The sequence below is a fragment of the Podarcis erhardii genome, assembly GCF_964252035.2.
Source record: "Podarcis erhardii genome assembly, chromosome: 18".
Classification (NCBI taxonomy): Eukaryota; Metazoa; Chordata; class Lepidosauria; order Squamata; family Lacertidae; genus Podarcis; species Podarcis erhardii.
Window position 1 is genome coordinate 2,562,929 of NC_138516.1, and position 70,529 is coordinate 2,633,457.

Consider the following 70,529-nt stretch of genomic DNA (forward strand, 5'->3'; position numbering starts at 1 on the left):
AAAGAAAGAAGACAAGGGAAGTTGAGAGCAAAACAAATAAGTAGGCCTAGGTCACAGTTACTTCTTTTTCTTTCTTTTTTGGGGGAAAGAAAAAAACACACGAAGAACAAGCCTCTCTCCCCATTCACACAAACACGTGTCTCTGTGCCACACAACCAAAATCCACTTTTTTTAAAAAAAATGGTCCTTTAAAGTTGGAAAGGCTTGTGGGGAGGAGGTGGGTATTTTATGAAATTCCCTCCAACCTAAATGCAAATTCCCCCCCCCTACAAAAAAAATAAAAATAAAAAGGGGAGGCTGCATGGGTGCTTTATTTATTCCTTGGGTGGGAGAGAGAAATTGGGGTGGGTGGGAGAGAGAAATGCAACAGGACCAGAAGGCCTCTCTCTCCCCCCCCCCTTTTTCCAAGTTTGACTCACACCCAGCTAAGCCCCCTTCCTTCTCCCCCCTCCCACCAGCAGCCCCCCCCCCCAATAAATTCCTAATAAAATGCCTATAAATGTGTTGCAATAGGGCTGGATCAATGTGCAAAAAGGTTAAGACCCCCTTGGCCCAAAATGCAGCTTCCTCTTTCCTACCCCCTCCCAAAAAAATTGCATTGCTGGTTCTTTTTCTGTGCCCCCCCCCCCAAATTGCACCTATATAAAGCAATGCAAATGGAGCCCCCCCTCCAAAGCAACAATTCAGCCCTTCCCAAATTAACCCCCCCCAAAAAAAGACTCACCTGGCTTTCTCCCCCCCCTCCCCCTGGCTCCTCAGGGGTGGGGGCCCCCGGGCCTGCCCCCCTCCAGGCGCCCCATTTGGTGCTCCGGTCTCTTCCAAGCTCTTTCGCCTTCTGAGCCAGCCAAGCAGGGAAGGGACGGCCGGGGCGCCAGCGGCGTAAGGCCCCGCGGCGCTCTATGGCGCTGACGTCACGCCGCCGGCGCAAGCCGCCTTGGTGAATCCGGGGCTACGTTCCGGAGCTGGCTTAGGCGACTCGGGCTCGCTCTCCGCGCAGGCGCAGAAAGGGGCGGGCGGGAGGGGAAGAGGCAGAGGCCGGCGGGCAAAGAGGGGAGAGAGCGGTGGTCCTCTGAGAGACACTTCCGGAGTCCCGTTGGACGGCGGGGCACAGCGTCCATGTGCGGGGCAAAATCTGGACCATTCGGCCTTTGGAAGAATTCCACGACCAGAACTTAACCCATATGTAACTCTGCTTATTTTACGCGCTTTAACCTTATGGGTTATTTTTATTTCATTGTTTAACTTCCATCTCTTGTCTCTTGTTTATTGAATATGTGCAAACAAGTTGTAAACAGATAAGAACACGGGCAGGATTATTGTAACAACCTGCAGTTTCACAGGAGTGTATATTTAAAGTAGATGAATAAAAGAACAAATTAAAGTTAATTTGAATGTGCAAATATTAAAAATAAATATTAAAAAATAAATTTAAGGAACTGCAGAAAGAGGGGGAAGGAAGTCGAGTTTTGAAACAAAACAAAACAAACAAGATGAATTTTAACCGGGAGAAATGTAAAGTATTACACTTGGGCAAAAAAAATGAGAGGCACAAATACAAGATGGGTGACACCTGGCTTGAGAGCAGTACATGTGAAAAGGATCTAGGAGTCTTGGTTGACCACAAACTTGACATGAGCCAACAGTGTGACGCGGCAGCTTAAAAAGCCAATGCAATTCTGGGCTGCATCAATAGGAGTATAGCATCTAGATCAAGGGAAGTAATAGTGCCACTGTATTCTGCTCTGGTCAGACCTCACCTGGAGTACTGTGTCCAGTTCTGGGCACCACAGTTCAAGAAGGACACGGACAAACTGGAACGGGTCCAGAGGAGGGCAACCAAAATGGTCAAAGGCCTGGAAACGATGCCTTATGAGGAACGGCTAAGGGAGCTGAGCATGTTTAGCCTGGAGAAGAGGAGGTTAAGGGGTGATATGATAGCCATGTTCAAATATATAAAAGGATGTCACATAGAGGAGGGAGAAAGGTTGTTTTCTGCTGCTCCAGAGAAGCGGACACGGAGCAATGGCTCCAAACTACAAGAAAGAAGATTCCACCTAAACATTAGGAAGAACTTCCTGACAGTAAGAGCTGTTTGACAGTGGGATTTGCTGCCAAGGAGTGTGGTGGAGTCTCCTTCTTTGGAGGTCTTTAAGCAGAGGCTTGACAACCATATGTCAGGAGTGCTCTGATGGTGTTTCCTGCTTGGCAGGGGGTTGGACTCGATGGCCCTTGTGGTCTCTTCCAACTCTAGGATTCGATGATTCTGATTCTATGAAATGTTGAAATGACTGTAAAATTATTGAAACGTATAAACCTGAAAATAAATAAATAAATAAATAAATGTATCTTGTTATTTATTGTTATCTCCCTCCCCCATCTCTCTCTCTGTGTGTGTGTGTGTGTGTATATATATATATATATATGCAGGTTTTGGTGTCCTCGGGTGTCTTCCCGTGTAAAAGTTGGGGTGTCTAGGCGACGTTTCGACGAGGTCTCACTCGTCATCTTCAGGCTGGTGCTTTCGGCTTCTTGTTACTGGAACAGAGCAGGATCTCAGTGTTTGAGTTCCTATAAATACTGTAGAGGGGGTGTGGTGTATAGCCTCCAATGTTCTGGGCAGAGAGGAAGTTCCCAGGCTAGTGTGCCTTTTCTTCTTTTGTTCCTTAATTACTTGAGAGATAATTATCTTTATCTTAATTATCTCTCAAGTAATTAAGGAACAAAAGAAGAAAAGGCACACTAGCCTGGGAACTTCCTCTCTGCCCAGAACATTGGAGGCTATACACCACACCCCCTCTACAGTATTTATAGGAACTCAAACACTGAGATCCTGCTCTGTTCCAGTAACAAGAAGCCGAAAGCACCAGCCTGAAGATGACGAGTGAGACCTCGTCGAAACGTCGCCTAGACACCCCAACTTTTACACGGGAAGACACCCGAGGACACCAAAACCTGCATTCCTGTACCCGTGAAAATCTACGAAAATATCTCTCAAGTAATTAAGGAACAAAAGAAGAAAAGGCACACTAGCCTGGGAACTTCCTCTCTGCCCAGAACATTGGAGGCTATACACCACACCCCCTCTACAGTATTTATAGGAACTCAAACACTGAGATCCTGCTCTGTTCCAGTAACAAGAAGCCGAAAGCACCAGCCTGAAGATGACGAGTGAGACCTCGTCGAAACGTCGCCTAGACACCCCAACTTTTACACGGGAAGACACCCGAGGACACCAAAACCTGCATTCCTGTACCCGTGAAAATCTACGAAAGCATATATATATATATATATATATATGTTGTTAAGCTGTGGGTGAACATATCAGACAACACAGCGATTCTTCAAAGCAGCTCTTTATTTGTAAGCTGGAACAGAACAGAACGGAACGGAACGGAACAGCCAACAGCTCAGCCAGCCTGCTTTTATAGGCAGCCGGCTGTCCACATTGTAGCAACAACAACCCAGGGTTTCCCTCCTAAATTAACTGACATGGACCTGAGTGAAAACTATATACTGTACACACACAATACTCCTGGTGGTCAGGTGGAGAACTTCAATGCATAACATATGTTGTTCTTGTTGTTTAGTTGTTTAGTCGTGGAAGGAGAGTCGACCGCCTTCGGAGGGATTTTCCTCCCACTGTCAAACAGCTCTTGCTGTCAGAAAGTTCTTCCTGGAGTCGGGATCTCCTTTCTGGTTGCTTGAAGCCAGGGCTTTTAGATAGATCGGTTGGATAGAGTGTGGTGCTAACAATAACAAGAACGGTAATGATACCGATCTTATACCCTGCCCATTTGGTCAGGCCTCCTCAGCCATACTGGGCGGCTTCCAACAGGAGAATAAAAGCACATTAAAACATCAAACGTTAAAAACCTTCTTGTGTCTTCTAATGCCACCGGCCCTTGAGATATTGACAGGGCTGCAGGGTGTGGCTCTCATATCCATATCTGGAGGGACAGGGAGCAAAACATCTCTCTCTCCCCTTTCCCCACCCATGCAGAATGGCAAGGGGGCTGGGAAGAAGGTGGTGGGAGTGTGGAGCCCAGCCAGGGACTGGCTGTGGGCAGTGTTAAGTTGTGGGCGAACATAGCAGACGACACAGTGATTTCCCCAGAGCAGCTCTTTATTTGTAAGCTGGACAGAACTGAACAGCAAACAGCTCAGCCGGCCTGCTTTTATAGGCAGCCGGCTGTCAACATTGTAGCAACAACAACCCAGGGTTTCCCGCCTAAAATAACTGAAGTGGACCTGAGTGAAAACTATCTACAGTATCCCCCTGCTGGCCCAGGGTGAGAACTTCAGTACATAACAGGCAGGATCCTTGCACTGCCGGGGGTTGGACTGGATGACCCTTGGCACCCCTTCCAACTCTGCCATGCTCTGATTCTCTCGAGCAGCTGAAGGAACGGGCGGGGGAGCAAGATGCAGAAGAAGGGGAGGCACAACCACACACCCCACCAGCCCCCTCTGGCCTGACCCACGGGGGCCTCATCCCAGCACACTTTGACCCCCCTGGTTTTATTTTTCTTCATTCAGCTGCCGGACAACCCAGCAGCCTGGCCCCTGTTTGCCAGCTGATGTCACAAAGTGCTGCTTTGCAAGCAAGCCTTATAATGCCCTGCAAGGGGGATGCCTGTCAGATGATGGTGAGAGATTTGTAGAGAAAATGAATGCTGAAGGTAGGAGGCCCAGAGGAGAAGAGGGGCATATTATTATTATTATTATTATTATTATTATTATTATTATTAGCGTCACCCGTCACTGGCGCACAGGGCTTGGCTCCTTGGCTTGACTTGTTGACAGCTGTCGATAGCTTGCCAGGTCCCTGCCTCTCAGCAATGCAGCTGTGCAGAATTAGCCCCTTTTCACGCTGCAAGAGCCCCAAAAGGATGGTGTGCACACAGCCTTTGGTTTTAAGGGAAAGGCTTCTAGCGGGCTTCAGCTTGCACGGGGCAGGAGCCTAGTGAGATTTATTTTTAATTATTTATCTGCATCATCACTGCGTGTGACTCTTGATAACAAGTAAAGAATTCCTTTCACTAGCTCCTTAGAGACCAACTAAGTTTGTTATGGGTATGAGCATTTGTGTGCATGCACACTTCTTCAGATACCTTCAGATATCTGCATGCACATGAAAGCTCATACCCATAACAAACTTGGTTGGTCTCTAAGGTGCTACTGGAAGGAATTTTTTTTTTTTATTATGTTTCGACTATGGCAGACCAACACTGCTACCTGCCTGTAACTAGAACCTTGACAAAAAGGTCCCTGCCCCGAGGGGAGTACAATCTTTTGTATGACACAGGGAGGGAACAGAGAACGGTTGAGGTCCAGGGTGGATCCTGAGTCCTCCTGCGACACATAAGTCAGAGTCTCTGAGTTTAGACTTTGGGATTCCTGGACATTTCCCCATCAGCCCCCTCTTCCCCTGTTTCTGCAATATGGCAATGGAGGTGATGCTATTACAATTCGAAAGGGAATGTCAAGCAGGGAGGGAGGGGGAAGAGAGAGAGAGAGGGATTCTGGTGGAGACGGAAGATGGAAGGAGGCTGGGAAAGGGAGTTTGAGGGGGGGGCAGGTGAGAGTCGGTTGAGAGCGGTGGGTTCTAGAAGGGGGCACGGGGGGGGGGGCTGGAGCTGAGCTGGGCTGAGAAACAGCAGAACAGCCACCATTGCTGTCAGGATGTGGCGGCAGGAGGATTCGCTTTGTTCAGGTGAGCCACGGAGCCAGGGCTTGGCTTCTACAGAAATGGTACCTCAGGTTAAGAACTTTGCTTCAGGATGCTTAGGATGAGGACAGAAATTGCGCAACGGTGGCACGGCGACAGCGGGAGGCCCCATTAGCTAAAGCGGTACCTCAGGTTAAGAACAGTTTCAAGTGAAGGACGGACCTCCAGATCGAATTAAGTTCTTAACCCGAGGTACCACTGTAGTGCTAAAGCCCAGATGCCTCACAACCCACCTCCAAGCTTCACAGAGCTGGGCTATGCCTGATTATTGTCTCCCAAAGCAACTTGTTGTTGTTGTTTAGTCGTTTAGTCGTGTCCGACTCTTCGTGGCCCCCTGGACTGGAGCACGCCAGGCACTCCTGTCTTCCACTGCCTCCCACATTTTGGTCAAACTCATGCTGGTCTCTTCGAGAACACTGTCCCACCATCTCGTCCTCTGTCGTCCCCATCTCCTTGTGCCCTCCATCTTTCCCAGCATCAGGGTCTTTTCCAGGGAGTCTTCTCTTCTCATGAGGTGGCCAAAGTCTTGGAGCCTCAGCTTCAGGATCTGTCCTTCCAGTGAGCACTCAGGGCTGATTTCCTTCAGAATGGATACGTTTGATCTTCTTGCAGTCCATGGGACTGTCAAGAGTCTCCTCCAGCACCAGAATTCAAAAGCATCAATTCTTCGGCCATCAGCCTTCTTTATGGTCCAGCTCTCACTTCCATACATCAATACTGGAAAAACCATAGCTTTAACTATACAGACCTTTGTTGGCAAGGTGATATCTCTGCTTTTTAAGATGCTGGCAGGATATCTGGCTCAAGGTCAGCAACCACACTACCTGGGGTGTACGAGACATCCATTTCTTTCTGGTATAGTTCCTCTGTGTATTCTTGCCACCTCTTCTTAATGTTTTCTGCTTCTGTTTGGTCATTACCACTTTTGTCCTTGGTAATCTTTGAACGAAATGTTCCTTTCATATCTCCCATTTTATTGAACAGATCTCTGGTTTTTCCCATTCTATTGTTTTCCTCTATTTATTTGCATTGCTCATTTAAGAAGGCCCTCTTGTCTCTCCTTACTATTATTTGGAAATCTGCATTCAATTTCCTGTATCTTTCACTATCTCCCTCGCATTTTGCTTGCCTTCTCTCCCCCGCTATTTGTAAGGCCTCGCTGGACAGCCACTTTGCTTTCTTGCATTTCCTTTTCATTGGGATGGTTTTCGTTGCTGCCTCCTGTATAATGTTACGAGCCTCCATCCATAGTTCTTCAGGCACTCTGTCCACCAAATCTACATCCTTAAACCTGTTCCCCATTTCCACTGTGTATTCATAAGGGATTTGATTTAGAATGTATCTTACAGGCCCAGTGATTTTTCCGACTTTCTTCAGTTTAAGCTTGAATTTTGCTATAAGAAGCTGATGATCTGAGCCACAGTCAGCTCCAGGTCTTGTTTTTGCTGACTGTATAGAGCTTCTCCATCTTTGGCAGCAGAGAATATAATCAATCTGATTTCGATGCTGCCCACCCGGTGATGTCCACGTGTAGAGTCGTCTCTTGTGTTGTTGGAAAAGCGTGCTTGTGATGACCAGCTTATTCTCTTGGCAGAACTCTATTAGCCTTTGCCCTGCTTCATTTTGAACTCCAAGGCCACACCTGGCACTTGTTCCTTTTATCTCTTGACTCCCTACTTTAGCATTCCAATCCCCTATAATGAGAAGAACATCCTTCTTTGGTGTCACTTCTATAAGGTGTTGTAAGTCTTCAGAGAATTGGTCAATTTCAGTTTCTTCAGCACCAGTAGTTGGTGCATAAACTTGGATTACTGTGATGTTAAAAGGTCTGCCTTGGATTCGTATCGAGATCATTCCATCATTTTTGAGACTGCATCCCAGTACAGCTTTCGCCACTCTTTTGTTGACTATGAGGGCCACTCCATTTCTTTTACGGGTTTCTTGCCCACAGTAGTAGATATGATGGTCATCCGAACTGGATTCGCCTATTCCCGTCCATTTTAGTTCACTGATGCCCAGGATGTCAGTATTTATTCTTGCTATCTCATTTTTGACCACATCCAGCTTACCAAAGTTCATGGTTCTTACATTCCAGGTTCCTATGCAATATTTTTCTTTACAGCATTGGATTTTTCTTTCGCTTCCAGGCATAGCCGCAACTGAGCGTCCTTTCAGCTTTGGCCCAGCTGCTTCATCAGCTCTGAATCTATTTGTACTTGTCCTCCGCTCTTCCTCAGTAGCATGTTGGACGCCTTCCGACCTGAGGGGCTCATCTTCCAGCGTCATAACTTTTATATGTCTGTTGTCTTTGTCCATGGAGTTTTCTTGGCAGGGATACTGGAGTGGCTTGCTGGTTCCTGCTCCAGGTGGATCACGTTTGGTCAAAACTCTCCACTATGACCTGTCCATCTTGGGTGGCCCTGCATGGCATGGCTCATAGCTTCTCTGAGTTCTTCAAGCCCCTTCGCCACGGCAAGGCAGGGATCTGTGAAGGAGCCCAAAGCAACTACTCTATTCCAAACTTATGCACTTTATTATCCTGCGTTGGCAAAAGACTGTTCTGAATTTGTAGGGGACACCTCTAAACCCTAGAAAGAAAGAAATGGTAGGATGTGGACGATTTGGAGTATTCAGGGAATGGAGCCTAGCAGGCTTCAGCTTGCATGGGGCAGGAGCCTGGTGAAATTACTTTCCTATTATTTCTTTGCGCCATCGCTGCGCGTGACCCTTGATCAAAAGGATCCTGCCCCGAGGGGCTTACAATCTTTAATAGGACACAGGGAGGGAACAGAGAAAGGTTGAGGTCCAGGCTGGATCCTGAGTCTAGGTCTCTGAATTTAAACTTTGGGATTCCCGGACATTTCCCACCTGTAACCTTTCCTCTTTTTTATTTTCCTTTCTGTCTCCTAGGACAAAAGAGGCTGCTGAGGCGGCAAAGCATGACTCAACCATTGGAGATTGTGGTGAGTTAATGGTGGGGAATCCATTCCCCACATGTGCAGGGAGGTCATGGTGCTGACCTGCGCGAAACAGGGCTGGGTTGGGGGTTGCAGTCCCGTCTCGCCCCAGCCCCTCGCTCCCCTCCTTCCAAGCCAGGGGTCAGGCGCCCACAGCCTGTGGTGACGTGGGCCTGGGCAGCCTGGCAGGGGTGCTTCTTCTGCCCCCCTAGAGAGTACAAGGTCCTTCTCTCTTTGCAGGGCCGTGGTTTAGGGAAGCAGCAGCAGCCCAGCGGTGCAGCGAGACCCAACAACATCTGGAGGTATGTTGTGACTTTGTGTGGCCGGGGAAGTGTTTCCCAGGGATCTTGGGGGTGGAGGAGGAAGGCCTGATTTAGAGATCCCTGTACTTTTATGAAGGTTTCTCTGTGGTCCAGGCAGGGCCCTAGCTAGGGGGTGGTGAGGTGGGCCCCCGCCAGGGGCGCAGGTGAGAGGTGGGGCACAAAATCGACTCCAAAATTTGTCCACCAACATGTCTAAATATAGAGGTGATAATAATGAATATTATCATCTGTATATTTATTTGGTTCCAACTCCTCCAAGCAACCAGACTAACAGAACTTGTTTCTTCCTTAGGCGAGAGGCCCCCCAGCACGAGGGGGAAAAGGCTCCAGCGCCTGCTCCCGGGACAAAGATCGGCAGAACATCGCGGCGGTTCCCGGCGGTTCCTGATCCTCGCCTGCCTCACCCTCCCTCCGTTCCCCATGCGGGAATGGCTCCTGCCCGGCCGTACCTGGCGCAGAAGCAGCAGCCAAGGCTCCCCCCCATCAAAAACGCCTCCCAAGTGATTCCGGAGCCGGGGGAGACTTTGGCTGCTGCCTCTGTGCCAGGCCGGTCGGGAGGGAGCCCAGATGCTGCCCGCATGGAGGAGTTCAGGGTGGGGCAGTTAATAAGATCAGGTAGGAAGAAATGCCCCCTTCCCAGGTCCCCACCCTCCTGCCCCAGACTGGGGCTCGCGTGGCTGGGAGCCAGGCGCCGGCTGATGTCTCCCTTTGTTTTGCAGCGAGGAGAAGGCTCAGCCTGGGAGCCGCCGCATCCCGGGAGGGCCTGGAGCCGAGACAACGGCCTCTCGCCTCAAAGGTAAGGGGACAGGGGGGGTTCATTGCTTTGCCGCTCTATGCTTTGCCGCTCGCGATTTGCGGGTTTGCAGGGCGCGGGCAGGGGGCGCGTCAGAATGTCACCCCCCCCTTCACGATAGCACCTGGGGCAGCCCGCCCCCCTGCCCCCCATCGGTACGCCCCTCGCCAGAAACAGGAGCCCTCTGCTCACCTGGGACTCGACTTCCTGCAACGGCTTCTTGAAGCCCCGTCCCTGGTCGTTTGGTCAGTGACAGACCATTCACACATTCAGGGATTCCTTCTTTCTTGCAGGGTAGGACTGCTGCACCGCTGTGGCTGCTGCTGAAGTCCCCTCCCCACAAATAATACAGGTAAGAGGAAGAAGGGAGAATTTGCACGGAGGAGGGAGAACACCCTGCTCCAGACTTCCAGGCCAACTCTCATACTTAAAACCAAGGCGTTCCTACAAGAGCCAGTATCAAAATAACATGGAAGCAGTACAGAAATGGATAAGGCGGAGCTATAGCTGATAAGGAATGCAGTGTCACCATCTGCAGCGATCATGGAGCCCAAGAAAGTAAAATCTCTCACTGCCTCCATTTCTTAGAATCCTAGAATCCTAGAGTTGGAAGAGACCACAAGGGCCATCGAGTCCAACCCCCTGCCAAGCAGGAAACACCATCAGGGCACTCCTGACATATGGTTGTCAAGCCTCTGCTTAAAGACCTCCAAAGAAGGAGACTCCACCACACTCCTTGGCAGCAAATTCCACTGTCAAACAGCTCTTACTGTCAGGAAGTTCTTCCTAATGTTTAGGTGGAATCTTCTTTCTTGTAGTTTGGATCCATTGCTCCGTGTCCGCTTCTCTGGAGCAGCAGAAAACAACCTTTCTCCCTCCTCTATGTGACATCCTTTTCTATATTTGAACATGGCTATCATATCACCCCTTAACCTCCTCTTCTCCAGGCTATACATGCCCAGCTCCCTTAGCCGTTCCTGTAGTTTCCCCCTGGCAGTGGCTCATTCCAAAAGAACGCCAGTCTGCCCCCAGAGCAGTTCAGCAAAGTTAGTTCAGCAAATTCATACCCTCTTGATTTACCCTTAAATTCATCGTCATATGTTCTAACTTCAAATCTTCATCTAATGTCAATCCATTCTTACATATTCTTATTTTACCTTATTACTTGAATTTCATTCTCCCCTCTCTAGAACCATTCTCATGATGGGCCGCTACGTGGAGCCCATCGAGGACGTGCCTTGCGGCAACATCGTGGGGCTGGTTGGCGTCGACCAGTTCCTGGTCAAGACGGGCACCATCACCACCTTTGAGCACGCCCACAACCTGCGCGTCATGAAGTTCAGCGTCAGCCCCGTGGTGCGCATCGCCGTGGAAGCCAAGAACCCAGCCGACCTGCCCAAGCTGGTGGAGGGGCTGAAGAGGCTGGCAAAGTCTGACCCCATGGTGCAGGTGAGCGTAGAAAACCCATCGAGGCCTTCAAAGGGTTTTTAGGTGTGGGAGATGACAGGGGGGCAGCACATTGTCGTTTTTGGGATGGGGGACGCTTCTCGGTTTGGGCTGGGCCTCATTCCTGCTTCATTCCTTTCACTCTTCCCCATCTTCCAGTGTATCATTGAGGAGTCTGGGGAGCACATCATTGCTGGCGCTGGGGAGCTGCATCTGGAGATCTGCCTGAAGGATCTTGAGGAGGACCATGCCTGCATTCCAATTAAGGTACCGTATTTTTCCTCCCATAGGGCACACTGCCCTATAGGACTCACCTAGGTTTTTTGGGCTGGAAATAAAGGGGGAAAAAATTATCCCCCAGGCGCAGGGGAAGCCCAAGCTTTCCCCCGACCCCAGAACAGCCTGCTATCCGCAAGCCTACGGAGCCCAGCGGGAAGTCGCGCCGGTCTCCCCAGGCTTGCGCAGAGCTGCGCGAAGCCCAGGACTGCAGGCAGCTCTGCGCAACCCTCGGGAGACTGGCGCCAAGCCACGCCAGTCTCCCGAGGGTTGTGCAGTGCTTCCCGAAGCCTGGAGAGCGAGAGGGGTCGGTGCGCACCGACCCCTCTCGCTCTCCAGGCTTCATCGGAAGCCTGCATTCGCCCATAGGACGCACACACATTTCCCCTTCATCTTTGGAGGGGGAAAAGTGTGTTCTATAGGGCGGAAAATACGGTAATTGCACCACGTGACAAGTCTCGAACCCGGTCTTGGACCCGACCATAAGAGCACTCTCACCCTCTCTTGGTTCCCAGCAAGTGGCATTCAGGAGCATTACTAGAATGAATAATAATAATAATTATGGTAATAATTTTTTATTTATACCCTGCCCATCTGGCTGGTTTTCCCCAGCCACTCTGGGTGGCTTCCAACAAAATAATAAAATACAATAGTCTGTCAAACATTAAAAGCTTCCCTAAGCTGTGCTGCCTTCAGATGTCTTCTATATAGAATAAGAGGCCAAGGAAAGCGTATGTTTAGAGAAGATTGGAAAACATTTTTTGAATATATGCAGTCAAAATTGTGTACCCTTGAAAACGCTGTCAGCATTAAGATAAATTCAACTGTGTCAAAAAGTTTTGATGGATGCAATAATGGAATACTGAATGGCATAGCTTTTGTAAAATATGCAGGGATTTATAAACCGTGAAAAGAGAAGAAAGGAAGTCATTGATTTCTTAAGGATGTAAAAAATGAGTATTCTAAATTGTAAAACAGAAAATTAATTAAAAAATTATAATAAATAAAAACAAAGCCATTGCTACAGATTATCTCAAGGCAATGTACAAGATGCAATAAAGACAGTCCGCATTGGCTTTGAAGCAGCTAGGGACTTAAAAATTATTATTATTTAATCTTTCTGGCAGAAATCCGACCCGGTGGTCTCTTACCGCGAGACGGTCAGCGAGGAGTCGAGTGTCCTGTGCCTTTCCAAGTCTCCCAACAAGCACAACCGCCTGTACATGAAAGCCCTCCCCTTCCCCGACGGTCTGGCCGAGGACATCGACAAAGGCGACGTCTCGGCCCGCCCGGAGCTGAAGACACGGGCCCGTTACCTGGCCGAGAAGTACGAGTGGGACGTGGCCGAGGCCCGCAAGATCTGGTGCTTCGGCCCGGACGGCACTGGCCCCAACATCCTGACGGACATCACCAAGGGCGTGCAGTACCTCAACGAGATCAAGGACAGCGTTGTGGCAGGCTTCCAGTGGGCCACGAAGGAGGTAAGCAAGAGTGGGCGCCCCTCATCGCAGGGCGGTGGGCTGTCTGCGTCCTGCCTTCTTGGAACGGATAATAATTTATTACTTGCACCCCGCTCATCTGGCTGGGTTTCCCCATTCACTCTTGGCGGCTTCCAACAAAATATTAAAATACAATAGTCCGTCAAACATTAAAAGCTTCCCTAAACAGGGCTGCCTTCAGGTGTCTTCTAAAAGTCTGGTAGTTGTTTTCCTCTTTGACATCTGGTGGGAGGGCGTTCCACAGGCCCTCTGCCTGGTTCCCTGCAACTTTTGAGTGCTTTGTCACATCAGCCCCTCAAGGCTGTGTTCCAGCTTTAGGAAGTTGAATCAGCCTCGTATGTGATTTCCTCTTGCCTCCCCCTGAGTTGCGAAGGGGCGTCCTTTTAAGGGGTTCACTTTTCCTTGCCGGGTGTTGCTTGGCCTGCGTTTCTCCGTGATCGAGGAGGGTGGGGGTGTCGTCTCCGAGTTCCCCGTCCTCCTGCTGGGTGCTCTGTCCGTTCCCCCTCTGAGGGCCTGGGTACTGCCCAACACACACACACACACACACACACACACACATACACACACCCTCTTCCTCAGGAGGAGCTGCCATGGGCAGTGGGGAGATGGTAGAAGATGAGGCTTTCAACCTCCGGGTCGTAGGTTCTGGTCCCACATAGGGGAAAAGATTCCTGCGTTGCAAGACGTTGGACCAGATGACCTCTGGGATCCCTTCCGATTCCATGGGACGACTGTACTGCAGGCCAGGGATGGAAAGGGAATCAAAGGATATTTGCATCTCCCCTGTTTCTAGTCTCCAATTCTCTCTTTTTATATATAATAGTCATCATTAGTTTTCAATTACAATAACCCAGTGATAGCCTCATTATAACAATGCCAAAGTATATACAATTGCTGATTCCAATTATTCAGATGCCAAATTAAATAATTTAGGTGGCCTCCTGTGTGCTGGAATTGATGGTTTGATTATTTGCTTTATTTCTGCGTTCCAAAAATCTTACCCATCTCAATTACACTCCAGTTAAAATAACAATCCCTTATACAACAACTGCAGTATTAACGGCATCTATTCGTATTGACATGTTACCTTAAACCTCCTGTGTGTGACAGTTATTCTGTCTATGATGTTCCTTCCCGTCCTTGTAAAATATTATGCCTATCCTTTCTCAGTTGTTGCTGCTCTCCATCATATCTAGACTCCGATTCTCTGCCCCTTAGTAGATCACGCTCTTCCCATCCTCTGGTCCCCCTGGGCGACTCCTCCTCCTCCTGGCTCTGACAGTTTGCAGGAAGAAGGCTGGCCATAAGCTGAAGGAGGCATTGGCCCTTCCTTTGCTTCTTGGCTGCTATGGCAGAGTGCTTAATTGCTTTTTTTTTAAAAAAAAAAAACTACATTGCCTGCTTTAGAGGAAGGACAGAAAAGTTGGGTTGAATGCAAACTAGAAAATGATTTTCTCTCCCACCCCCAAACCCTCTTTTTTCTCCAGGGTGCCCTTTGCGAGAACATGCGCGCCGTCCGCTTTGACGTGCACGACGTGACCCTGCACGCCGACGCCATCCACCGCGGAGGTGGCCAAATCATTCCCACGGCCAGAAGGTGCCTCTATGCCTGCGTGTTGACGGCTCAGCCCCGCCTCATGGAGCCCATCTACCTTGTGGAGATCCAGGTGGGTAACTGGAGGCAGGCTGCGTTCTTAAGAGGCGGCAGCAGCCCGCTGGCTTGACTCCGTGCAGTGCTGTAACATATACCCGCTTTCTTCCCCTTCCAGTGCCCAGAACAGGTTGTGGGTGGCATCTATGGCGTGCTGAACAGGAAGCGGGGGCACGTCTTTGAGGAGTCCCAGGTGGCCGGCACCCCCATGTTTGTGGTCAAGGCCTATCTTCCTGTCAACGAGTCCTTTGGTAAGTGTCAGCTTTTATCAGCCTCCCTTGGCACTTGCATCTTCCAGGTGACCTTTGTCAGCAGCTGGAGGTGTGAAGGATCGATCAGAGGTTGTCTCCCAGGCTAAAAGTTTTGGTACTTACCTTTAAAGCCCTAAATGGCCTGAAGGAACGTCTCCACCCCCATTGTTCAGCTTGGACACTGAGGCCCAGCTCTGAGGGCCTTCTCAGTAGTGGTGCCCTCCCCGTGGAACGCCTTCCCATCAGATGTCAAGGAAATAAACTATCTGATTTTTAGAAGACATCTGAAGGCAGCCCTGTTTAGGGAAGTTTTCAATGTTTGATGTTTGATCGTGTTTTTAATATTCTGTTGAGAGCTGCCTAGAGTGGCTGGGGAAACTCAGCCAGATGGGTTGGGTATAAATTATCACTAATATTAAACCACAGAGCCAAGGACTTGCCGATCTGAAGGTTGGCGGTTCGAATCCCCGTGACGGGGTGAGCTCCCGTTGCTCGGTCCCTGCTCCTGCCAACCTAGCAGTTCGAAAGCACGGCAAAGTGCAAGTATATAAATAGGTACCGCTCCAGCGAGAAGGTAAATGGCGTTTCCGTGCCCTGCTCTGGTTTGCCAGAAGCGGCTTAGTCCTGCTGGCCACATGACCCGGAAGCTGTACGCCAGTTCCCTTGGCCAAGAAAGCGAGATGAGCACTGCAACCCCAGAGTCGGTCACAACTGGACCTAATGGTCATGGGTCCCTTTGCCTTATGCCTCTAGGATGCTGCTTTTAGTTAAGACAAGGAGCTGGTTGTGGGGTGTGTGGGTAAATTTGAACACCTGTATTTCTATCGTACAGTTTTGTTTGCTTATAGTATAAACTCTTCTCTCTCTCTCTCCCTCCCTCCCTCTTCACAGGCTTCACCGCTGACTTGAGATCCAACACAGGTGGCCAGGCTTTCCCCCAGTGTGTGTTTGACCACTGGCAGATCTTGCCCGGAGACCCGTTTGACAACACCAGCCGCCCCTGCCAGGTGGTCGCCGAGACCCGCAAGCGCAAAGGGCTGAAGGAGGGCATTCCCGCACTAGATAACTTCCTGGACAAATTGTAAAAACCAATCAACCAAGCAGAATTAAAAATGCCACACCAGATGTAAAAGAATAAATTTAAAAATGTATGTTGTGGGACTCCAAATTTAACTTGCATAATAACATCAGTGCCGCAGCTGTCTTGCAAAAGGCATTGGGGCCAGTTCCTTGCTTGATCTTCCGTCTCGGGGCAGATTTTATAAAGAGCTGTGTCTGCATTCAGCCTTAGAGGTTCCCGGCCGTCTGCACACGAACTAGCGGGGCCGCTCACCCAGTGCCATTAGAACTTCCAAAAATACATTTCCATTTGATGCAACTGAAACGTTGCCCGCCTCCATATTTATTTGACGCTCGGAGCCAAGTGAAGGGGGGGGGGACCTGGCTTTTGGGGAGGACAGGCAAACTTCCGAAAAGAAAAGGGTGTGTGAAATTTCATTCCATACTCAAATACTGGATTAGATTGGGGGGGGGCAGTCTGGAGGAATTTTCTTTTAGGATTGGGAGAGAAAAGGGGGGGCGGAGAGAGAGGCTTTTCTAGTTGGGCAAAAGCTAGAAGGCCCGCAGCCTCTCTGCTAAATGGGTGTCATTGTGCAAATCAATGTATTAGTACCACTGGAATAATAAATTTAATAAGACGAGGCTGCCTGTTGTGTTGGATGTCTTTAAGAGCCGTTGAGACCTGAGCCCACACATTTAGAAGCAAGGGGGGAGCTCATCTGTGCTGTACGAAAGCAGTTTTACTTAGAAAACGGTGCGCTTAGTGCAGGGGTTGCATGTGGGCACACAGTCCTTTGCTGGCGCCTGCAGGGCTGTTGTAATGAGGCCCGCGGCAAGTATTCAGCTGTAGCCCATAGACCAGGCTGCAGTGTGTGGTGCCCACAGCAGTTGATCTGGTTCGGCAGATAATGCCCACAGGCCTCAAAAAGATGAGCGGTCCTTGACTTGAAGCTTCACAGCTCCCTGATTTTGGCATATATCACTGTCCTGCAACCCAGGGTCGGTCTTTTCAAAAGACAATAGAATTTCAACCTGTGGAGCATTAGCGGCTGAAGGCCTCTGGGTTTAATTTTTGTGAATAGCTGGTCAAAAACACACAGGATGGTTTTCGCAAAGTCCCAGCAAGCAAATCAGGATGAGTGCTCATTAACTTGTAACCACCCCCTCTTCCCTTGCAAACAGCAGGCTCGATGAGGAATAGATATAATCGAACCTGTTTGCAAGCAATCAAAATAGGTCGCCTGGGGACTCTCGCAGACATGAATAAAGACCAGTAGTGATTGAGTGAATGATATCTTTGCGATAATTAAGAGGTATATACACTTCACTGAATAAGTGGACTTGTTTCATGTTTCCTGAAACAATAGGCAAACCAAAACAATGGCTATCCTTTGAAAGTCACACTTCTCTGAATTGAGCAAATCCAGCCCAACGTATGCCATAATGTCTAAATTAGGCTAAAGTGGACATTGAAACGAATGGCAGAAAACTGCATTACTGTATATTACAGGAAATTGCTTGCATAATGTGTGTATGAGCAAAATTGCATATGAAAATCTGGGTATTGGGAGAAATTTTCATTAGAGCTTTTAAGGAACAAGCAAACGCCCCACCACCACCCTGAAAATCAAACATGGAACTGAATTTGTGATTGGGAAAAATGGGAAATTGACATTTGTTCTAATCACTAAACCTCTCCTGCCTTGCCAAGATACCTTTGGGAGAAGAAAGGGTTAAGGAGTAAACTGCCCCAATCCTAAATGGATTCCCTAAAATGGGTGGGTGGCGCTTGTACACTTGCAACACCTGCATCCAGGTGTCTTGCTCTGCTTTCCTTTGGACCCCATCAGTGAGTCTTGTCATCTCGGCAGCGCACGACCCCCATATTCAATGCCCAGGCCTACGCCCTGGGGTGGTCACTTGGGTGCTGCGAACAGTGGTTTGATTTCACCCCTGGAGGTGCACTCCATTGTCTATTGAGACAGCCTGATATCTGCAAGCACTGAGGTCACACAGTCTGGCCTGCTGGTAAAAAGTAAAGGTAAAGGGACCCCTGACCATTAGGTCCAGTCGTGCCCTACTCTGGGGTTGCGGCGCTCATCTCGCTTTATTGGCTGAGGGAGCCGGCATACAGCTTCCGGGTCATGTGGCCAGCACGACTAAGCCGCTTCTGGCGAACCAGAGCAGCGCACAGAAATGCCGTTTACCTTCCCGCTGGAGCAGTACCTATTTATCTACTAGCACTTTGATGTGCTTTCGAACTGCTAGGTTGGCAGGAGCAGGGACCGAGCAACGGGAGCTCACCCCATCACGGGGATTTGAACCGCTGACCTGATCAGCAAGTCCTAGGTTCTGTGGTTTAACCCACAGCGCCACCCGCGTCTGCTGGTACCTGCCAGCCTAATGGCTCTTAAGGTAGACTCAGCCTGAAGTTTGTGTTTGGGGAGGCTCATGTTCGATATATTCAGGTGGGAAATCGTTTGGGCTTTGGGGGATCTTTACTACCTGACCCCACCGAGTGGGCGGACTGGCTGTGTGGGGCAACCCACAGGTCAATCGCACAGCATCATGTACATGTGAGTTGCTCCACCTGTCAAAATTCCTTATGGAGGGCTCCCAACAGCTGCACAAAGGGCGTTGTGTATTGCCAGTCCCAACCCTGCATTTTGCCCAACTGATGGGCACAGCGAACACACTGCTCCAAGCAAAAATCAACCCGTCCCTTGTGATCTGTGTTTATTATCTAGCATGGGAGGGTGGGGTTTGGGGGAAATGGCCTTGCAAGCAGAATTATTATTATTTAATAAATTCATATAACCGCCCTTTATCTGTAGATCTCGGGGCAGTTCCCGCTCCTGATTTAGGAAGTTTAAGGAGCACCTTGAATTGGTCCAGGAAACAAAAAAGGCAGCCGATAACTGAGTGTGGTATGGTGCAAAAAACAGGTATCCACAAGAGTTCTTGCTGCCATGCCTGGTTTCTGAAGTGTCTACAAGCCTGAACGCCAAGCGCACTGCATTCTAAACTAGATTTGCCCAATGCTTGGCACAATGAAGAAGAAGAAGAGTTTGGATTTGATATCCCACCTTTCACTCCCTTTAAGGAGTCTCAAAGCGGCTAACAGTCTCCTTTCCCTTCCTCCCCCACAACAAACACTCTGTGAGGTGAGTGGGGCTGAGAGACTTCAGAGAAGTGTGACTGGCCCAAGGTCACCCAGCAGCTGCAGGTGGAGGAGCGGGGAATCGAACCCGGTTCACCAGACTACGAGTCCACTGCTCTTAACCACTACACCACACTGGCTCTCTGGCTGGTGGCCAGTTTAGCTGGAGGCGTCCTGGAGGAACATTAGCTGCCTTGGGGTTTCCAGAGGATGTTGGACTCCTTGGGCCCCAGCTGGCATGCCCAAGGATTAGGAGCTGTTGGAGTTTATTGTCCCATAAAGTCACCATTAAAAAACCTCTAAATGAGGGTGAAAGTGGAGAGCACAAAATATGGTCTGAAGCTCAGCATCAAAAAAACTAAGATCATGGCCACTGGTCCCATCACCTCCTGGCAAATACAAGGGGAAGAAATGGAGGCAGTGAGAGATTTTACTTTCTTGGCACCATCATCACTGCAGTCACGAAATTAAAACTACCCATGTACTGTCTGAAGCCCAAGGGATGCCAGTGAATTTGGGTACATTGGTTGCCAGTGAATTACCCGCCTCCCCACTTTCCTCCCCCTCTAAGTGTAAACTGTAAGGAGAAATGCGGAAGTCGGTCCCATGTTGCAGCTTGGGAAGTCAGAGGTGGGTTGCAAGGTCTGGACAAACTGACCTCCAGTGCTTTAGGGAACATGGTGACTTCTTGTTGTTTAGTCGTGTCCAACTCTTGGTGACCCCCTGGACCAGAACACGCCAGGCACTCCTGTCTTCCACTGCCTCCTGCAATTTGGTCAAACTCATACTGGTAGCTTTGAGAACACTGTCCCACCATCTTGTCCTCTGTCATCCCCTTCTCCTTGTGCCCTCCATCTTTCCCAACATCAGGGTCTTTTTCACGGAGAAAAAAAAAATATTTAAAAGAACATACAGTTATACCTTGGATCTCAAACGCCTTGCATTCCGGTCCCCAAATACTGCAACCCCGGAATGAATGTTCTGGTTTGCAAATGTTCTTTGGAAGCTAAACGTCCGACGCAGGGCCGGATTTAGGATTGATGAGGCCCGAAGCTACTGAAGGTAATGGGGCCCTTTATCTGTCCAGCTGTCCTTTGTCAAAAACAAACTGCCGCTGTTTTTTGTGTTAAATATATGCTACAGTACAGTGGTATCTCACGATGTGAACAGGATCCGTTCCGGAGCCCCATTCGCTTCCAGAAGTGAACGTAACTAGCGACGGCACATCTGCGCACGCACGCGTCGCTTTTTGCCTTTCTGCACATGCGCGTGACATCATTTTGTGTGTCGGCGCATGCGCAAGCATCGAAACCTGGAAGTAACACACTTATTTATTTTTTTAATGATATTTTATTACATTTTAACAGTAAAGAAGTTATAACACATAAAAGAAAAAACACAAGAAAGATACAAAAAAACCCCAAAACCCCAAAATACAAAAATGCAAGCATTTAACATAGAACAAAAAGAAAAAACAAAAAACAAAAATCCCTCTTTTTTAATATCTCGTCTTTGATTAACTTGTTTTCATGACTTCCTCACGCCTCCCTTTTTTGTATTCCATTTAAAGATTGGTTCAGCAAATTCATATCCTGTTAGTTTATCCTTAATTATTTTTCCTCACATATTATAGCTTCAATTTTTCATCTATTATCAGTCCATTCTTACATATTCTTATGCCTTATTACTAGAACCCCTTCATTTCATTTCAATGCCATTAACATTCAAAAACTTTACAGTGTTTCTGTAAGTAAATTTTAAATTTCTTCCAATCTTCTTCCACCAACTCTTCTCCCTGGTCTCGGATTCTGCCAGTCATTTCCGCCATTTCCATGTAGTCCATTACTTGCATCTGCCATTCTTCCAAGGTGGGTAGGTCTTGTGTCTTCCAATGCTTTGCGATGAGTATTCTTGCTGCTGCTGTAGCGTACATAAAGAAAGTTCTATCCTTCTTTAACACCAACTGGCCGACTGGAAGTAACACGCTCTACTCCAACCCCCTGCAATGCAGGAATCTCAGCTCAAGAACCCATGGCAAGTGGCCGTTCAAGCACTGCTGGAAAATCTCCAAGGAAGGAGAGTCTACCGCCTTCCGAGGGATTTCCTCCTGCTGTCAAACAGCTCTTGCTGTCAGAAAGTTCTTCCTGGAGTCGGAATCTCCTTTCTGGTCGCTTGAAGTCATGGCTTCAGGTCCTGAGGGCCTCTGGAGCAGGAGAAGACAAGCTTCCTCCATGGGACGCCCTTGAGATATTGACAGGGCTCTCATATCCATGTCCGGAGGGACAAGCCTGGTAGATGAAGGGAACGCAGTGGATGTAGCCTACCTTGATTTCAGCAAGGCATTTGACAAGGTGCCCCATGATATTCTTGTAAAGAAGCTGGTAAAATGCGGACTTGACTATGCTACCACTCAGTGGATTTGTAACTGGCTGACTGACCGAACCCAAAGGGTGCTCATCAATGGTTCCTCTTCATCCTGGAGAAGAGTGACTAGTGAGGTGCCACAGGGTTCTGTCTTGGGCCTGGTCTTATTCAACATCTTTATCAACGACTTGGATGATGGACTCAAGGGCATCCTGATCAAATTTGCAGATGACACCAAACTGGGAGGGGTGGCTAACATCCCAGAGGACAGGATCACACTTCAAAACGACCTCGACAGATTAGAGAACTGGGCCAAAACAAACAAGATGAATATTAACAGGGAGAAATGTAAAGTATTGCACTTGGGCAAAAAAAATGAGAGGCACAAATACAAGATGGGTGACACCTGGCTTGAGAGCAGTACATGTGAAAAGGATCTAGGAGTCTTGGTTGACCACAAACTTGACATGAGCCAACAGTGTGACGCGGCAGCTAAAAAAGCCAATGCAATTCTGGGCTGCATCAATAGGAGTATAGCATCTAGATCAAGGGAAGTAATAGTGCCACTGTATTCTGCTCTGGTCAGACCTCACCTGGAGTACTGTGTCCAGTTCTGGGCACCACAGTGAAGGAAGGTGAGGACAGGTGACCCCACCTAGGCCCGAAGTCACCCCCCACCAAAGCAGGCTCAAAGCTTCTCAGAGCTTTTCAAAATCATTTTTCTCAGCAGCTAAAAGGCATTAGCTAAGCATCAGAAACATTCTGCTTGCTGTAACTAAAAAGATTGCAACAAAGGTAGGGAACACAGTCCATTGTTTCTCAGGCCTTTCTGATGCCTTCTGGCCTTGCTAAAGAACCACATTGCAACTTACTTTCTGTCTGGGAACCATTCCAGAACAAGAGATTGAAACATATCTGAACACTCTGAAACCCCTTTCCTGGGAAGAGTCCAATAGTCCCAAGACAGCTTTCTGTTCATGCTCAGAGGACCCCTGAGGGAGGAGAAAGGAGGAAGGAACTGGAAAGGGGTATATATGCTTGTGCACATGACTGTGAATTTCGTGCATGCTTTTTGTGACTTATCACACTTGCTCCTTCTACCAGTTCATGGATGGTAGAAATAAAAGCCTTTTCTCCGAAACTATTCCTTGAGTGTCTGTTGACTCCCACTTCCCTTTCCCAGGCGCAATATTTTTCCCACCCGAGGGCAAAGCCTCATAAGGCTACATCAGTTCAAGAAGGACACTGACAAACTGGAACGTGTCCAGAGGAGGGCAACCAAAATGGTCAAAGGCCTGGAAACGATGCCTTATGAGGAACGGCTAAGGGAGCTGGGCATGTTTAGCCTGGAGAAGAGGAGGTTAAGGGGTGATATGATAGCCATGTTCAAATATATAAAAGGATGTCACATAGAGGAGGGAGAAAGGTTGTTTTCTGCTGCTCCAGAGAAGCGGACACGGAACAATGGATCCAAACCACAAGAAAGAAGATTCCACCTAAACATTAGGAAGAACTTCCTGACAGTAAGAGCTGTTTGACAGTGGAATTTGCTGCCCAGGAGTGTGGTGGAGTCTCCTTCTTTGGAGGTCTTTAAGCAGAGGCTTGGCAACCATATGTCAGGAGTGCTCTGATGGTGTTTCCTGCTTGGCAGGGGGTTGGACTCAATGGCCCTTGTGGCCTCTTCCAACTCTATGATTCTATGATTCTAGGGAGCAAAACATCTCTCTCTCCCCTTTCCCCACCCCATGCAGAATGGCAAGGGGTCTGTGCATCCAGCTGGGAAGGTGGTGGGAGTGTGGAGCCCAGCCAGGGCTGGTTGTGGGCAGGATCCTTGCACTGCCGGGGGTTGGACTAGATGCCCCTTGGCACCCCTTCCAACTCTGCCATGCTATGATTCTCTCGAGCAGCTGAAGGAACGGGCGGGGGAGCAAGATGCAGAAGAAGGGGAGGCACAACCACACACCCCCACAGCCCCCTCTGGCCTGACCCACGGGGGCCTCATCCCAGCACACTTTGATCCCCCCTGGTTTTAAAGGGGATGCCTGTCAGATGACAGTGAGAGTTGGTAGAGAAAGATGGCCACCTCTTCTCATGAGGTGGCCAAAGTCTTGGAGCCTCAGCTTCAGGATCTGTCCTTCCAGTGAGTACTCAGGGCTGATTTCCTTCAGAATGGATCGGTTTGATCTTCTTGCAGTCCATGGGACTCTCAAGAGTCTCCTCCAGCACCAGAATTCAAAAGCATCCATTCTCCGGCGATCAGCCTTCTTTATGCTCCAGTTCTCACTTCCATATATCACTACAGGGGAAACCATAGCTTTAACTATACAGACCTTTGTCGGCAAGATGTCTCTGCTTTTTAAGATGCTGTCTAGGTTTGTCATTGCTTTCCTCCCAAGAAACAGGCGTCTTTTAATTTCGTGACTGCTGTCACCATCTGCAGTGATCATGGAGCCCAAGAAAGTAAAATCTCTCACTGCCTCCATTTCTCCCCCTTCTTGCATTTCCTTTTCATTGGGATGGTTTTTGTTTTCGTTCTCGGTCCACATACTGCTTAAGCCTGCCTTGTAGAATTTTAAGCATAACCTTGCTAGCGTGTGAAATGAGTGCAATTGTGCGGTAGTTGGAGCATTCTTTGGCACTGCCCTTCTTCGGGATTGGGATGTAGACTGATCTTCTCCAATCCTCTGGCCACTGCTGAGTTTTCCAAACTTGCTGGCATATGGAGTGTAGCACCTTAACAGCATCATCGTTTAAAATTTTAAATAGTTCAGCTGGAATATCATCACTTCCACTGGCCTTGTTATTAGCAGTGCTTTCTAAGGCCCATTTGACTTCACTCTCCAGGATGTCTGGCTCAAGGTCAGCAACCACACTACCTGGGGTGTACGAGCCATCCATATCTTTCTGGTATAATTCCTCTGTGTGTTCTTGCCACCTCTTCTTGATGTCTTCTGCTTCTGTTTGGTCCTTACCACTTTTGTCCTTGGTAATCTTTGAACGAAATGTTCCTTTCATATCTCCAATTTTCTTGAACAGATCTGTTTTTTTTCCATTCTATTGTTTTCCTCTATTTCTTTGCATTGCTCGTTTAAGAAGGCCTTTTTGTCTCTCCTTGCTATTCTTTGGAAATCTGCATTCAATTTCCTGTATCTTTCACTATCTCCCTCGCATTTTGCTTGCCTTCTCTCCCCCGCTATTTGTAAGGCCTCGTTGGACAGCCACTTTGCTTTCTTGCATTTCCTTTTCATTGGGATGGTTTTCGTTGCTGCCTCCTGTATAATGTTGCGAGCCTCCATCCATAGTTCTTCAGGCACTCTGTACACCAAATCTAAATCCTTAAACCTGTTCCTCACTTCCACTGTGTATTCATAAGGGATTTGATTTAGATTGTATCTTACCGGCCCAGTGGTTTTTCCTACTTTCTTCAGTTTAAGCTTGAATTTTGCTATAAGAAGCTGATGATCTGAGCCACAGTCAGCTCCAGGTCTTGTTTTTGCTGACTGTATAGAGCTTCTCCATCATTGGCAGCAGAGAATATAATCAATCTGATTTCGATGCTGCCCACCTGGTGATGTCCATGTGTAGAGTCATCTCTTGTGTTGTTGGAAAAGAGTGTTTGTGATGACCAGCTTGTTCTCTTGGCAGAACTCTATTAGCCTTTGCCCTGCTTCGTTTCGAACTCCATGGCCAAACTTGCCAGTTGTTCCTTTTATCTCTTGACTCCCTACTTTAGCATTCCAATCCCCTATAATGAGAAGAACATCCTTCTTTGGTGTCATTTCTATAAGCTGTTGTAAGTCTTCCCACCTGTAACCTCTTCCTATGGTTTTTATTTTCCTTTCTGTCTCCTAGGACATAAAAGGCTCCTGAAACGACCAACTATGAAGGAGGCTGGAGGGGCACCTCTGGAGATTGTGGTAGGTTAATTCCATGGGGAATCCATTCCCCACATGTGCAGGGAGGTCATGGCGCTGACCTGCGCGAAACAGGGCTGGGTTGGGGGGTTGCAGTCCCATCTCGCCCCAGCCCCTTGCCCCCCTCCTTCCAAGCCAGGGGTCAGGTGCCCAGGCAGGAGCAGGCTGGCAGCCTGTGGTGACGTGGGCATGGGCAGCCTAGAGAGTACAATGTCCTTCTTCCTTTGCAGGGCCGTGGTTTGGGGAAGCAGCAGCAGCCCAGCGGTGCAGAGAAAACAAGCAAAATCCAGAGGTATGTTGTGACCTTGTGTGGCCGGGGAAGTGTTTCCCAGGGATCTTGGGGGTGGAGGAGGAAGGCCTGATTTAGAGATCCCTGTACTTTTATGAAGAGGGTTTTCTCTGTGGTCCAGGCAGGGCCCTAGCTAGGGGGTGGCGAGGTGGGCCCCCGCCAGGGGCGCAGGTGAGGGGTGGGGCACAAAATCGACTCCAAAATTTGTCCACCAACATGTCTAAATATAGAGGTGATAATAATGAATATTATCATCTGTATATTTATTTGGTTCCAACTCCTCCAAGCAACCAGACTAACAGAGCTTGTTTCTTCCTTAGGCGAGAGGCCCGCCAGCACGAGGGGGGAAAGGCTCCCACTTCAGGTAAGTGGAAATGCCAAGAAAGAGAGACTTCCGGGTTAGCGCGAACGGCTAATGGCGGATTCCCTCCGAGCTCCGGAGGGAATCGGCTCTACTGAGGACAGGTCTTGCCGTGCCGGCGACACGGGGACCCTCAGAAACCGCAGGCGCGGAAGCCTGCGGACTTGGTGACTCGGTGGGCACCTTAAGCGCCCTCCCCGACCCACGAAGAGCCTTTTTAAAGGCTGCGGAGAGGGTACGGAGAGTGGCGTGGTGCTGAGAGTAGACCGCTACCTCAGTGGAGTGAAGCCGCAAGCCATGGCCGGAGAGCGCTGACTTTCTTCCCAAAATTTGGACTGGATAACAAAGGACCCGTGAGTAGTGGAATTTGGACTTTAAAAATTTTATCCTGTGAATTCGGCACGATCGGGGGATGTGTTAAAGGGAAGTCCGCACCCCCTCTACTTATAGACGATTTAAAGCAAGGAACGGAGAATTAAGGCGGAATGAATACTGTTTTGATGATTTAAAAGTTTTTCACAAATTTGATAGAAGAAGATTTTGCGCTGGAGAGAAAGGGAATTTTGGAACTTTGTGTGTAATCCCCCCCAAAAAACCCGGGAGTGTCCTATTTGGGTGCCGGAGGAAGAAGTGAAAGGAGTTTGACAGCTGTCAAAGAAGCTGTCAAACGGGCGGACAAAGTAAAGAATTTGGTTATTTAACAACTCTTGGAACTAAAGCTGATACATTTGGACTGAGGCGATTGGAAACAAAGTATTGATAATAACAAAGTAACAGATTATTGGAAAAGGACTACTAAATAACTGAAAGCCCCCTAGGGGGAATTAGTGACATTACAATGGCTGCAGAGGGAAAATTACTGGTGGAGATAGAAAAAATGTTCTTTCTCGTGGGAATCCTGCAAGAGCAGAGTATGGCTCTGAGTAAAGTTTTTATGACCTTGAATTCTGAAACAAACAACTCTGCTGAATGCACAAAGGAGACGCATGATAAAAACTCTGCAGCTGAGCAGGAAGAGATGCCTTTGGAATTGACAGAGAAGAAAGAAGGAGTTCAGACACTACAAGTGGAAAATATCAACCAGGAATCTGCATTGTTAGAGTATGAGCAAGAAGACCCTTGGATTACAAACCTGCGAAAGATGAGAAAGAAGAAGAGAGAAGTCCCTGGAGTACTTGGAATATTAAAACTAAAAAGAATAAAGCAACATGATTGGGACTTTCCTCTTGAGTATGGAAAACTAGATGGTCTTTCACAGCAAACACTCTTTAACATTCTGGATGAAAGAAAATATGATGTGACTCTGACTGAACTCCTTCGGGGTCTTAGGACCAACAAAGAGGACTACCAATATAGTTGGCAGAGAGGGACTGACAGAGAATCAGACGCCTCGGACGTGAGAAATCCGGGCTAAGAACTATTTTTTGTTTGTTTTTTTTCTGGACATTTGTCTGGGAAGGGACAGAAACCGGGGCGGGGGGGGGGGGGAGAGAGAGAATAGAACTATAAAATGTTATGTTTTGTTTTATTTGGTCAATGTGACCTATAATTAATATAATAAAGGGAAAATTTGTGGAGGGGAAGTTAGATCGACCTTAAAAAAAAAAAGAAATCAATGATTATAAGAGAATTGGATAAGTTGAATATAGATAAACAAAAAGAATTTAATTTTTAAAAACAATATGAATATCTTTAAGAGGTTAGGTAAGAACTTGCTGAATTAATTTTGTAACTGGGATGTAAGAGGAGGGGGTGGGGGGAAGTCAATGAAAGTGGGTAAAGAAAATTAGGGTATGCAATTGTATTTGTGTGTTTGTGTGTTCTTGTCTTTGTGTGTGTGTTTGTTGTTATAAAATGAAAAACCCAATAAAAATTATTAAAAAAAAAAAAAAGAAATGCCAAGAAAGAGAGTGCCCCATATTTTAGGAATGCTTCCTTTCCGTGTCCCCCCTCCCTCATGCGCCAGACTGGGATCCAGGCGCTTGTTGATTCCTCCATTTCCTTTGCAGGGAGGGAGTCTTTCCCCAACATCTACTTCGTGCTGGCGAAATCCCTGGAGGGACGTGGCGAATGTGGCAAACATCAGGTATTGGGACAGATGTGGAACTTCTTTTGGGGGGTCATCAAAAATGGGGCAGTAGTTTTTCATCCGCCCCAGCCCCTTCTCATCAGATGTTTTCTGCTTCCTCCACAGGACCACGCCTCCAGGGATGAGGCTCCAGCACCTGCTCCCGGGATCAAAAATGAGAAACCATCGCGGCGGTTCCCGGTGCCTGAACCTGATCCTCGCCTGCCTCACCTTCCGTCGGTTCTCCGTACGGGCATGGCTCCTACCCGGCCGTCCTTGGCGCAGAAGCAGCAGCCAAGGTTTCCCCCCATCAAAAACCCCTCAAGGGTGATTCCGGAGCCGGGGGAGACTTTGGCTGCTGCCTCTGTGCCAGGCCGGTCGGGGCGGAGCCCACATGCCCGTACGGAGGCGGCCAGGGTGGGGCAGTTAATAAGATCAGGTAGGATGAAATGCCCCCTTCCCAGGTCCCCACCCTCCTGCCCCAGACTGGGGCTCGCGTGGCTGGGAGCCAGGCTCCGGCTGATGTCTCCCTTTGTTTTGCAGCGAGGAGAAGGCTCAGCCTGGGAGCCGCCGCATCCCGGGAGGGCCTGGAGCCGAGACAAGAGCCTCTCGCCTCACAGGTAAGGGGACAGGGGGGGTTCATTGCTTTACCGCTCTATGCTTTGCCGCTCGCGATTTGCGGGTTTGGGGGGGGGCGCGGGCAGGGGGCGCGTCCGAATGTCACTCCCCTTCAGGATGGCACTTGGGGCAGCCCGCCCCCCTGCCCCCCATCGGTACACCTCTGGCCACAAACAGGATTTGAGCCCAAGAGCCCTCGGCTCACCTGGGATTCGACTTCCTGCAACGACTTCTTGAAGCCCCGCCCCTGGTCGTTTGGTCAGTGACAGACCATTCACACATTCAGGAGTTCCTTCTCTCTTGCAGGGTATGTCTTCTGCACCGCTGTGGCTGCTGCTGAAGCCCCCTCCCCACAAATAATACAGGTAAGAGGAAGAAGGAAGAATTTGCATGGAGCGGGGAGAACACCCTGCTCCAGACTTCCAGACCAACTCTCTGACTTAAAATCATGGCGTTCCTACGAGAGTTGGTATCAAAATAACATGGGAGCAGTACAGAAATGGATAAGGCGGAGCTATAGCTGATAAGGAATGCAGTGCTCAAGGTTTGGGCAAGGAGGACAGACCTGGGCTAAGGCAAGTCTTCTTCTCCCACAGGCCAGTCGTGCTGCCCTCAAAGAGTGCTGCTTGGAGCGGAGTCGCGCTGACTGGCCAGCGTCGTTTTTCTGCCAGTGGCAACCGCCTGGGAATAACTGGATAGCATAGTGAATCTCATACAGCCTATTAGAAAAATAGTTCATAGTAATAAACAATCCTCTCCCCTTTCACAGGCCATAGATTGTTTAATGGCCAAAGGCCTCGGTAAAGAGACGTGGAAGTGTAAGGATGGTACCAAGGCCAGCCTCTTGGAAGACTATTCCACAATCGGGGAGCCACTGCAGAAAAGGCCCTTTCTCTTGTTGTCCCCCTCCAAAACTCCCTTATTGGGGACATGGAGAAGGGCCTCAGGTGGCAAGTGCAGGGTCCGAGGTGGGTTGGTTGCAGGGCTTAAAGGTCCCCCCCCCCACCTTGGTATAACATTGCTGTGAACAATGGTGCTCCAGGCTCTGACCAAGGGAGAATTTTACTGTTCTGGTTCCCCATGGTCCCTTACTGGTGAAATCGCTCAGTCGGTAGAGCATGATGCTCTCAACCTCCAGGGTTGTGGGCAGTGGCATAACAAGGTCAGGTGGTACCTGCTGTGGAATTCCACCCCCCCACACACATTGAAATTCCCCCTTCCTCTACCCCCCATCGAAGAAGAAGAAGAAGAAGAAGAAGAAGAGTTTGGATTTGATATCCCGCTTTATCACTACCCAAAGGAGTCTCAAAGCGGCTCACATTCTCCTTTCCCTTCCTCCCCCACAACAAACACTCTGTGGGGTGAGTGGGGCTGAGAGACTTCAGAGAAGTGTGACTGGCCCAGGGTCACCCAGCAGCTGCAGGTGGAGGAGCGGAGACTCGAACCTGGTTCCCCAGATTACAAGACTACCGCTCTCAACCACTACACCACACTGGCTCTCAAAGAAAGCCACGCAGGCAGCCATCCGATGTAGATCCAGTCTTCTCCCCCCCCCCCCCGTCAAAAGAAACCACACACTTCCCTCCCCCAGGAGCACGGGGGGGGGCAATGGCGTACTGCTCCCCCACGACTCCCAAGCCTCCCCCCCCCCGATCTGTCAAAATGAAGGGAGGAGGGGGGAACGCTGCTGGCAAAGCAACACAGCTCCCCCCCTTACCCCGACTGCTTGGGGTAGTCCTGGGAGTCACGGGGGGCCCTGAATGTCACCCCCCCTCAGTGTGTGTGTGTGGCTGCGCTCGAAGATGTGCTGCTGCTCATGAGCCAATAAGCAACCAAAGAATTAAACCCCCGTGTTGCAAACAATCATCAGTGATATCCAAGGCAACACGATGACCAAATACAACAATGCGAAGTCAATATAAACTCTTTATATTATAAACTTTATATTATACAGAACATTGAGCAATGTGTAATATGTGAAATATGCACTGCATGCAAAACCAAATCTTCTAAATCTATGAAAGTCACAAAAGGTGCACTCTTGGTGGATTCTCTTGAAAACAGAGAACCAAATAAATGTAACTCTTATAATAAGTCTCTGGAAGTCTCTGTAGCCCTATGCAAGTCTCTGAAAGAAGCAATGGGTCAGATTCTGTTCTGGTGAAAACAAGCCGTAAAGCTTTTCTTTATATGACGTCCAACGCTTTGTGACTTGCATAGATTGATAAGATTTCTGGGTTTTTTTGGTTTTGCAGAGAGTGCCTTGGATACTTCTGCTCATGAGGCAGGATCCCCCCCCCCCCGAGGGTGGGACATGGACGAGACGGGCAGACCGCCCCCCCCCTTCCTCCACCAGTGATAGAGAGTACCTGGACCATGCTTTCAAAGGATAAATACTGTAATCCTATATGCTAACATCAAACCAAAGCAATACCAAAACAGAGACTTATCAAGCAGTCTTGGGGTCTGCAGAAGTATGCCCCCCCAAAAAAGTGCCCCTTTGCTCGCAAAAGCCCAATGAAGCTACTACAGAACATCGAGCATCTTTTAGGGTGGGGGTGGCTTGGCACAACGAAATACCATGGAGGAATTATCCTAGGAGAAAAGCATGGCTGGCTGGCACCCTGAACAGCACCCTGCAATGTTTACTTGCGGGTCCCACTTGTACACCTCCTTGTTCCTGACCTAGGCTGGCTGAACATCCATTGACCAGGACATCATAACTCAAATGAACACGACTCCCGTCTCATTAACAGGAAATAGGAGGAGAAACATACAAGCAGTTGTGTGCCCTCTTATGACGTCCAACGCTTATGACCCAATGGTCATCGGAGCCTACGGCCATCTAGCCAGCAATGTGACAAGATTCACCGGCATAGCTAACCAACATGACCCAGCAACTCAGTGCAACTCCAGCGTGAATCACAAAGCAGCTTACAAACAATAAATAAAAATGACATAATAGAACATCACAAATGCAACATGAAGCAGACAACGTAAATCTTATGTACAGGATTAGGCTCCACGTGGATGAGCCACAGTGCTGGGAGAACGGCCATGTTTTGCTTCACTTTCAAAGCATCCCCACATTCCAAGCAGAGATCATTGTTTTAAAAACAAATTCTTAGTGTAGCTTGTCTCCTGTTTGTCAAGATACAGTGGTACCTTGGTTTTAGAACAGCTTAGTTTATAAACAACTTGGATTAAGAACACTGCAAACCCAGAAGTAGGTGTTTTGGTTTATGAACTTTGTCTTGGAAGCAGAACATGTCAAGTGTGTTCCATTTGTAAATTGAGTCCCCTGCTGATAAGTGGAAAGCACGCCTTGGTTTAAGAACACTTTGGTTTAAGAACCGACTTCCAGAACGGATTAAGTTCATAACAGAAGGTACCACTGTACCTGATAACACTTATTGATAGAATTATTGAAAGAAATATTATGGTATGGTGAACTTGCAAGTGGGATTTGAGCTATGCGCAACAGAAGTAATTAGATTACAATACTGTGGTTATGATTTAATAGCTATTAAGAGAGGAAGTGGGGAAACAACAACTCCATGGAAAACAGGGTGGGAAGTTGATAAAAATAAGAGGAAATATGAATTTGTGTTTTGACTGCATATGTGAAGAATGTTGAAACTTAACATAAGAGAATTGGGGGGCGGAGGAGACTCTGCTCTTCATGATCTTGAACAAAGAGATGGTTTTAAGTGGAAACCTGCGACGGGTCCTTATTATACAGTCAGACTGCTGGTCCCATCTGGATCAGTACTGTCTACACTAATCGGCAGCTGCTTTCCAGGATTTCAGATGAGGGCCATTTCCAGTCCTGGCAATGATCAGAGTTTGCACACAGGACCTTCTGGAAGACAAGCAGGTGTTCTGCCAGTGAGCTACCCAAACTCCACAGGATAGAAAGTTGAAAAAGTGTGAATTGCTCGCTAATGCCCGTTGGAAACTGCGCTTGCAATTCTTGATTTGGGAATAAGCCTATGGTCCAGGGATACGAGTGGCGCTGTGGGTTAAACCCCGGAGCCTAGGACTTGTCGATCAGAAGGTCGGCGGTTCGAATCCCCGCAATGACGGGGTGAGCTCCCGTTGCTCGGTCCCTGCTCCTGCCAACCTAGCAGTTCGAAACCACGTCAAAGTGCAAGTAGATAAATAGGTACCACTCTGGCGGGAAGGTAAACGGTGTTTCCGTGCGCTGCTCTGGTTCGCCAGAAGCGGCTTAGTCCTGCTGGCCACATGACCAGGAAGCTCCCTTGGCCAGTAAAGCGAGATGAGCGCTGCAACCCCAGAGTCGGCTACGACTGGACCTAATGGTCCGGGGTCCCTTTACCTTTACCTGGGGGATTTACTTCCAGAGAAGCGTTTCTTATACAATTTTTAAATTATCATTTCTTTGCACTCTTTTAAGCATCTGCTAATTTTAAAAATTCTTTTAAAACCATTCTTTTAAAACCCGTTTAAAAACAAGCAAACCTTGGTTTACTCCATCAGCAAAGTTGCCCCCCTGCCAAAAAAAAAAAGCTAGAAGGTGTGATTCGGTTTAAGGTCTGCGACAAAAAGAAATGTCTCATTCTGCCTGCTTTACTTAACACTAGGCAAAATTTTGCATTCTCCCCTCTCGTAGGGGAGGCGTCCCATCGGATCCCGGTGTAATGGCTGCGGGGAAATCCTCGCTTCTTTTCTTTATCTCTTTCCTTTTGAGGAAGAGGCGGAAGAGACGACGTAAAGTGGGAGGGGCTGGGAAGGAAACAAGGTTTTGCGGCAACAAGGCGGGGGAGAGGGTGGTTTGCGACAGTGTCGGGACTTACGGCAGCTCGTTAACCCTTTCCGTTCCGGTTGATTTTTCCAGTTCCTTCCCATAGCAGTTTGTTTTTCTATTGATTTAGGAATCCTCTAGGTTGGATTGCTGCAACGCGCTATCTGAATTCTGAATGACAGAATCATAGAGTGGGAAGGGACCTCTAGGGTCATCTAGTCCAACCCCCCTGCAATGCAGGAATCTTTAGCCCAAGCTGGGGCTCGAACCCACGACCCTGAAATTAGATCTCATGACACTTTGGAAGCTTAAGCTGGTGCAGAATTTGGTGGCAAGACAGTTTGAGCATATTGCACCGATCCTGACCCGATTGCGCAGGCTGCCTATGGGCTTCAAAGTGCTGGTTTTCACCTATAAAGCCATAATAATAATAATAATAATAATAATAATAATAATAATTTTATTTATACTCCATCCATATGGCTGTGTTGTCCCAGCCACTCTGGGCAGCTTCCAACATATATAAAAACAGTGAGACATGAAACATTAAAAACTCCAGATGTCTTCTAAAAGTTGTATAGTTGTATATTTCCTTGACATCTGACAGGAGGGCATTCAGCAAGGTGGGTGCCACCACTGAGAAGGCCCTGTGCCTAGTTCCCTGTGTTAACGGAGAAATCCGAGGGCTCCCTTGGACAAAAAACAAGGACACCAGCCAGGAATACCAGAGCAAAACAGCAGCCAGTAGGCTTGGTCTTGATTGAAGACTGGACTCCTACCTGCCAGCAGGTGGAACAAGATGGAAGCCCCAAACAAAAGAGAACCCAAACTTTTATTAGCTGCTGATCCCCATGTTACATCCCCCCCCAAACTACATCACTAATGCATCATGGTTACATCATGAAAGGGGAGGTCTGCTGGCAGGAATCTGAGCATCCTGGATCCTGCCCCATGGTCCCCTTGCCCTCCACCAAACACCCATCAAGTGGAACAAAAGAAGATCTTTACATTTCCCTGTTTCCCAGCCAAGTTCATCACACCCTTTTGTCTTCATCTGGGTTTGTTCTTTCTGGAATGGCTACCTGTCTGGCACTCAGGTATCAGGATGCGAGAAATTATCACTCAGGCAAAGGGGCTGCTGAGTAGCTGAGCTCACATGTCTAGATGAATTTCTGAAGTTTCCCAGTGAGCCAGTACATAGAGACATTGATCAGTGAATTCTGACATTTGGTATCGTGCAGCAGAGGCCCTTTGAATAGATAGGAAGAAACTGTGATGAAGTGTTTTGTGGGGGCAAATCACAAAAGTCACAAAAGTGATGGTGCTGATTTTGGTAGTGGCAGTGGCGTAGCGTGGGTTGTCAGCACCCGGAGCAAGGCAAGTAATTTGGGCCCCCTAACCCTGGATTTGCGCCCCCTAACCCTACCCCTACCCCTAACCCCCAGATGTTGCGCCCGGTGCGGCCGGCCCCCCCTGCACCCCCCACGCTACGCCACTGGGTAGTGGGCTGCATGTGCCTGATATCTGCTGGCAACCCCCCCCCCCAACCTATACATAAATTCCTGCAACACCTGTAACCTCACTTTATTAATCACACCAATATTAAGGAGAGCATGAGGACCTGAATCTCAGGGCCGGGATTCGAACCCCATGTTGGGCCAAAGATTCCTGCATTGCAGGGGGTTGGGCTGGATGACCCTCGGGGTCCCTTCCAACCCTATAATTTTTTCATTCTGTAAGTATGTATATGGTGTGGGTGGGCTGTCAGGATCTAGAGGACTGGTGTTACTGGGAGACCCATAATTCAGGGTTCCCTGGGTGCAGAAGGGGGAATATCTGATCCTATCTGAGTTTATGCTGAAATGAGACTGTATTTTAATGTTGTGTTTTAATCTTGTTTTTTAAGTTTTATTTAAATCAATTGTTTAATATCTGGTGTTAGCTGCCCTGAGCCCGGTCTTGGCTGGGGAGGGCAGGCTATAAATAAGAATTATACTGGTGTTACTGGGAGACCCATAATTCGGGGTTTCCTGGGTGCAGAAGGGGGAATATCTGATCCTATCTGAGTTTATGCTGAAATGAGACTGCATTTTAATGTTGCGTTTTAATCTTGTTTTTTAAGTTTTATTTAAATCAATTGTTTAATATCTGGTGTTAGCTGCCCTGAGCCCGGTCTTGGCTGGGGAGGGCAGGCTATAAATAAGAATTATACTGGTGTTACTGGGAGACCCATAATTCGGGGTTCCCTGGGTGCAGAAGGGGGAATATCTGATCCTATCTGAGTTTATGCTGAAATGAGACTGCATTTTAATGTTGCGTTTTAATCTTGTTTTTTAAGTTTTATTTAAATCAATTGTTTAATATCTGGTGTTAGCTGCCCTGAGCCCGGTCTTGGCTGGGGAGGGCAGGGTATAAATAAGAATTTTTTTTTTTAATATATATATTTATTAAGATTTTTAAATACAAGTGCAAAGATAATGAACAGTATAACATATATCAGAACATAGTTTCATAACTTCTTTGGACTCCCTCGCGTCTCCCGCTCCCACTTACATCATTGTAAATTTGGCCAGCAATTTATCATCTTGTTTACATTCTTGTGTCCCATTCATTTGAATATAATCTAATAATTCTCCAAAAGGTTTATATTTTCCTCAATCTCACTTCTCATCCTAATTCCACCTAATTTAGTGGTGCTCAATTATTTATGATCTAGCATCCTCCTTAACATTCAACCAAATTACAGTATTTTTGTAAATAAATCTTAAATTTCTTCCAATCTTCTTCAGCTCTCTCCTCTCCCAGGTCTCGGATTCTGCCGGTCATCTCAGCCAATTCCATATAGTCTATCAGTTGCATCTGCCATTCTTCCAGTGTGGGTAGATCTTGAGTTTTCCAATGCTTAGCGATGAGTATCCTTGCTGCCGTTGTTGCATACAGGAAAAAAGTTCTGTCCTTCTTTATCACCCTCTGGCCGACAATACCCAGGAGGAAGGCCTCTGGTTTCTTGGGAAAAGTATACTTAAATACCTTTTTCAACTCATTATATATCATTTCCCAGAAGGCCTTCACTCTAGGGCACGTCCACCAGAGGTGAAAGAATGTTCCTTCATTTCCTTTACATTTCCAGCATTTGTTATCAGACAAATGGTATATTTTGGCAAGTTTAACTGGGGTCATGTACCATCTATATATCATTTTCATTACATTTTCCTTCAAAGCATTACATGCAGTGAAGTTCAACCCGGTGGTCCACAACCTTTCCCAGTCCTCAAACATAATGTTATACCCAATGTGCTGTGCCCACTTTATCCTTGCCGATTTAACCATTTCATCTTGTGTGTTCCATTTTAACAGGAAGTTATACATTCTTGAAAGTACCTTAGTCTTAGGTTCTAACAGTTCTGTTTCCAATTTCGATTTCTCCACCTGGAACCCTAACTTTTTATCATTTTTAAAGACTTCTTTAATCTGAGCGTAGTGTAACCAGTCTCGCACTTTATCCTTCATTTTCTCCCAACTCTGCAATTTCCAGTTGTCTCCATCTTTTTCTAGTATTTCCCCATATCTGGGCCATTTGGCCTCCATATTGGGTCTTTTTCGGGCCTTAGCTTCCAGAGGTGATAGCCACCTTGGAGTTTTATTTTCCAATAAGTCTTTATATTTCGTCCAGACATTGAACAGTGCTTTCCTGACAATATGGTTCTTAAAGGCCTTATTGATCTTAACTTTGTCATACCATAAGTATGCATGCCAACCAAAAGCATTGTTAAAACCTTCCAGGTCCAGTACGTCAGTGTCTTCGAGAAGTAGCCAGTCTTTTAGCCAGCAGAAAGCTGCGGCCTCATAGTACAACTTTAGGTCTGGCAGGGCAAAGCCCCCTCTTTCTTTCGCATCAGTTAATATCTTAAACTTAATTCTGGGCTTTTTGCCCTGCCAGACAAACTTAGATATATCTCTCTGCCACTTCCGGAAGCACTCCGTCTTGTCCACAATCTGTAGTGTTTGGAACAAAAACAACATTTTTGGCAATACATTCATCTTGATAGCAGCAATTCGGCCTAACAAAGAAAGTTTCAATTTTGTCCAACTGTCTAAGTCTCTCTTAATTTCTGACCAACATTTTTCATAATTGTCCTTAAATAGACTCAGATTTTTTGCTGTTATGTTTACCCCTAGGTACTTTACTTTTTTAACCACATTTAATTCTGTCTCTCTCTGAAACCGTTCTGACTCTGTATCTGTCAATTTTTTTTCCAATACCTTGGTTTTCTGTTTGTTTAATTTAAATCCCGCCACCCGACCAAAGTCTTGAATCAATTGTAATACTCTTTTCGTACTAGATTCTGGCTCCTGCAGGGTCAAAACTAGGTCATCTGCAAAAGCTTTAAGTTTATATTGTTTCGCTCCGACCTGAATTCCTTCCACCAACTGGTCCCCTCTAATCATATTCAAGAGCACCTCCAGAACCGAAATAAATAGCAGAGGGGAAATAGGGCAGCCTTGTCGTGTTCCTTTTTCGATTTTAAACTCTTCTGTAACCACATTGTTAACTATCAATTTAGCCTTTTGTTCTGAATATATTGCATCAATCCCATTCTCAAAACCCCGTCCCACTCCCATTTCTTTTAAATTTCCCTTCATAAATTTCCTGGAAATATTGTCAAAGGCCTTCTCCGCATCTATAAAAATTAACACTGCTTTTGTATTTATGTCTGTTTGCAAAAGTTCCAAAATGTCAATGATGTTCCTTGTATTAGCAAACAGGTGTCTACCTGGGAGAAAGCCTGCCTGGTATAAATAAGAATTATTATTATTATTATTATTATTATTATTATTATTAATCCACCCCACAAAGGAATACATGCCTTCCAAACTCTGGGTGTCTCTATCCCCATATTCTCTAAATTAGGCCACTCAAAACCTCCCCATTTTGAAGTCCTTTTCAGTGTACGTGTGGACATATCAAATGCCCCCCATTATTTTTGCCTGCCCCCTCAAAACTAAACTCGTGGTTGTTTTATTTTTAAGCAAAATTACATTTGTTCCATTCACACTTCACACCTTTGGTTTGATTTTTTTACAGTATGGGAAATGTCATTTCGTGTATCCCTCCCTCAAAAGACTTTTCATGGATAGAGAATCATAGAATCAAATAATTGTAGAGTTGGAAGGGATCCCAAGGGTCATCCAGTCCAACCCCCTTGCACTTGGGCAAAAAAAAATGAGAGGCACAAATACAAGATGGGGGACACCTGGCTTGAGAGCAGTACATGTGAAAAGGATCTAGGAGTCTTGGTTGACCACAAACTTGACATGAGCCAACAGTGTGACGCGGCAGCTAAAAAAGCCAATGCAATTCTGGGCTGCATCAATAGGAGTATAGCATCTAGATCAAGGGAAGTAATAGTGCCACTGTATTCTGCTCTGGTCAGACCTCACCTGGAGTACTGTGTCCAGTTCTGGGCACCACAGTTCAAGAAGGACACTGACAAACTGGAACGTGTCCAGAGGAGGGCAACCAAAATGGTCAAAGGCCTGGAAACGATGCCTTATGAGGAACGGCTAAGGGAGCTGGGCATGTTTAGCCTGGAGAAGAGGAGGTTAAGGGGTGATATGATAGCCATGTTCAAATATATAAAAGGATGTCACATAGAGGAGGGAGAAAGGTTGTTTTCTGCTGCTCCAGAGAAGCGGACACGGAGCAATGGTTCCAAACTACAAGAAAGAAGATTCCACCTAAACATGAGGAAGAACTTCCTGACAGTAAGAGCTGTTTGACAGTGGAATTTGCTGCCCAGGAGTGTGGTGGAGTCTCCTTCTTTGGAGGTCTTTAAGCAGAGGCTTGTGTGGCTCGGATAACCCCTTTCAACCATGATCTATGTTTTAGGCGATATCACCATTGGTTTAAACCATGATCTATGTTTTAGGCGATATCACCATTGATATCCTTGATTAATTTATGAGCAGAGGGCGATGTATAGGTTACAAATTTATTGTAATGTATGATGGTGGTCTTTGTTTTTGTTTTGCTTCGGTTCCTGTTTGTCTTTTGTTAGTTTTGGCGATTTTAAATTTGGAGGTTTAAGTATAATATGTTGGTATGGGAAACTGTCGTGTAACGGGCCAATGGCCGTAATAAAGATCAATCCAATCCAATCCCTAAACAGGGCTGCCTTCTTGTGTCTTCTAATGCCGCCGGCCCTTGAGATATTGACAGGGCTGCAGGGTGTGGCTCTCATATCCATGTCCGGAGGGACAGGGAGCAAAACATCTCTCTCTCCCCTTTCCCCACCCCATGCAGAATGGCAAGGGGTCTCTGCATCCGGCAGGGAAGAAGGTGGTGGGAGTGTGGAGCCCAGCCAGAGCTGGCTGTGGGCAGGATCCTTGCACTGCCGGGGGTTAGACTAGATGCCCCTTGGCACCCCTTCCAACTCTGCCATGCTCTGATTCTCTCGAGCAGCTGAAGGAACGGGCGGGGGAGCAAGATGCAGAAGAAGGGGAGGCACAACCACACACCCCCACAGCCCCCTCTGGCCTGACCCACGGGGGCCTCATCCCAGCACACTTTGACCCCCCTGGTTTTATTTTTCTGCATTCAGCTGCCGGACAACCCAGCAGCCTGGCCCCAGTTTGCCAGCTGATGTCACAAAGTGCTGCTTTGCAAGCAAGCCTTATAATGCCCTGCAAGGGGGATGCCTGTCAGATGACAGAGTTGGGAGAGAAAGATGAATATTGAAGGTAGGAGGCCTAGAGGAGATGAGCGGCAGTATTATTATTATTATTAGTAGTAGTAGTAGTAATAGCGTCACCCGTCACTGGTGCACGGGGCTTGACTTGTTGACAGCTGTCGATAGCTTGCCAGGTCCCTGCCTCTCAGCAATGCAGCTGTGCAGAATTAGCCCCTTTTCACGCTGCAAGAGCCCCCAATGGATGGTGTGTACACAGCCTTTGGTTTTAAGGGAAAGGCTTCTAGCGGGCGTCAGCTTGCACGGGGCAGGAGCCCACTGTACTGCTAAAGCCCAGATGCCTCACACCCCACCTCCTGCATGGGGCAGGAGCCTGGTGAAATTACTTTCCTATTATTTCTTTGCGCCATCACTGCCCGTGACCCTTGATCAAAAGGATCCTGCCCCGAGGGGCTTACAATCTTTAATGTAAGGGCACAGGGAGGGAACAGAGAAAGGTTGAGGTTCAGGCTGGATCCTGAGTCTAGGTCTCTGAATTTAACTTTGGGATTCCCGGACATTTCCCACCTGTAACCTCTTCCTCTGTTTTTTATTTTCCTTTCTGTCTCCTAGGACAAAAGAGGCTCCTCAGGCGCCCAAAAGAGGCTCCTCAGGCGCAGAACAAGCACCCCTGCCAGGCACCTCTGGAGATTGTGGTAGGTTAATTGCACGGGGAATCCATTCCCCACATGTGCAGGGAGGTCATGGTGCTGACCTGAGTGAAACAGGGCTGGGTTGGGGGGTTGCAGTCCCGTCTCGCCCCAGCCCCTTGCCCCCCTCCTTCCAAGCCAGGGGTCAGGCGCCCAGGCAGGAGCAGGCTGGCAGCCTGTGGGGACGTGGGCCTGGGCAGCCTGGCAGGGGTGCTTGTTTTGCCCCCCTAGAGTGTACAATGTCCTTCTCTCTTTGCAGGGCCGTGGTTTAGGAAAGCAGCAGCAGCCCAGCGGTGCAGGCAAAACCAGCAACATCAGGAGGTATGTTGTGACCTTGTGTGGCCGGGGAAGTGTTTCCCGGTGATCCTGGGGGTGGAGGAGGAAGGCCTGATTTAGAGATCCCTGTACTTTTATGAAGAGGGTTTTCTCTGTGGTCCAGGCAGGGCCCTAGCTAGGGGGTGGCGAGGTGGGCCCCCGCCAGGGGCGCAGGTGAGGGGTGGGGCACAAAATCGACTCCAAAATTTGTCCACCAACATGTCTAAATATAGAGGTGATAATAATGAACATTATCATCTGTATATTTATTTGGTTCCAACTCCTCTAAGCAACCAGACTAACAGAACTTGTTTCTTCCTTAGGCGAGAGGCCCGCCAGCACGAGGGGGGAAAGGCTCCCACTTCAGGTAAGTGGAAATGCCAAGAAAGAGAGTGCCCCATATTTTAGGAATGCTTCCTTTCCGTGTCCCCCCTCCCTCATGCGCCAGACTGGTATCTATGCGCTTGCTGATTCCTCCATTTCCTTTGCAGGGAGGGAGTCTTTCCCCAACATCTACTTCGTGCTGGCGAAATCCCTGGAGGGACGTGGCAAACGTGGCAAACATCAGGTATTGGGACAGATGTGGAACTTCTTTTGGGGGGTCATCCAAAATGGGGCAGTAGTTTTTCATCCGCCCCAGCCCCTTCTCATCAGATGTTTTCTGCTTCCTCCACAGGACCACGCCTCCAGGGATGAGGCTCCAGCACCTGCTCCCGGGATCAAAATTGAGAGACCATCGCGGCGGTTCCCAGTGCCTGATCCTGATCCTCGCCTGCCTCACCTTCCGTCGGTTCTCCGTACGGGCATGGCTCCTACCCGGCCGTCCTTGGCGCAGAAGCAGCAGCCAAGGTTTCCCCCCATCAAAAACCCCTCAAGGGTGATTCCGGAGCCGGGGGAGACTTTGGCTGCTGCCTCTGTGCCAGGCCGGTCGGGGCGGAGCCCACATGCCCGTACGGAGGCGGCCAGGGTGGGGCAGTTAATAAGATCAGGTAGGATGAAATGCCCCCTTCCCAGGTCCCCACCCTCCTGCCCCAGACTGGGGCTCGCGTGGCTGGGAGCCAGGCTCCGGCTGATGTCTCCCTTTGTTTTGCAGCAAGGAGAAGGCTCAGCCTGGGAGCCGCCGCATCCCGGGAGGGCCTGGAGCCGAGACAAGAGCCTCTCGCCTCACAGGTAAGGGGACAGGGGGGGTTCATTGCTTTGCCGCTCGCGATTTGCGGGTTTGGGGGGGGCGCGGGCAGGTGGCGCGTCAGAATGTCACCCCCTTCAGAATGGCACTTGGGGCAGCCTGCCCCCCTGCCCCCCATCGGTACACCCCTGGCCACAAACAGGATTTGAGCCCAAGAGCCCTCGGCTCACCTGGGACTGCCTGCAACGGCTTCTTGAAGCCCCGTCCCTGGTCGTTTGGTCAGTGACAGACCATTCACACATTCAGGGATTCCTTCTCTCTTGCAGGGTATGTCTTCTGCACCGCTGTGGCTGCTGCTGAAGCCCCCTCCCCACAAATAATACAGGTAAGAGGAAGAAGGAAGAATTTGCATGGAGCGGGGAGAACACCCTGCTCCAGACTTCCAGACCAACTCTCTGACTTAAAATCATGGCGTTCCTACGAGAGTTGGTATCAAAATAACATGGGAGCAGTACAGAAATGGATAAGGCGGAGCTATAGCTGATAAGGAATGCAGTGCTCAAGGTTTGGGCAAGGAGGACAGACCTGGGCTAAGGCAAATCTTCTTCTCCCACAGGCCAGTCGTGCTGCCCTCAAAGAGTGCTGCTTGGAGCGGAGTCGCGTTGACTGGCCAGCGTCGTTTTTCTGCCAGTGGCAACCGCCTGGGAATAACTGGATAGCATAGTGAATCTCATACAGCCTATTAGAAAAATAGTTCATAGTAATAAACAATCCTCTCCCCTTTCACAGGCCATAGATTGTTTAATGGCCAAAGGCCTCGGTAAAGAGACGTGGAAGTGTAAGGATGGTACCAAGGCCAGCCTCTTGGAAGACTATTCCACAATCGGGGAGCCACTGCAGAAAAGGCCCTTTCTCTCGTTGTCCCCCTCCAAAACTCCCTTATTGGGGACATGGAGAAGGGCCTCAGGTGGCAAGTGCAGGGTCCGAGGTGGGTTGGTTGCAGGGCTTAAAGGTTCCCCCCCCCACCTTGGTATAACATTGCTGTGAACAATGGTGCTCCAGGCTCTGACCAAGGGAGAATTTTACTGTTCTGGTTCCCCATGGTCCCTTACTGGTGAAATCGCTCAGTCGGTAGAGCATGATGCTCTCAACCTCCAGGGTTGTGGGCAGTGGCATAACAAGGTCAGGTGGTACCTGGTGTGGAATTCCACCCCCCCCCCACACATTGAAATTCCCCCTTCCTCTACCCCCCATCGAAGAAGAAGAAGAAGAAGAAGAAGAGTTTGGATTTGATATCCCGCCTTTCACTCCCTTTAAGGAGTCTCAAAGCGGCTCACATTCTCCTTTCCCTTCCTCCCCCACAACAAACACTCTGTGGGGTGAGTGGGGCTGAGAGACTTCAGAGAAGTGTGACTGGCCCAGGGTCACCCAGCAGCTGCAGGTGGAGGAGCGGAGACTCGAACCTGGTTCCCCAGATTACAAGACTACCGCTCTCAACCACTACACCACACTGGCTCTCAAAGAAAGCCACGCAGGCAGCCATCCGATGTAGATCCAGTCTTCTCCCCCCCCCCCCCGTCAAAAGAAACCACACACTTCCCTCCCCCAGGAGCACGGGGGGGGGCAATGGCGTACTGCTCCCCCACGACTCCCAAGCCTCCCCCCCCCCGATCTGTCAAAATGAAGGGAGGAGGGGGGAACGCTGCTGGCAAAGCAACACAGCTCCCCCCCTTACCCCGACTGCTTGGGGTAGTCCTGGGAGTCACGGGGGGCCCTGAATGTCACCCCCCCTCAGTGTGTGTGTGTGGCTGCGCTCGAAGATGTGCTGCTGCTCATGAGGCAATAAGCAACCAAAGAATTAAACCCCCGTGTTGCAAACAATCATCAGTAATATCCAAGGCAACACGATGACCAAATACAACAATGCGAAGTCAATATAAACTCTTTATATTATAAACTTTATATTATACAGAACATTGAGCAATGTGTAATATGTGAAATATGCACTGCATGCAAAACCAAATCTTCTATATCTATGAAAGTCACAAAAGGTGCACTCTTGGTGGATTCTCTTGAAAACAGAGAACCAAATAAATATAACTCTTATAATAAGTCTCTGGAAGTCTCTGTAGCCCTATGCAAGTCTCTGAAAGAAGCAATGGGTCAGATTCTGTTCTGGTGAAAACAAGCCGTAAAGCTTTTCTTTATATGACGTCCAACGCTTTGTGACTTGCATAGATTGATAAGATTTCTGGGTTTTTTGGTTTTGCAGAGAGTGCCTTGGATACTTCTGCTCATGTTCCCCCCCCCCCCGAGGGCGGGACATGGACGAGACGGGCAGACCGCCCCCCCCTTCCTCCACCAGTGATAGAGAGTACCTGGACCATGCTTTCAAAGGATAAATACTGTAATCCTATATGCTAACATCAAACCAAAGCAATACCAAAACAGAGACGTATCAAGCAGTCTTGGGGTCTGCAGAAGTACACCCCCCAAAAAGTGCCCTTTGCTCGCAAAAGCCCAATGAAGCTGCTACAGAACATCGAGCATCTGTTAGGGTGGGGGTGGCTTGGCACAACGAAATACCATGGAGGAATTATCCTAGGAGAAAAGCATAGCTGGCTGGCACCCTGAACAGCACCCTGCAATGTTTACTTGCGGGTCCCACTTGTACACCTCCTTGATTCTGTCCTAGGCTGGCTGAACATCCATTGACCAGGACATCATAACTCAAATGAACACGACTCCCGTCTCATTAACAGTAAATAGGAGGAGAAACATACAAGCAGTTGTGTGCCCTCTTATGACGTCCAACGCTTATGACCCAATGGTCATCGGAGCCTACTGCCCATCTAGGCAGCAATGTGAAAAGATTCACCGGCATAGCTAACCAACATGACCCAGCAACTCAGTGCAACTCCAGCGTGAATTGCAAAGCAGCTTACAATCAATAAATAAAAATGACATAATAGAACATCACAAATGCAACATGAAGCAGACAACGTAAATCTTATGTACAGGATTAGGCTCCACGTGGATGAGCCACAGTGCTGGGAGAACGGCCAAGTTTTGCTTCACTTTCAAAGCACCCCCACATTCCAAGCAGAGATCATTGTTTTAAAAACAAATTCTTCGTCGGTTTTGTAATAAACCGGCTTATAACCGTGGCTCATGAACCTGGTTCCTCCGCTGAGAATGCTGGCCACATGACCCGGAAACTGTACGCCGGCTCCCTGGGAAGTGAGAAGGGACCTCCCCCCGCAACAAAGGTGTGTAGCAGATTTTAAAGACTTTAGAAATTGCCCATATCCTTAGCCAAAGACCACCCAAAAGCATTATTGTATTTTAAGGGTTTGTTGGAAGCCACCCAGTGTGGCTGGGGAAACCCAGCCAGATGGGCAGGGTATAAATAATAAATTATTATTATTATTATTATTATTATTATTAATCATACAAGCATCACAGAAAGAGGTGGTTGTTGTTGTTTAGTCGTGTTCGACTCTTGGTGACCCCCTGGACCAGAGCACGCCAGGCACTCCTGTCTTCCACTGCCTCCCGCAGTTTGGTCAAACTCATGTTCGCAGCTTCGAGAACACTGTCCCACCATCCCGTCCTCTGTCGTCCTCTTCTCCTTGCGCCCTCCATCTTTCCCAGCATCAGGGTCTTTCCCAGGGAGTCTTCTCTTCTCATGAAGTGACCAAAGTCTTGGAGCCTCAGCTTCAGGATCTGTCCTTCCAGTGAGCACTCAGGGCTGATTTCCTTCAGAATGGAGAGGTTGGATCTTCTTGCAGTCCATGGGACTCTCAAGAGTCTCCTCCAGCACCAGAATTCAAAAGCATCCATTCTTTGGCGATCAGCCTTCTTTATGGTCCAGCTCTCACTTCCGTACAACACTACTGGCAAAACCATGGCTTTAACCATACGGACCTTTGTCGGCAAGGTGATGTCTCTGCTTTTTAAGATGCTGTCCAGGTTTGTCATTTCTTTTCTCCCAAGGAGCAGGCGTCTTTTAATTTCGTGACTGCTGTCACCATCTGCAGTGATCATGGAGCCCAAGAAAGTAAAATCTCGCACTGCCTCCATTTCTTCCCTTTCTGTTTGCTAGGAGGTGATGGGACCAGTAGCCATGATTTTAGTTTTTTTGATGTTGAGATAGTCTACAGAATGAGGTAGTCTACAGCAAAAATTTGAGAGTGTAGCTTGTCTCCTGTTCGTCAAGATACAGTGGTACCTTGGTTTTAGAACAGCTTAGTTTATAAACAACTTGGATTAAGAACCCTGCAAACCCGGAAGTAGGTGTTTTGGTTTGTGAACTTTGTCTTGGAAGCAGAACATGTCAAGTGTGTTCCATTTGTAAATTGAGTCCCCTGCTGCTAAGGGGAAAGCACGCCTTGGTTTAAGAACACTTTGGTTTAAGAACCGACTTCCAGAACGGATTAAGTTCATAACAGAAGGTACCACTGTACCTGATAACACTTATTGATAGAATTATTGAAAGAAATATTATGGTATGGTGAACTTGCAAGTGGGATTTGAGCTATGCGCAACAGAAGTAATTAGATTACAATATTGTGGTTATGATTTAATAGCTATTAAGAGAGGAAGGGGGGAAACAACAACTCCATGGAAAACAGGGTGGGAAGTTGATAAAAATAAGAGAAAATATGAATTTGTGTTTTGACTGCATATGTGAAGAATGTTGAAACTTAACAAAAGAGAATTGGGGGGCGGAGGAGACTCTGCTCTACATGATCTTGAACAAAGAGATGGTTTTAAGTTGAAACCTGCGACGGGGCCTTATTATACAGTCAGACTGCTGGTCCCATCTGGATCAGTACTGTCTACACTAATCGGCAGCTGCTTTCCAGGATTTCAGATGAGGGGCATTCCCAGTCCTGGCAATGATCAGAGTTTGCACACGGGACCTTCTGGAAGACAAGCAGGTGTTCTGCCAGTGAGCTACCCAAACTCCACAGGATAGAAAGTTGAAAAAGTGTGAATTGCTCACTAATGCCCGTTAGAAACTGCGCTTGCAATTCTTGATTTGGGAATAAGCCTATGGTCCAGGGATACGAGTGGCGCTGTGGGTTAAACCCCGGAGCCTAGGACTTGTCGATCAGAAGGTCGGCGGTTCGAATCCCCGCAATGACGGGGTGAGCTCCCGTTGCTCGGTCCCTGCTCCTGCCAACCTAGCAGTTCGAAACCACGTCAAAGTGCAAGTAGATAAATAGGTACCACTCTGGCGGGAAGGTAAACGGTGTTTCCGTGCGCTGCTCTGGTTCGCCAGAAGCGGCTTAGTCCTGCTGGCCACATGACCCGGAAGCTCCCTTGGCCAGTAAAGCGAGATGCGCGCCGCAACCCCAGAGTCGGCTATGACTGGACCTAATGGTCCGGGGTCACTTTACCTTTACCTGGGGGATTTACTTCCAGAGAAGCGTTCCTTATACAATTTTTAAATTATCATTTCTCTGCACTCTTTTAAGCATCTGCTAATTTTAAAAATTCTTTTAAAACCATTCTTTTAAAACCCATTTAAAAACAATCAAACCTTGGTTTACTCCATCAGCAAAGTTGCCCCCCTGCCAAAAAAAGCTAGAAGGTGTGATTCGGTTTAAGGGCTGCAACAAAATGAAATGTCTCATTCTGCCTGCTTAACACTGGCTGCCTATCGGCTTCAAAGTGCTGGTTTTGACCTATAAAGCCATAATAATAATAATTTTTTTTTTTTTAAAATTTATACTCCATCCATATGGCTGTGTTGTCCCAGCCACTCTGGGCAGCTTCCAACATATATAAAAACAGTGAGACACCAAACATTAAAAACTCCAGATGTCTTCTAAAAGTTGTATAGTTGTTTATTTCCTTGACATCTGACAGGAGGGCATTCAGCAAGGTGGGTGCCACCACTGAGAAGGCCCTGTGCCTGATTCCCTGTGTTAACGGAGAAATCCGAGGGCTCCCTTGGACAAAAAACAAGGACACCAGCCAGGAATACCAGAGCAAAACAGCAGCCAGTAGGCTTGGTCTTGATTGAAGACTGGACTCCTACCTGCCAGCAGGTGGAACAAGATGGAAGCCCCGAACAAAAGAGAACCCAAACTTTTATTAGCTGCTCATCCCCATGTTACATCCCCCCCCCAAACTACATCACTAATGCATCATGGTTACATCGTGAAAGGGGAGGTCTGGTGGCAGGAATCTGAGCATCCTGGACCCTGCCCCATGGTCCCCTTGTCCTCCACCCATCAAGTGGAACAAAAGAAGATCTTTACATTTCCCTGTTTCCCAGCCAAGTTAATCCCACCCTTTGGTCTTCGTCTGGGTTTGTTCTTTCTGGAATGGCTACCTGTCTGGCACTCAGGTATCAGGATGCGAGGGATTTTCACTCAGGCAGAGGGGCTGCTGAGGAGCTGAGCTCACGTCTATATGAATTTCTGAAGTTTTCCCAGTGAGCCAGTACATAGAGACATTGATCAGTGAATTCTTACATTTGGTATCGTGCAGCAAAGGCCCTTTGAATAGATAGGAAGAAACTGTGACGAAATGTTTTGTGGTGGCAAATCCCAAAAGTCACAAAAGTGATGGTGCTGGTTTTGGTAGTGGGCTGCATGTGCCTGATATCTGCTGGAGGGGCAACCCCCCCCCCCAACATATACATAAATTCCTGCAACACCTGTAACCTCACTTTATTAATCACACCAATATTAAGGAGAGCATGAGGACCTGAATCTCAGGGCCGGGATTCGAACCCCATGTTGGGCCAAAGATTCCTGCATTGCAGGGGGTTGGGCTGGATGACCCTCGGGGTCCCTTCCAACCCTATAATTTTTTCATTCTGTAAGTATGCATATGGTGTGGGTGGGCTGTCAGGATCTAGAGGACTGGTGTTACTGGGAGACCCATAATTCGGGGTTCCCTGTGTGCAGAAAGGGGAATATCTGATCCTATCTGAGTTTATGCTGAAATGAGACTGTATTTTAATGTTGTGTTTTAATCTTGTTTTTTAAGTTTTATTTAAATCAATTGTTTAATATCTGGTGTTAGCTGCCCTGAGCCCAGTGTTGGCTGGGGAGGGCAGGGTATAAATAAGAATTATTATTATTATTATTATTATTATTATTATTATTATTATTATTATTATACCGCCCCACAAAGGGGTACATGCCTTCCAAACTCTGGGTGTCTCTATCCCCATATTCTCTAAATGAGGCCACTCAAAACCTCCCCATTTTGAACTCCTTTTCAATGTACGTCTGGACATATCAAATGCCCCCCATTATTTTTGCCTGCCCCCTCAAAACTAACCTCGTGGTTGTTTTATTTTTAAGCAAAATCACATTTGTTCCATTCACGCTTCACACTTTTTTTTTTTTTTTTACAGTATGGGAAATGTCATTTCATGTATCCCTCCCTCAAAAGACTTTTCATGGATAGAGAATCATAGAATCAAAGAATTGTAGGGTTGGAAGGGACCCCGAGGGTCATCCAGTCCAACCCCCTGCAATTCAGGAATATTTCGCCACACCTGGGGCTCGAAATCACGACCCTGAGACAAAATTTTTAAATAAACCATAAATACCCCTCTCCAAAACATGATATCTCTCTGTCTCAAGTCTGTGCGTTTTCAAAGTGAACACTTACTCATACAATTTATCTGGGATATTTCATTTATGTTATGAACTTTATCGAGCTGTCACATGGTATGGAATAATATATTTTTTAAGCACTGTATCTTATCTTATTTACCTTATGAACTCTACCTAGCTAGGAAACGGCGCTTTTAAAGCAAACATTTATTTGCACTGCACACCCCCAATATATTTAACTGGATATTTACAGGAGTAGTTTGTAAGATAAACTATACCACATATAAGATATCGTATGTTTAAAGGAAGCAATAATTTATACTTCCCTATGTGCTCTCTCTATTTGGCTATAAATAAATAGTTTATATGTATTTTCTATACTTAATATAGAAAACCTCTATCTTCAGTACATTTTATTTTATTTTATTTTATTTTATTTTATTGCTAGGGCTAGTGGCTGATGCAAATAAAGATTCTTCTGATTCTGATTCTAAATAATTTATAAGATAAACTATCTTATATTTATAAGAACATTAAGGTAAGATAGCATGCTTTACGTTGCATGGAAAATATATATTGTGCATTCGGCCGACCCCTGTGATACAGTGTCTCTGCTTATAGCCCTTACGTGTATTGTGCTATAGATAGATACTGTAATATATAACTCGTTTATAAGGTACGCTGTCTATAACAATATAACTATTTCACTCTGCCATGTCTTCCATTATCTTATTCTTCTTCTTAAGGAAAAATTCACAACCCTCATTTAAATACATGCAAAGCAACAACAGCAACACTGAAACAGACTGACTTGATCTTAACAGAATTAAAATTGAAGCCTTAACAGAATTAAAATGCAAAAAGATTGCAATAAAAAGAAGGTGGCCTTTCGTGAATAGTGGCATTTGCATGCTTTTTGTGTTTTAAAGGAAACATTTGGTATTTGCACTGCTAATTGCGATGAGAGCTATAGATAAGAATCATTATAAAAAATGAACATACAGTATATATTTTAAGAGAGACAAGTAGATGTGCTTTTAAACGGACATTTATATTTCATATACTGTAATGCTGTGTAGGGAGAATGGACAAGCCTGCGCCGGTGTGCTTTCGAACTGACATTTATATTTTATATTATGAGGGAAAGGCAATGCGCCTGTGTGCTTTCAAACGGATATTTACATATTATATATTATGTATAGATGGGCAAGTCTGTGTTCGTGCGCATTCAAACTTAACATTTATAAGGAGGTTTTCAAAGTGGATAAAAAGGTTGGGTTCCAGGTGGAAAAATCGAAACTAGAGACAGAACTGTTAGAACCAAAAAACAAATTACTTTCGAGAATGTATAACTTGCTGCTTAAATGGAATACACAAGATGAGACAGTTAAATCCGCCATGATAAAATGGGCGCAGGACATTGGGCATAACATTATGTTTGAAGACTGGGAAAGGTTATGGAACACCGGAATGAAATTTACGGCATGTAGTGCCTTGAAAGAAAATATTATGAAAATGGTATACCGGTGGTACACAGTGGCGTAGCGTGGGTTGTCAGCACCCGGGGCAAGGCAAGTAATTTGCGCCCCCTAACCCGTGGATTTGCGCCCCCTAACCCGTGGATTTGCCCTAACCCCAGATGTTGCGCCCGGTGCGGCCGGCCCCCCCTGCACCCCCCACGCTACGCCACTGGTGGTACATGACCCCAGTCAAGCTTGCTAAGATATATCACCTGTCTGACAATAAATGCTGGAAATGTAAAGAGGCGGAAGGGACATTCTTTCACCTCTGGTGGACTTGCCCAAAAGTGAAGGCCTTCTGGGAGATAATTTATAACGAGTTAAAAAAGGTATTTAGATATACTCTACCCAAGAAACCGGAAGCCTTTCTTCTGGGCATTGTGGACCAGAAAGTGTTAAAGAAAGATAGAACTTTTTTTATGTATGCTACCACAGCAGCAAGGATCCTGATCGCAAAGTATTGGAAGACACAAGATCTACCCACGCTGGAGGAATGGCAGACGCAGTTGATGGACTACATGGAACTGGCTGAAATGACTGGCAGAATCCGAGACTTGGGAGAAGAAACAATGGAGGAGGACTGGAAAAAATTTAAGGACTATTTGCAAAAACACTTTAAGCTGTATGAATGTTAAGAAATTGCACTTTTTAGGAAATGCTAGCTTCAGCAACCGTAATTAATGAAATGAAGACTAAGGTAACAAGAAGTTGGAGGTGGAATTATGAAATAACTTTATTGTGGTTAATTTAAAACATATGGGAACTGGGATACAACACTTTGAAAATTGGTAACACGATAAAATGGAAGATACAATAAGCTGTGAAATAAGTTAACAAATTGCTGATGTTTTATAATATAAAGAATGCAGGGTCCGGTAGATGTGGGGAAGTCCGTTAGATTTGCTGAAAAAAGGAATATGGAAATATGAAATTTTTCTATTCTATTTCTGTTATCTGCTTTCTACTTTTCTGTCTTTTTCTTTCTGTATTTCATAAACTCAATAAAAATATTTTTTTTAAAAAAAACAAACTTAACATTTATATTTTATATATTAGAGAGCAAGTCTGCGCCAGTGTGCTTTTAAACTGATATTTATATATTATATAGTGTATATCTCTGAGATGAGATTTTATATTTTGTATGTATAAGTGATAATGGAATAACGCTAGTGGCATTCAGAGAAGCTCTGTAACAGTTTAAGAAATATTGTAAAAAGGCAAAATAGAAGTGGGGGGTGGCATAAAGGCAATAGCAAAATTTGGAAATGTGAATTAAAGAAGTTAGAATTTGGATGATTGTCAGAGAAGCCGAAGGAAGTCAAAAATGGAAAATTTAATAGAAATTGTAATGTGGTTTGAATGTATGAAAATTAATAAAATATAATTCTTAAAAAAGAGATTTTATATTTTGTATTAGAGAGAGGGACAGGCAAGTCTGCCCCTGTGTGTTTTTAAACTGATATTTATATAAATATATCAAGAGAGGTCTGTGCCTGTGTGCTTTTAAACTGATATTTATATATTATATAGTGTATCTCTCTGATGAGATTTTATATTTTGTATTAGAGAGAGGGACAGGCAAGTCTGCGACTGTGTGCTTTTTAACTGATACTTATATAAATAGAGAGAGGTCTGCGTCTGTGTGCTTTTAAACTGATATTTATATATTATATAGGGTATCTCTCGAGAGAGGTATTTTATATTTTGTATTAGAGAGAGGGACAGGCAAGTCTGCGACTGTGTGCTTTTTAACTGATATTTATATAAATAGAGAGAGGTCTGCACCTGTGTGCTTTTAAACTGATATTTATATATTATAAATATCATATATATCATAATATATATATCATATATATCATATTATAAATATCATATATATTTATATAAATATGTGTGCTTTTAAGCTGATACTTATTTTTTATATAGTGTATCTCTCTGAAGAGATTTTATATGTGTTTTTAACTGATATTTATATAGAGAGGTCTGCACCTGTGTGCTTTTAAACTGATTTTTATATATATTATAAATATCATATATATCATAATATATATATCATATATATCGTATTATAAATATCATATATATTTATAAATATAAATATGTGTGCTTTTAAGCTGATACTTATTTTTTATATAGTGTATCTCTCTGAAGAGATTTTATATGTGTTTTTAACTGATATTTATATAAATATAGCGAGAGGTCTGCGCCTGTGTGGTTTTAAACTGATATTTATATATTATAAATATCATATATATCATAATATATATATCATATATTACAAATATCATATATATATATATGTGTGTGTGTGTGTGTGCGCACGCGCTTTTAAGCTGCTACTTCTATATTATATAGTGTATCTCTCTGATGGGATTTTATATGTGTGTTTTCAACTGATATTTATATAAATATAGCGAGAGAGAGAGAGGCGTGAGGAGGCCCGTGCCTGAGGCGATCTTCCCCCGCTTCTCTTCTCCTGAGGTAATACGAGAAAAAGGCGGGCTGGCCTCGACTCCGCCTCTTTCCCCGCCCCTCGCCCCGCCCCCTCCGCCGCGTCGCCACGTCCCGCCTTCCCGCCTTCCGGCCTGCTTCTGAGGCGCAGCGTCGGCCTCGCCTGGAAGGGGAAGCCGGGCCTGGCGAAGGAAGGCCTGAGGCGGCGGCGGCGGGCAAGATGGCGGAGTCCGGAGGGGCCGAAGCCTTCGCCTCCGCGGACCGGCCGCCCACGCCCAGCGTCGCCGGGGGAGGCGGAGGGAGCGGCGGCGGCGGAGGAGGAGGCGGCGGCAGCAGCAGGTGAGGAAAGAGGGAGGAGGAGGGAGGAGGAAGAAGAAGAAGAAGAGGAGGAGGAGGAGGAAACTCCCTGCACTTGACTATTTGGTACCCGTTATTCTTGCTGCTTTGCTTTCCTCGCAGCACATCACTTATTAAGATTTTTCTTTATATTTTTTAGCGCTGTTTTTGCTGTTATTCCAGTGACAGATAGGTAGCCGTGTTGGTCTGCCATAGTCAAAACAAAACAAATTCCTTCCAGTAGCACCTTAAAGACCAACTAAGTTAGTTCTTGGTATGAGCTTTCGTGATACCTGAAGAAGTGTGCATGCACACGAAAGCTCATACCAAGAACTGACTTAAAACAAAACAAATTCCTTCCAGTAGCACCTTAAAGACCAACTAAGTCAGTTCTTGGTATGAGCTTTCGTGTGCATGCACACTTCTTCAGATACACTGAAACAGAAGTTTCCAGACCCTTCTATATAGTGAGAAGGTGGGGAGGGGTATTACTCAGAAGGGTGGTGGGAATGGGTGATTGGCAGATAGCTGTGATGAGCCTGTTGACGACTCTTAATGACTGCAATAGGTCTTACAGGAAAAAGCAAGGGGTGAAAAGGTGAAAAATGGCTTTGTCATGTATAATGAGATAAGAATCCAAGGTCTTTGTTCAGACCAGGTCTCTCCATGGTTTTAAGTTTGGTGATAAGTTGTAATTCAGCAGCTTCTCTTTCCAGTCTATTTCTGAAATTCCTTTGTAGTAAAACAGCTACTTTGAGATCTTGTATAGAATGTCCTGGGAGATTGAAGTGTTCTCCTACTGGTTTCTCTGTCTTGTGATTCCTGATGTCCGATTTATGTCCGTTTATTCTTTGGCGTAAGGTCTGGCCTGTTTGTCCAATATAGAGAGCTGAAGGACACTGTTGGCATTTGATGGCATACACAATGTTAGACGATGAGCAATTAAATAGTCCCGAGATGGTATGTGTGATGTTGTTGGGGCCAGTAATGGTGTTGTCCGGGTGTATGTGGCAGCAAAGTTGGCATCTGGGTTTATTGCAGGCTCTGGTGCCAGTGTCCGTGTTAGGTCTGGTTGTAGTATTATTGTGGGTTAGGAGTTGTTTAAGACTGGGTGGCTGTCTGTAGGCAATGAAAGGTCTTCCTCCCAGACAGCCACCCAGTCTTAAACAACTCCTAACCCACAATAATACTACAACCAGACCTAACACGGACACTGGCACCAGACACTGTCCTTCAGCTCTCTATATTGGACAAACAGGCCAGACCTTACGCCAAAGAATAAACGGACATAAATCGGACATCAGGAATCACAAGACAGAGAAACCAGTAGGAGAACACTTCAATCTCCCAGGACATTCTATACAAGATCTCAAAGTAGCTGTTTTACTACAAAGGAATTTCAGAAATAGACCAACACGGCTACCTATCTGTAACAAGAACTGACTTAGTTGGTCTTTAAGGTGCTACTGGAAGGAATTTGTTTTGTTTTGCTATTATTGCCATGCTTAGTGCATCGGTTAGTTGCTGCTTTATTTACAGGTAGGTAGCCGTGTTAGTCTGCCATAGTCAAAACAAAATAAAAAAATTCCTTCCAGTAGCACCTTAAAGACCAACTAAGTTAGTTCTAGGTATGAGCTTTCGTGTGCATGCACACTTCTTCAGATACACTGAAACAGAAGTCACCAGACCCTTCTATATAGTGAGAAGGTGGGGAGGGGTATTACTCAGAAGGGTGGTGGGAATGGGTGAGTGGCAGGTAGCTGTGATGAGCCTGTTGACGACTCTTAAGGACTGCAATAGGTCTTACTTTCAAAACAAAATAAAAAAAAATCCTTCCAGTAGCACCTTAAAGACCAACTAAGTTAGTTCTAGGTATGAGTAAGACCTATTGTAGTCGTTAAGAGTCGTCAACAGGCTCATCACAGCTACCTGCCAATCACCCATTCCCACCCCCCTTCTGAGTAATACCCCTCCCCACCTTCTCACTATATAGAAGGGTCTGGTGACTTCTGTTTCAGTGTATCTGAAGAAGTGTGCATGCACACGAAAGCGCATACCTAGAACTAACTTAGTTGGTCTTTAAGGTGCTACTGGAAGGAATTTTTTTATTTTGTTTTGCTGCTTTATGTTCATTCTCCATTATTTGTTCTTATCGTAGCATTTAGCATGTCGTTGTTGCTGGTCTTTCGTTATTATTCTGCGTTATTTGTTGCTGTCATCATATTTAGTATAGAATTGTAGAAGTAGGAGGGACCCTGAGGGTCATCTAGTACAGTGTTTCCCAACCTTGTGCCTCCAGCTGTTTTTGAACTACAACTCCCATCATCCCTGACTAGCAAGACCAGTGGCAAGGGATGATGGGAATTGTAGTCCAAAAACAGTTAGGGGCACAAGGTTGGGAAACTCTGATCTAGTTCAACTCTCTGCAAGGCCCAGTGTGGGACTCGAACCCAGAACCCTGGGATTAAGAGTCTCGTGCTCTGCTGAGCTGTCCCAGTCTTTGGGGTATCATTGTTGCTCTTCTATTTTATCACATGCATATCTTTATTTTGCGGTATTGGTTGTTGTTGGTTAGAGCCTGGTGCTGGTAATGTCAGGGTTGTGGGTTCAATCCCCGTATGGGGCAGCTGCATATTCCTGCATTACAGGGGGTTGGACTAGATGACCCTCAGGGTCCCTTCCAACGCCACGATCCTACAATTCTGCAATTTATTATATTGCTGCTATTCTGAATTTATCCTGTTACTATCGTTAATATTTTATATCACTTTTGATTATTATATTTATATCATTGCCAGGCTTTCTTTTATCATATGCCTTGCATAATTATTTTATATTGATTATATCTTTGTTAGTTTTATTTTATTGTGTTCCTATCATTGTTATTTTACGTTTATTATCCTTATTGTATCATTGTTACTGCTTTATTTCTATCATTAGGTGTTGTAATAATAATAATAATAATAATAATAATAATAATAATAATAATAATAATAATAATACAGTGGTACCTCTGGATGCGAACGGGATCCGTTACGGAGCTCCGTTCGCATCCTGAAGCGGATGTAAGACGAGTCTGCACGTGAGCGGGCTGCGTTTTGCCGCTTCCATGCATGCGTGTGACCTCATTTTGACCGTCTGTGCATGTGTGAGCGGCGAAACCTGGAAGTAATGTACTCCGTTACTTCTAGGTCACTGCGAAGCGCAATCCGAAAATATTTAAGCTGGAGTGTATTCATCCCGAGGCATGACTGTAATAATAATAATAATAATACAGTATATAAACTCCCCCTTTCTAAAACACGGCCCATCAAACAGCATAGAGTTATATAATTGTAGAGTTGGAAGGGATCCCTAGGGTCATCTAGTCCAAACCCCTGCCATGCAGGAATCGTTTGCCCAGTGTGGGACTCGAACCCACAACCCTGAGATTCAAAGTCTCATGCTCTACCAACTGAGAGGTATACCCCCCACCACTCGACGATTCAGCTGAAGAGTTCTGACAGGTATTACAAGTAAGCTTGTTGTAGGTAAGTTCAAGTGCTTTGTTAAATGGCTGTGTGTATTTTGCTACAAAAATGAGCAAGCTTTCCGGTTTCACAGAGTACTTCTTCAGGCTGGATGTTGGAGGTGGAGATAGTTGTCCTCGACCACGTTGCAAAAGCCCCAGTCTCCTGCTTGAGAGACAGAACACAGGAAATGGTCTTTTATATCCCAGGTCAGATAATGAGTCGATCTCGCTCAGGGTATTGCCTGCTCTGTGTTGACCGGCAGCTGGACTGTTGACATCAGGCAGACAACTTCCCTGAATTCTTTCCGGCACCTGCTTAAAACATTTTATTCTAGGCTAGTCTATCTAGACAAGTAGATGGTGACTTAGAGAGAGAACGCGCTACCATTTGTTTTAATCATTGTTTAAATATTTTTAATACCTGCTTTTTAAAAAAATTGACAGTGTTTAATGTTTTCTTTTATATTGTTGTGAACTGCTTAGAGCTTCCTAGTTTTTTAAAACAAATGGTCAAGTGGTATATAAGTTTTGTTTAGTAATAACAACAACAACAAGAACAACAACAACAACAACAATTTTTATTGCACCCTGCCCATCTGACTGGGTTGTCCAGTCAGTCACTTCCAACATATATAAAACATAACAAAACATTACACATTATAAGACTTCCTACTACAGGGCTGCTTTCAGATGTCTTCTAGGAGTCTGGTAGTTATTTATCTCCTTGACATCTGCTGGGAGGGTGTTCCACAGGACGGGTGCCACTACCGAGAAGGCCCTCTGCCTGGTTCCCTGTAGCCTCACTCCTCACAGTGAAGGAATCACCAAAAGGCCCTCAGTGTCTGGGGTGGAGACGCTCCTTCAGGTATACAGGGCCGAGGCCGTTTAGGGCTTTAAAGGTCAGCACAATACCGAGTTGTGCTCTGAAAAGTACTGGGAGCCAGTATAGATCCTTTAAACTGGTGTTATATGGTCCCGGCGGCCACTCCCAGTCACCAGTCTGGCTGCTGCATTCTGGATTAGTTGTCGTTTCTGAGTTACCTTCAAAGGTAGCCCCACGGAGAGTGCATTGCAGTAGTCCAAGTGGGAGGATAGCTAGGGCACGTACCAGAGTAGATGGGTCTCATTCTGATCTGTGGAGCGAGGTACAGTGGTGCCCCGCAAGACGAATGCCTCGCAAGACGGAAAACCCGCTAGACGAAAGGGTTTTCCGTTTTGGAGGTGCTTCGCAAAACGAATTTGCTATGGGCTTGCTTCGCAAGACGAAAATGTCTTGCGAGTTCCTGTGGGTTTTCCCCCCTCCCCCCCTTTTCCTAAGCCGCTAAAAGCCATTAAAAGCTGCTAAGCCGCTAATAGCGCTAAGCCGCTAAGCCGTCAATGGGCTTGCTTCGCAAGACGAAGAAACAGCTAGACGAAGAGACTCGCGGAACGGATTCTTTTCGTCTTGCGAGGCACCACTGTATTTGCTCCTAAGCAAAAGTGAAAACTTGCAGCCTCCTAACTCAGGTCAGTTGTGCTTTAGCTCTTAAGAGATCCTGAGTGTCCTGCATTCTTGATTTGTCAATTTAAAACATATTGGTGGACATAAAAAAACCCACACGCCTGCCAAAGGGGAGACTCTGCGGGACTTAAGTTTTAGCCCACCACTGGCCTATAGGGCTTCAAATATCCTTTCCAGATTTAAGAGTCTCCTCACTCCGTGCACTTGCTCAAGAGAGGTGTTGTGCTCTTGTTTTGTACGGTGGTGAAAGATTTGAATTGTTTCAGTAACCATGGATACCGCTAATTTATCTGAAGGAGGCTGACTGTATTATATGTATATATGCTTTTTTAAAAAAATTCTGATTGCCATTTTAGAAGCGGAAAATGTGCCTTCTGTGTAAGCATGTAACTTGAGGCACTAAGTGAGCAGCGTTTAGTAGAATAGCATTAGGTTTTAAATATGCTTAATGCTTCCCTCCTTTATTTTCCGGTTTGTGTGCCTGGGATAAAGTTTAAGACTACAGTGGTGCCCCGCAAGACGAATGCCTTGCAAGACAAAAAACCCGCTAGACGAAAGGGTTTTCCGTTTTGGAGGTGCTTCGCAAAACGAATTTCCTATGGGCTTGCTTCGCAAGACGAAAATGTATTGCGAGTTCCTGCGGTTTTTTCCCCCTTTCCCCCCCTTTTTCTAAGCCGATAAGCAGCTAAAAGCCGCTAAGCCGCTAATAGCGCTAAGCCGCTAAGCCGTCAATGGGCTTGCTTCGCAAGACGAAAAAACCGCTAGACGAAGAGAATTGCGGAACGGATTCTTTTCGTCTTGCGAGGCACCACTGTACTTCTTCTTCTTCTTCGTCTTCTTCTTCTTCTGCTGCTGCTGCTGCTGCTGCAGTACAAATCCAGAATGATGCATCTTGTGCTCATCAAAGCATTTGATGAAAAAAAGTTAAGAGTCGTGGGATAGGATTAGGATTGTTTTCCACATACACACGAAATGTGCTTTAAGCCAAGCCACAGTTCATTCTACTGAGCAGCTGGGAGAATTCAGTCTGTAGAGCTTGTGACTCTTAATCTCGGGATCATGGGTTCAAGCACCACCTCTGGCAAAAGATTCCTGAGTTGCAGGGGGTTGGACTAGATGACCCTACTGGTTCCTTCCAACTCTGTGATTCTATAAACAATTTCCCTTAGTCTTCTAACTGCTTCTGCACATCTCCAATCAAAAGGAGTCGGAAAGAATAGCTTGTTCACAAACGGCTTCGTAGCTTTGTTGTGTCTTAATGGGATCATTTCAGTGCTGAACTGTCTTAAGAGTTTGTTCTTTGAATTTGTTCTGTTTAAGATTTTCTGTACCTCCTTTCAGCCACAAAGGCTCCATGGGGGAAACACAAAACAGTAAGCAGTGCACAGTACAGTAAAATCAATAGGATACGATTAATAACTGGGAGGGGAAAATGGACACATCACTACTGTAATACCATCCAACAGCAGCAAGGAGGAAAGAGTTTTTTTTAAAAAAAATATTTTTATTAAACAATTTTAACAGAACAACTTATCAATCAAGAGTTAATTGAAATGGGGTGAGCCATTCCTTTGTAAGGGATGAAAGTTAAGATATAGTGATAAGGGGGATCTGGTCCTTTCTTTTTCTGTTTCTTCTTACTTTAGTTTCTTCTCTTTACTGTATTTCCTGTAGATTGGTTTGTTTCTTTTACTGTGTTTTTGAAAACTTCATTTAAAAGTCCCCCCCCCCCAAATTAACAGGGCATCAAATTTCATTCTGGGTGCTAGGAAGGGACATGGGGTGGCAGAGAGTGTGTGTGAGAGAGAACCGGGTGTCCTGCTTATTTTTTTACTGCCCCCCCCGTCAGTTACCTTAAGGAAATGTGGTCCTCCCCAGAAAAAAAGAGTTCTCCGTCACTGAATTAAAACAATCCAGAAAAGATGTTTACCATGTGCCTAAATTAGTGCTTCCCAAACTTACGCTTCTCAAGCTGTTTTTGAACTACAGTGGTGCCTCGCAAGACAAAATTAATTCGTTCTGCAAGTTGTTTCGTCTTGTGATTTTTTCATCTTGCGGAGCGCGGATTCCCTGGGTATTGACGGTTGTAAGAAAAAGGAAACAAACTCGCAAGACGAAAACATAGGGAAAATGGTCTTGCGAAGCAACTCAAAAAACGAAAAACCCTTTTGTCTTGCGCGTTTTTCGTCTTACGAGGCATTCGTCTTGCGAGGTACCACTGTACAACTTCCATCATCCCTAGCTAGCAGGGATGATGGGAATTGTAGTTTTTAAAAAACAGCTGGAGACCCAAGTTTGGGAAACCCTGGGCACTAAATTCTCCAGAAAAGAGGAGGCCAAATGGACCTTCTAGGGGAGAAGGTTCTGGTAAGGATTACAAAAAAGCTAGCCGATGCAAGGGGTTGTGGAAGTCCCAGCATATTCAGAAGTGAAGCGGGAGAGATTTGGGAACCCTTCTTCCTGCTTCCAAGCCCTAGTCCTGTGAGCTAGCCAGGGGCACCTCACCTGGACGCTGTCACAATGGCCACTTCAGCCCAGGTCAGGGGGCAGGTGGAATCCATCTGCCTCAGCTGGCAGCTGCAGTTTGCTTTCATGCTTCTCATGGCACCCAATGCTGGTGGTCCCAGACTGATCAGGTAGGTGCCAGTCTGAGAAGTTGTGGCTGAATTGTGAAAAGACCCCTGCTTGCTCTGGTTGAAGCAGGCTTGGGAACCAAGCTTTACTTAGGAATCTATTGGGATACCTGCCCTATACCAGGTCCCTCCAGCTCAAGATCATCTACACCGACTGGCAGTGGCAATTCTAATAATAATAATAATAATAATAATAATAATAATAATAATAATAATAATTTATTTATACCCCACCCATCTGGCTGGGTTTCCTTAGCCACTCTGGGCGGCTCCCAACCAAATATTAAAAACACAATACAGCATTAAACAGGATGCGGGTGGCACCGTGGGTTAAACCATAGAGCCTAGGGCTTGCCAATCAGAAGGTCAGCGGTTTGAATCCCCGTGACGGGGTGAGCTCCCGTTGCTCGGTCCCTGCTCCTGCCAACCTAGCAGTTCGAAAGCACGTCAAGTGCAAGTAGATAAATAGGTACCGCTCCAGTGGGAAGGTAAATGATGTTTCCGTGCACTGCTCTGGTTCGCCAGAAGTGGCTTAGTCATGCTGGCCACATGACCTGGAAGCTGTACCTCGGCCAGTAAAGTGAGATGAGCGCCGCAACCCCAGAGTCAGCCACGACTGGACCTAATGGTCAGGGGTCCCTTTACCTTTACCTTACAGCGTTAAACATTAAAAACTTCTCTAAACAGGGCTGCCTTCAGATGTCTTTTAAAAGTAAGATAGCTGCTTATTGCCTTAACATCTGATGGGAGGGTGTTTCACAGGGCAGGCGCCACTACTTCTCCAGGGTTTCAGGCAGCTGTGCCTGGAGACACCAGCAATTGAACCAGCGACCCTCTGAGTGCAAGGCAGATGTTCAGAATAGACCACCCTGTTCTGCCTTGGTCAGGCCATACCTGGAGTCCTGGGCGCCACAATTTAGGAAGGATGTCGACAAGCTGGAAGTCGTGCAGAGGAGATGATCAAGAGTCTGGAAATCAAGCCTTGTAAGGAATGGTTGAAGGAGCTGGGTATGTTTAGCATGAAAAAGAGGAGACTTAAGAGGAGATAGGATAGCCATCTTCAACTACAGTGGTGCCCCGCAAGACGAACGCCTCGCAAGACAGAAAACCCGCTAGACGAAAGGGTTTTCCGTTTTGGAGGCGCTTTGCAAAACGAATTTCCCTATGGGCTTGCTTCGCAAGACGAAGATGTCTTGCGAGTTCCTGCGGGGTTTTTTCCCCCCTTTTCCCCCTTTTCCTAAGCCCTAAGCCGCTTATCAGCTGATCTGCTAAAAGCCGCTAAACCGCTAATAGCGCTAATCCACTAAGCTGTCAATGGGCTTGCTTCGCAAGACGAAAAAACCGCTATACGAAGAGCCTCACGGAACAGATTAATTTCGTCTTGCGAGGCACCACTGTAACTCAAGGGCTGTCAGATGGAAGATGGAGGAAGCTTGTTTTCTCCTTCTCCGGAGGGGAGGACCTGAACCCATGGCTTCAAGTTAGAAGAAAGGAGATTTCGAGTGAGCATCAGGAAAAACTTCCTGACAGTGAGAGTTGTTTGACAGTGGAATGGTCTCCCTGGGTTGCTTGTGGACTTTCTTGGAGGTTTTTAAGCAGAGATCGGGCGGCCATCTGTCCTGGATGCTTCAGCATTGCAGGGGGTTGGACTGGATGACCCTTTGGGCTCTCTTCCAACTCTACACTTCCAGGAGGGCATCATAGGCCTTGTGGGAGAGGGGATGCTGGGCTGGATGGGCCTCCTCTGGTCTGATACAGGCATGCTGCCAAGCTCTGCTCGCCTTCCTGAGGCCCTGATTGGGTCAGTTCTACAGGCCAGCAGTTTGAAAGCCTCTCTCTCTCTGTTTCTTCTTTCCACCCATATCACCCCCTCGCCCTTGCAGCATGGCAGACAAGAGCAGCACGTTGAAATGCACTTTCTCCGCCCCGGGCCACAGCGCGACACTCCTGCACGGCTTGGCCTCCCTCCGGGCTCAGGCCCAGCTGCTCGATGTCATCCTCACCATCAACAACGAGGTGTTCCAGGTCCACAAAGTTGTCCTGGCTGCCTGCAGTGACTACTTCAGGTGAGAGACCGGGAGTACCCCCTCACCTCTGCTCCAGCGTTAGGAGCTCAGATAGTAAAGGTAAAGGGACCCCTGACCATTAGGTCCAATCACGGACGACTCTGGGGTTGCGGCGCTCATCTCACTTTACTGGCCAAGGGAGCCGGCGTACAGCTTCTGGGTCATGTGGCCAGCAGGACTAAGCCGCTTCTGGCGAACCAGAGCAGCGCACGGAAACGCGTTTACCTTCCCGCCGGAGCGGTACCTATTTATCTGCTTGCACTTTGACGTGCTTTCGAACTGCTAGGTTGGCAGGAGCATGGACCGAGCAACGGGAGCTCACCCTGTCGCAGGGATTCGAACCGCTGACCTTCTGTTCAGCAAGCCCTAGGCTCAGTGGTTTAACCCACAGCACCACCCACATCCCTGGAGCTCAGATATGGTACCTTAAACCTAGCTTACGGTTGCCACAACGGAATGTCTCTTTCTTTTTATAACGATTTTATTGAAAGCATTTTAAAAAACATATTAAACAATAACACTGAAACTCATTTATAAGAAAATACAGAACACTATTGTACAGAAACGAGAATGAGGAAAAAAGAATAAACTGGAAGAATAACTGAAAAGACCCTTTATCACATTTATATTGTGTATATCTTATCAATTACCCACACATTGAAAGGCAGGCTCCCCCAGCTCTCACCTGGGTGCCTACCTCTTCTCCCAGTCTCCCACCCTGACTGAGATCCTTTTAAAAAAACAAAAACAAAAAACAATTTTATTGAAAGTTTTTAAACATATTAAACAATAAAATTCAAACTCGCACATAGGAAAATACAAAACACAATTGTATGGAAAGGAGAAAAAGGGGAAAAAAAGAATAGAGAGAGAAGAACTAAAAAGACCCGTTATCACATAAGTATTGCGGCATGTCCATTCTCCAGGGGGTTGGACTAGATGGCCCTCGGGGTCCCTGCCAGCGCTACAATTCTATGATCTCAACTACATTGCTTGACTGTAGCTTGTTCTTAGAACAGTTCATTTGTCCCAATATGCAAGAAGGAGAAACACACACAGTGGAAACGGAAATGGAAATGGCATGAACTATGGACTAAAGCAGAGGTTTTTAAACTGTGGTCTGTGAGTTCCATTTGGGTGGCCTGTGAAAAGGCTAAAGCACAGTCAAATATCTCTATTCCCAGCCCTGTACTTACTTTCCTTGATGTGGTGATGGAGGACTAAGGTGCCCAGAAAAGGGGTCCATGAATCGTGCAGCAGCACAGAAGCACAGGACATGTGTCTTGCTGCTCATGAGTCAGCTGTCTTGATGGAGAGGTCAATTGCCAGAAATCTCCACATCGGCGCAGTTGGACCTGTGATTGACTCCCGGGGCATTTCAAAAACTGTTCTTCCACCAGAGGAGGCTGACTGTCTTCTCCAGAAACAGTGTAGGAAACAGTCCCTGTTGGTGTTAGGTGAAGGAGGGGGAGAGGGAGGGAGACCATCTCTTCTTAGTAAAGGTAAAGGGACCCCTGACCATTAGATCTAGTCATGGCAGACTCTGGGGTTGCGGCGCTCATCTCGCTTTATTGGCCGAGGGAGCCAGCGTCCAGCTTCCGGGTCAGGTGGCCAGCATGACTAAGCCGCTTCTGGCGAACCAGAGCAGCGCATGGAAATGCCGTTTACCTTCCCGCTGGAGTGGTACCTATTTATCTACTTGCACTTGGACGTGCTTTCGAACTACTAGGTTGGCAGGAGCAGGGACCGAGCAACAGGAGTTCACCCCGTCGCGGGGATTCGAACCGCCGACCTTCTGATCGGCAAGACCTAGGCTCTCTGGTTTAACCCACAGCACCACCCGCGTCCCACCTCTCTTAGAATGGCCCCTAAATCTGTGGTACGCAGGGCATCTGTTTTGCATGCAGAAGGTCCCAGGGACAGCCTGCAGGCAGCGCTGCAAGAGGCTCCTGCTTGCAACAGCGGAGAGCGCCTGCCAATCAGTGTGAACACTACTGAGCTACATGGGCCAATAATCCGACTCTGTGTCAGGCAGCTTCCAGTGTCCCTGAGAAGGCAGCTGGAGCCCATGTGGAGCTGCTGTGTGGCCAGGGATTGCCAGGGATGATGGGAGTTGTAGTCCTACAACATCTGCAAGAAAAACCTACATGCAGGACTCGAGTTCAGAAACACTCCCCTCACCCCAATCGCCAGCAACTGGTATTCGGAAACATTACTGTCTCCAACTGTAGAGACAAAGCACAGCCATCCTGGCTAATAGCCGTTGAAATTAGGCCCTGTGATTTCAGCAGGTTCACTCTATAAGTAAAACTGAATTGAACACCACCCTGTTTTTCTATTCCCCTTTTAAGAACTGAATTGACACTGACTAAGAGCAGGCGAAATAAAGTGCTCCACAGAACACATCTTCACAGAGGTGTGGCGATGGACGTGAGTTTAGATGGCTTTTAAAAAGGGGGCTTGGAGAGTTTCGTGGAGGAGGAGCAAAGAAGCACCTGTGGCTCATTAGCTGTGATGTTTAGGAGTGTTACCAGGAACATTTTGGCCCAGCCACTGCGGAGGGCTTCTGGCATTGTGTAAACTTCCTGGAGGCACCTGATTGCTTTTCTATATATATAATAATATTTATTAAATTTTTAACAAGAAAAAGGTTACAAAACAGTAAAAGAAAAGTACAAGAAAAAAAATACAAAAACCAAAATTAAACATAAAGAGAAAAAATAAAAAATAAAAATCCCTCTTTCTAGTATCTTACCACTCATTTACTTGTTTTCATGACTTCCTCACACCTCCCTTTTTTGTATTCCATTTAAAAATTTATTCAGCAAATTCATACCCTCTTAGTTTACCCTTAATGATTTAACCTCACATATTATAACTTCAAATTTTCGTCTACTATCAATCCACTCTTACATATTCTTATTTTACCTTATTACTAGAACCACTTCGTTTCATTCCAACGTCATTAACATTCAATAATTTTACAGTGTTTCTGTAGATAGATTTTAAATTTCTTCCAGTCTTCTTCCACCAACTCTTCTCCCTAGTCTCTGATTCTGCCGGTCATTTCCGCCAGTTCCATGTAGTCCATTACTTGAATCTGCCATTCTTCCAAGGTGGGTAGGTCTTGTGTCTTCCAATGATTTGCAGTGAGAATTCTTGCTGCTGCTGTAGCGTACATGAAGAAAGTTCTATCCTTCTTTGGCACCAATTGGCCGACCATGCCCAGGAGAAAAGCCTCTGGTTTCTTCAGGAAGGTATATTTAAATACCTTTTTCATTTCATTATAGATCATCCTGGAGGCACCTGATTGCTGCAGTGGCAGGCCGTGGGTTCCATAGGGTTGTGCGGCTACCGCAGTGGGAACTGTAGTTCAGAGGGCACCAGGCAGGGGAAGGCTGAATCAGACGGGCCTCTGCTCTGATCTAGCAGGGCGCCATCAGAGCATATCACACCGGTCCTAAAGGATCAACACTGGCTTCCAGCAGTGTTGGTGCTGACCTTCAAAGCCCTGAAGAAGCGTCTGCACCCCCATTGCCCAGCCTGGAGACTGATGTCCATTTCAGAGGGCCTTTTAGTTGCTCCCTTACTGAGAGAAGTGAAGTTACAAAGAACCAGGCAGAGGGCCTTCTCGTTGGTGGCACCCTCCCCGTGGAACGCCCTCCCATCAGATTGTCAAGGAAATAAAGAACTATCTTGACTTTTAGAAGCCACCTGAAGGGAAGTTTTTAATGTTTGCTGTTTTGTTGTGTTTTCAGTACAGTGGTGCCTCGCAAGACGAAAAGAATCCGTTCCGCGATTCTCTTCGTCTAGCGGTTTTTTCGTCTTGCGAAGCAAGCCCATTGACGGATTAGCGGCTTAGCGGCTTTTAGCGGCTTAGCGGATAAGCAGATAAGCGCCTTAGCGGCTTAGAAAAGGGGGGGGGAGGGGAAAAAAGTCGGAAAAACTCGCAAGACATTTTCGTCTTGCGAAGCAAGCCCATAGGAAATTCGTTTTGCGAAGCACCTCCAAAACGGAAAACCCTTTCGTCTAGCAGGTTTTTCATCTTGCGAGGCATTCGTCTTGCGGGGCACCACTGTATTTGGCTGGGAGCATCTCAGAGTGGCGGGGCAACCCAGTCAGATGGGCAGCATATTATTATTATTATTATTATTATTATTATTATTATTATTATTATTTTATTTTATTTTATTTTATTTTATTTTATTTTATTTTATTTTCCTTCTCCTCCTGTGATGAGGCTACATTTTAATATTTTAATGTTCCATTATTTTAATGTTGTATTTTATTTTTGTTTTTAAGTTGTAATCATTCATCTTGTTTTTATTATTGTTTGTAAGCCGCTCTGAGCCTGGCCTTGGCTGGGGAGGGCGGGGTATAAATAAATTATTATTATTATTATTATTATTATTATTATTATTATTATTATTATTTATTCCTTCAGCTGTGCTCCCACTTCTCAGCCTGGTGACTCACCCCTCCCCACCCACACAGCGGCTTGCTTTGCATTTTCCCTTCAGACTTGATATCTGGGGGGCTTGGGAAAGCTACCAGCCCCATTGGGGCAGAGGATCTAGGCTCAAAGCCTTTGCCACGTCCCTGCTGGGTGTGTGTGTGTTGTTCTGAGCATATAGAAGTGGTAAGAGCCCCAATACTCATCTCCCACACTGGCCACTCCATATTGGCACTCACCACCCTTTCTCCGCCTTCTTGCAGCTGCTGGTGTTAACACCCTCCTTGCTTTTTTTGCTACCTTCTGAGATTTGTGTGTGGGTTATTATTATTATTATTAACTTTATTGGCGTTAGTTTCCCTAGTAACATCAAACCCCAGAGGTTTATTGCTCTTCCTAACAGGCAAGTGATTATCGGAGGCAGATGCTAATGGCTCTTGTCCGACTGAATTTGTGCACTTATGGTGCTGGGCCATAAGTGCATCAAGAGCTTCTTTGATAACTTGGGTATGTAGAGGATCTAGTAGCATGTTCCTCCCTTTCTGTCCCCCCGCCTTGCCCCAATTTAGGTTCAGATCAAGGGGGCGAGGGAGAGGCGGCTCTGAAAAGCTTTTCGCCTCTTGTTTCTTTAATCTGGATTTCAGGGCTACGAAGTGTCATCTTCTAACAACACCAGGATTATTTGACCGTGCCTCTCCGGACTTTTAGCTTGCCGTTGTTGATAAAAAGTCTTCCTCCCGCTCCACAACAATGGAGCAGCTTAAGATATGCCGGCATCATAATGCCATAAAGCTTCCATTTGTTGCCCCTGATGAACAATAACCATTTAGTGGCTTAGCCGGTCACTGAGCTGTGGGGAGGGAACTCAGTGCTTTGATTTTCCAGAGTAAAATTGACCTACATCTGGGCTGAGCTTAGACAAAAGAGCTACAAATTCTCTTCTTCCCACAGACCCCTGTTGTTAGTCAACTCCCTTTTCATTTCCCTGTCTGCCAAGCCCTTTCCTATCTGGTAGCATCTCAAGAGGATGCTTGGACAGTTCGCCGACATTTCGCCTAAATATGCCAACAATTTCAGGGCTCCAGAAAAGCCGAACGCTGGTCAGAATAGAAAGTGGTGAAAAGCCATCAGAGAAGGGTCAGCGCAGATTTCTCTAGGGAGGGAGTTTCCTTAGCTGTGGGGCAGCTGTAAAGATTCTTAAATTTTATTATTTTTTGCTATTATTTATTAAATTTATTGGCCACTTTTTTTACCAAGGTAACTTAAAACACATAAACGTACAGCACAAAAGAAAACACAAAAGGTAGGGGTGAACCATCCCAAAGAGGCTACGGATAATTAAAAGTCAAAGGAAGGCCTGGTAGAAAAGGAATACTTTTGCCTGGCGCCTAAATAATATGCAACAATTGGAAAATGTTTGCAGAATACTTAAAAACTCAGTGTAAAGATGTTAAAACGCAAATAGGATTTGAGCAGGAATAGCAGTGAGGGTGAACTTTTTGTTTTTCTTGTGAGATAGGGTGAACATATAGAGTAACTATAATATGCCACATAAATTCAAATTTTGAGGGAACCAGGGAGGGTGGGAGGGGAAGTCATAGCTGGAATGATTGATTGGTAAATTTAAAATGTTACTGAATTGCTTATTTGTTAAATACTACTACTACTACTCTGGGACGTGGGTGGCGCTGTGGGTTAAACCACAGAGCGTAGGACTTGCTGATCAGAAGGTCGGCAGTTCGAATCCCCGCGGCGGGGTGAGCTCCCATTGCTTGATCCCTTCTCGTGCCAACCTAGCAGTTCGAAAGCACGTCAAAGTGCAAGTAGATAAATAGATGCTGCTCCGGCGGGAAGGTAAACGGCATTTCCGTGTGCTGCTCTGGTTCACCAGAAGCGGCTCAGTCATGCTGGCCACATGACCTGGAAGCTGTACGCCAGCTCCCTCGGCCAATAAAGCGAGATGAGCGCCGCAACCCCAGAGTCGGCCACAACTGGACCTAATGGCCAGGGGTCCCTTTACCCTTTACTACTACTACTACAGTTGGCTGATGGGTTAAAAGGATAACTTTAACTTGGTGGAAACGGGAGTCACTCAGCAGCCTTTGGGGAAGCTTCCTGTGTTGACAAGCTA

General features: G+C 46.6%; 3 protein-coding genes across 9 annotated transcripts in view; all 3 read left to right on the top strand.

The window, feature by feature from the left end:
* Positions 1–5,676: 5,676 nt before the first annotated feature.
* LOC309332995 (uncharacterized protein) lies at positions 5,677–29,399 on the top strand. 3 transcript variants are annotated; one of them, XM_081846415.1, is made up of 9 exons: positions 5,677–5,713; positions 8,639–8,691; positions 25,652–25,713; positions 26,031–26,074; positions 28,081–28,157; positions 28,266–28,578; positions 28,683–28,759; positions 29,064–29,122; positions 29,354–29,399. In XM_081846415.1, exons 1-8 carry the CDS (start codon positions 5,683–5,685, stop codon positions 29,115–29,117), a joined length of 711 nt encoding a protein of 236 aa, XP_081702541.1. In that variant the 5' UTR covers positions 5,677–5,682; the 3' UTR covers positions 29,118–29,122; positions 29,354–29,399. The 3 variants fall into 3 exon arrangements, 2 of the variants coding, with proteins under 2 accessions (XP_081702541.1, XP_081702540.1); XM_081846414.1 differs by having other exon boundaries at positions 29,064–29,384; XR_014152351.1 differs by lacking the exons at positions 5,677–5,713; positions 8,639–8,691; positions 25,652–25,713; ... (2 more) ...; positions 28,266–28,578; positions 28,683–28,759 and adding an exon at positions 9,330–9,804 and having other exon boundaries at positions 29,064–29,384.
* On the top strand, positions 10,987–16,075 carry LOC309332954 (elongation factor 2-like). The gene is made up of 6 exons (XM_081846342.1): positions 10,987–11,250; positions 11,407–11,514; positions 12,651–13,004; positions 14,510–14,689; positions 14,792–14,924; positions 15,816–16,075. Exons 1-6 carry the CDS (start codon positions 11,002–11,004, stop codon positions 16,007–16,009), a joined length of 1,218 nt encoding a protein of 405 aa, XP_081702468.1. The 5' UTR covers positions 10,987–11,001; the 3' UTR covers positions 16,010–16,075.
* A 24,639-nt stretch (positions 29,400–54,038) lies between the features above and the next one.
* KLHL26 (kelch like family member 26) overlaps positions 54,039–70,529 on the top strand; it is a 21,250-nt gene continuing 4,759 nt past the window's right edge. For 2 of the 5 annotated variants that reach the window (XR_014152347.1, XM_081846182.1), the window contains exons 1-2: positions 57,829–57,952; positions 63,763–63,945. Coding sequence is in view for 4 of the 5 variants with exons in the window: in XM_081846182.1 (XP_081702308.1) it covers positions 63,764–63,945 (182 nt within the window). In the remaining variant the exon portion in view is untranslated. Of the gene's footprint in view, positions 54,238–57,828; positions 57,953–61,487; positions 61,883–63,362; positions 63,382–63,762; positions 63,946–70,529 lie in introns of those variants that run through there. The other 3 variants (XM_081846183.1, XM_081846184.1, XM_081846185.1) reach the window with 3 other exon arrangements.

What these genes read in the sequence shown, in the direction of transcription:
- LOC309332995 (XM_081846415.1), top strand. Translation starts at nt 5,683, where the DNA reads ATGTGGCGGCAGGAGGATTCGCTTTGTTCAG. An exon ending in GGAGGATTCGCTTTGTTCAG is followed by an intron (nt 5,714 to 8,638) that starts GTGAGCCACGGA and finishes TCTGTCTCCTAG; the next exon opens with GACAAAAGAGGCTGCTGAGG. An exon ending in AAGAGCCTCTCGCCTCACAG is followed by an intron (nt 28,760 to 29,063) that starts GTAAGGGGACAG and finishes TCTCTCTTGCAG; the next exon opens with GGTATGTCTTCTGCACCGCT.
- LOC309332954 (XM_081846342.1), top strand. Translation starts at nt 11,002, where the DNA reads ATGATGGGCCGCTACGTGGAGCCCATCGAGGACGTGCCTTGCGGCAAC. An exon ending in TCCAGTGGGCCACGAAGGAG is followed by an intron (nt 13,005 to 14,509) that starts GTAAGCAAGAGT and finishes TTTTTTCTCCAG; the next exon opens with GGTGCCCTTTGCGAGAACAT. An exon ending in TCCTGTCAACGAGTCCTTTG is followed by an intron (nt 14,925 to 15,815) that starts GTAAGTGTCAGC and finishes CCCTCTTCACAG; the next exon opens with GCTTCACCGCTGACTTGAGA.